Here is a 72,089-nt window from a genome sequence, read left to right on the forward strand (position 1 = left end):
GGATGAAGACCAAGCCATTTAGGATCTTAGGTAGTTGTTGTTATTTCTTTTGAGGCTGCTTTCGCTCTTTGTAAAGAACTTCCTTCGGGCTGAGTTGCCTTTGTAAAAGATTTGTATATAAAACTTTTCCCTTTTATGGCTTCCGAATCTTTTGCTTTTTTGTTAATTTATACAAAGGTCAAAAGTGCTTTAGCATTGAATAATTATTCGAAGGTCCAAGATTGAGATAGTAAGGGCCGATAGTAAGTACTGCACTCAACCGTTTCTTATAGGCAGTCCTCGAGTGAATGTCCGAATTCGAACCGAGCTAGCCTTTTTAAGCTTGATTCAGGGCAATAAATCGAATTCGAATCAATACGGCCCTTGAGCTTAATGGTTGAGTGAAAATGATTTCTTGAACTCGAAGCGAAGAACAACCCTTTATGCTTTATGGTCGAGTGAGTGTTCGCTTCGAACTCGAAGTAAGAGTAGCCCTTAGGCTTAATGGTCGAGTGAGTGTTTTCTTGAACTCGAGTTAACGTAGCCCTTAGTGGTCGAGTGAGTATTTTCTCGAACTCGAACTAATGTAGCCCTTAGGCTTAATGATCGAGTGAGTGTTTGCTCGAACTCGAAATGAGAGTAGCCCTTAGGCTTAATGATCGAGTGAGGTTTTGCTCGGACTCGAAAAAAGGGTAGCCCATAGGCTTAATGGTCGAGTGAGTGTTTGCTCGAACTCAAAATGAGAGCAACCCTTAGGCTTAATGATCGAGTGAGTGTTTGCTCGAACTCGAACTAATGTATTCCTTAGGCTTAATGGTCGAGTGAGTGTTTGCTCGAACTTGAATTAATGTAGTCCTTAGGCTTAATGGTCGAGTGAGTGTTTGCTCGAACTCGAACTAATGTAGCCCTTAGGCTTAATAGTCGAGTGAGTGTTTGCTCGAACTCGAAGAAAGGGTAGCCCTTAGGCTTAATGGTCGAGTGAGTGTTTGCTCGAACTCGAATTAATGTAGACCTTAGGCTTAATGGTCGAGTGAGTGTTTGCTCGAACTCGAACTAATGTAGCCCTTAGGCTTAATGGTCGAGTGAGTGTTTGCTCGAACTTGAAGAAAGGGTAGCCCTTCGGCTATATAGAGCTTGATCTCGTTGTTTTTTCGGTTGGCAGTACCTGATTTATGGGGTAATTATTCAAACTTCGATCATGGTCGGCCCTTAAGCCTGTTTACATAATAGATCATGAACATGAAGTAGAGGAATCTTTCTGAGGTATGAGATATCGGTAAAGAAGAAATTTCTCTTTATAGTCATTATACATGTGTTCATGTTTTGTGCCAGGGCTCGAGCAAACTACGCGGGCATGGTTCATTTTGACCATTTGTCCCTTACAAATTTTTCCTATCGAGACCCTGTTGTCATGAAGTAACTTTCTTGCATCGAACTTGATATATTCGAGGGTAATGCCCCCCAGTATTCGAGGTTGATTGTAAAGAGGCCTCAGATACTGTTGAATTGTTCTAAGTTAGCACGATCAATGGTTGCCTCATTAAAAACCTTGTCGAAAAACCCATTTGGGACAAAACCGGTCTAAGAAAAAAAGAGTGCAACACGTACTTTCAAACCTAAAGGCTTCGAGTTGAATAATCCATCCTTGTTTCTAGTCGAATATCTGCAAGGGTTAACTTTCGAAATACAAATGCACATGGGAGGGTCGTACCTTAGCAGTAGTATCATTTTAGGTGCGACACGTTCCAATTTCTCGGTAGTTGTTTGTCTTTTATCATTCCGAGTTTGTGGGATCCTTTTTCGACGATTTTGAGAACCTGATATGGCCCTTCCCATTTCGGAGCCAGTTTCCCTTCATTTGGATTTCGGGTGTTGAGGGTGACTTTCCTTAGTACCAAGTCCCCAATTTTGAAATGTCAAAGATTGGTTCTTCGATTGTAGTATCTTTCGATCCGCTATTTTTGGGCGGCCAATCGGACGAGAGCGGCCTCTCGTCTTTCGTCCAGTAATTCTAGGCTCGTATTCATGGTCTCGTTATTCGACTCCTTTGTAGCATATCGAAACATGATGCTAGGTTCTTCGACCTCAACCGAGATCAGAGCTTTAGCGCCATAGACCAACGAGAATCGCGTTGCTCCGGTACTGGATTTCGATGTTATGCGATATGCCTATAGGACCTCGGGTAGTATTTTTCTCCATTTTCCTTTGGCGTCGATCAATCTCTTAAGATTTTGGATGATGGTTTTGTTGGTCGATTCGGCTTGTCCGTTCCCGTTGGGAAGATAGGTGTTGATAGGATCCTTTTGATCTTGTGATCCTCGAGAAATTTAGTTACTTTGCTGCCGATAAATTGTTTTCCATTATCACATACAATCTCAGCTGGCACCCCGAATCGACATATGATGTGGTCCCAAACGAAGTCTATCACTTCTTTTTCTCTGACTTTCTCGAAATCTTGTGCTTCAACCCATTTAGAGAAATAATTAGTCATAAACAAAATAAACTGAGCTTTACCTGGGGCTAATGAGAGGGGGCCGACGATGTCCATTCACCATTTCATGAAAGGCCATGGAGATAGGACCGAGTGGAGCAGCTCCCCGGGTTGATGAATCATGGACACATATCTTTGGTATTTGTCGCATTTTCGAACGAACTCCCTCGCATCTTTGCCCATATCGGTTCAATAATACCCTGCTCTGATTGCTTTGTGGACCAGCGAATCGACACCGGAATGGTTTCCAAAAGTGCCTTCGTGAATTTCACGTAGGATGTAATCGGTATCTCCTGGTCCCAAACATATTGCCAATGGTCCATCGAACGTCCTTCTATACAGCGTTCCGTCTTCGGACAGGGTGAACCGTGCTGCCTTTATGCGCAGAGCTCTCGATTCCTTTGGATCTGATGGAAGCTTCCAATTCTTGAAGTACTCTATATATTTGTTTCTCCAATCCCAGGTTAGACTTGTGGAGTTTATCTCGGCGCGACCTTCTTCGACCACCGATCTTATGAGTTGTATGACAGTCCCCGAGTTGAATTCGTCATCTTCGACCGATGAACCTAAGTTCGCAAGACGTCGGCCTCGCTGTTCTGTTCTCGGGGTATATGTTGCAAAGTCCATTCTTTAAATTGATGTAGAGTCACCTGTAATTTATCCAAGTACCTTTGCATTCGATTTTCTCGGACTTCAAAAGTCCCGTTAACTTGGTTTACCACGAGGAGGGAATCACACTTAGTCTCTACGATCTACGCTCCCAAGATTCTAGCTAGTTCGGGACCTGCAATCATGGACTCATACTCGGCCTCATTGTTAGTCAATTTTGTAGTTCTGATAGACTGTCTAACTATATTACCTGTGGGTGCTTTTAGTAGATTGCCTAATTCGGACCCCTTTGCGTTCGAGGCACCATCCGTGAAAAGGGTCCAGACTCCCGAAAAGGTACCCGATTTTATCAGTAGCTCCTTTTCAATCTCGGCTACGAGGGCCGGTGAAAAGTCAGCCACGAAATTTGCCAAGATTTGAGATTTGATAGCGGTTCAGGGTCGATAATCGATATCGTATCCACCAATTTCTATGGCACATTTGTCCAATCGACCTAAAAGCTCGGGTTTGTGCAAAATATTTCGAAGAGGATAAGTTGTTACAACATGTATCGGATGACATTGGAAATATGATTTTAGTTTCCTAGAGGCGCTTATTAAAGCGAGCGCTAATTTTTCTAAGTGGGGATATCTAGTTTCAGCCTCGCCTAAGGTTTGACTGCCATAATAAATAGGGAATTGCGTACCTCATTCTTCTCGAACCAGGACTCCACTTACCGCTATCTCCGAGACAGCTAAGTACAAGTAAAGTTGTTCGTCCACTTTTGGGGTATGAAGCAGAGGCGGGCTCGATAAATACCGCTTTAGTTTTTCTAAAGCTTGTTGGCATTCCGGAGTCCATGCAAAGTTGCTTTTCTTCTTAAGCAGTGAGAAAAATTGGTGGCTCATATCTGAGGATCTCAAAATGAATCGTCCCAGTGCGGCTATCCTCCCTGTTAACCTTTGCATGGCCTTCACATTATCTACTACCGTGAGGTCCTCGATAGCTTTGATTTTATTGGGGTGGATCTCGATTCCTCGGTTGGACACAATGAAACCAAGAAACTTGCCTGAGCCAACCCCGAATGCACATTTTTCGGGGTTGAGCTTCATATTGTACTCCTTTAGTCCGTTGAAAGTTTCTTGCAAATGCTTTAAATGGTCCTCTGCTCACAGGGACTTAACTAACATGTTATTAATATAAACTTTCATTGATTTTCCTATTTGTTTTTCGAACATTCAATTTACTAGGCGTTGATAAGTTGCACCGATAGTTTTTAGACCAAATGGCATTACGTTATAATAATAGGTAGCGTACTTAGTGATAAACGAGGTCTTTTTCTGATCCTCCGGGTTCATCTGTATCTGGTTGTACCCAAAGTAGGCATCGATAAAACTGTGAGTCTCGTGGCCGGTCATGGCATCGATCATACGATCGATACTAGGCAAGGGAAAGGAATCCTTAGGGCATGCCTTGTTCAAGTCTTATAATCTATACACATTCTAAGTTTGTTTCATTTCTTAGGGACTACCACCACATTTGCTAGCCGTTCGGGGTATTTTACTTCTCGAATGGATCCTATTTTAAGAAGTTTGGTTACCTCTTCCTTGATGAAGGCATGTTTGACCTCGGACTGGGGCCTTCTTTTTTGCTTTACCGGATGGAATTTTGGATCCAAGCTCAGTATATGAGTGGTTATTTCCGGTGGGATCCTTGTTATGTCAAGATGGGACCAACCGAAACAGTTCATGTTAGCTATAAGAAATTGAATAAGCTTTTTCCTGAGCTCAGGATCTAACCTCATGCCCAGGTATACCTTTCGCTCGGGTAGATGTTCGATTAGCATGATTTGCTCCAGTTCTTAGACCGTTGACTGGGTAGCATCGAAATTATCGGGGACCACAAAGGATCAAGTGACCCCATAGTCATCATCTTCATCAGTCTTCTGATTCTCTAGTTGGGTTGAGGCTAACGTTTGTGATTGCTATTTGATGTCTTGTTCCTCCTTCGAATCGGATCAATTTGTCGATGATAGTGAGGATATCAGAATCACTTCATCGACGGCAAACATTTCTTTTGTGGCTGGTTACTCCCCATAGACCATTTTGATTCCCTCCGATGTTGGGAATTTCAGAATCTGGTGAAGGGTTGAGGGCACTGCTCTCATGTTGTGGATCCATGGCCTCCCAAACAGGGCGTTATATCTCATATCGCCCTTGATTACATGGAACTTTGTTTCCTAGATGGTCCCGTCCATGTTTACTGGCAAGATTATCTCGCCCTTAGTAGTTTCACATGCCATATTAAATCCGTTCAGTACCAGGGTAGCGGGTACGACCTGGTCCTGTAGACTGAGTTGCTCTATGACCCTTGATCGAATGATGTTGGCCGAACTACCTGGATTATACACATTTAACTTGAGTTTTATTCATAAGTACAAATATTACCAGTGCATCGTTATGGGGTTGCATGATTCCTTCCGCGTCTTCGTCACTAAAGGACAAGGTCCCTTTAGGTGTGTAATCCTGAGTCCGAGATCGCTTTTCTCTTACAATAGACATCTTAGTGCGTTTAAGCACCGGTCCCTGGGGAACGTCGATCCCTCCGATGATCATGTGGATGATGTGTTGTGGATCTTCTTATTCGTTTTGTCTATTGAAATCTCTATTTTTGAAATGGTTTTTGGCACGGTGACTTAAAGATTCTCGAAGATGCCATTCATTGAATAAACGGGCTACCTCCTCTCTCAACTGCCTGCAGTCTTCGGTTCTATGGCCATGGGTGCCATGATATTTGCATATTTTATTGGGATTCCTCTGGGATGGATCAGACTGTAGAGGTCAAGGCCACTTAGTATCTTTGATGCGTCTGATAGCCGACACGATGGCGGATGTATTGATGTTGAAGTTATATTATGATAACCGCGGTGCTTCCTTAGGTCCGATATGCTTGTCGAACCCATTTTTGTTCATCAGCCCCCGAGACCCTTGGCCTCGATCACTTCTCCTTTTGTCTCGTACTAAGTTGCGTGTAGGTTTGCTACCCCTACGATCTTCGTTATACGGCTGATATCGGTCCCTGTTCGACCTTGGTTCTCGGTCGACATCCCTTTTAATAGCGGACCCAGAACCCAACTGGTCGTCTTCGGCTCTGATCTTCGATTGATATCGATTATGCACATCGGCCCAGGTAACAGTCGGGTACTCGACCAAATTCTGCTTTAACTGCCGTGAAGCCATCGAGCTTCATTCGTTCAGTCCTTGAGTGAAAGCTTGTACAGACCAATCGTCCGTGACCGGTAGTAGATCCATTCGTTCCGTTTGAAAATGAGATACGAACTCTCTTAGCATCTCGTTATCTTTTTGCTTTACCTTGAAAATGTCCGACTTCCTAGTCTCAACCTTTATGGCTCCGACGTGTGCTTTTACAAAAGAATCGATAGAGTTAGGCGGTAAATTATGATACCATATCATTTCCCCCTTTGACAGGGTTTACCCGAACTTCTTCAATAGTACGAATTTGATCTCGTCGTCTTCTAGATCATTCCCTTTAATAGCACATGTGTAAGAAGTGACATGTTCGTTGGGGTCGGTCGTTCCATTATATTTAGGAATTTTGGGCATGCGAAACTTCTTGGGGATCGGTTTAGGAGCCGTGCTCGGGGGGAAAGGCTTTTGTATGAATTTTTTGGAATCCAAGCCCTTCAATACCGGTGGTGCCCCCGAGATCTGATCAACCCTGAAGTTATAAGTTTCTACTTTTTTGTCGTTTGCTTCAATCCTCTTTTCTCCTGACTCAATTCGTTTTGTCAGTTCCTCTAACATCTTAATAATTTTGGGATTAGTCCTCGATTCTTGTTCATTTGATCTTACTACAGCTGGGCCCGTTTTGTGGGTGATTTCTCGGGATGGACCGGGCTTGGCCCTGCTCGGTGTCTGGGTTTGGCTCTGCAACTGAGCTATTGCTACCTGTTGAGCTTGTAACATTTCAAAAATCATACGCAGGTTGATCCCGTCTTCTTCAATATTTTGGGTATTTCGAATTGCAGGTCGAGTTCCACCATGGATGTTGTTTTCGGGGTCGGAACGTTGGTTTGCCTCGATGGCCACATATGAATTAACGTCGATTGGATCTGCGGCCTGAGTTCCAACGGGATCGACGAGTGGCCTTTCATCTCCGGTCGTCAGGTTGTTGTTCTCATCTTGAAGGCCAGCTTCGTTGTCAATAGGTAGGGCCATTGATTGAGAGTTCATCGTTTTAAACCTGAAATTAAAGACACTTCCAAGAGCAAGTATAAAATGATGTGTTTTGCAAAGATTCATACCAAATAACCACTATTATCCTTAGCCCACGGTGGGCGCCAAACTGTTTATCTGAAAAACGGATATAGTTAAATTTATATGTAGTTTTAAGGATACGTGATATAACTTGGTACAAATCGGAAAAATAAGTAGAAATATATCGAATATTGACTGTAAAAAAGGAATGTAATACAAACCGAATTGAGTAGAGAATGATTTACAAACAAACAAGATTAATCAATGTCCAAAGCCCAAAAGAGGATAATCTCTACTATATATCTGTGTAAATATCAATAATCTTTGAAATGTGAGAGTGTATTGATGTCTCAATGTTGAATATAGGATGCCTTACAGAAATGATAGCACCTTTCATATAGTGGAGGAATCCTACTTTGGATATAATTAAAAATATATAGTGGGGATCCCATGATAGATTAGTTAATTAGATTTTTCTTAATTTCCGCCGAGATTCTCTCCCCGGGTGCGGCTACAACGGCTCTTTGTCTCTTAGCTCGATCTTGGTTGGTTTTGGTATTGGTCGATCTCTGGATCTCGAGCTCGATATTGACTCGAGCTCGATATTTGGCTCGAGCTCGGTATTGGCTCGAGCTCGGTATTGATCGGTCCCTGAATCTTGAGCTCGATAACCTGGCTTCGGATATCATCTCGATATTATGATGACGACCCTCGGTCCATCATGTTCCAATCTCGACTAAATACATGAAGGGCAAAACCGGTTTTGATCGTATATTGATCGTATACAAACTCCACACCAGCAGAACCCATATTGGTACCGTCATAGGAATTTGGATTTGCACTGTCGTACTGATACGCGTACGGATCCAACATCGACTGGGTTTCCGTTCGACTAAGCAATTGCTCTATTATGTGACAGCTTCGACGAGTTCTCTCCAAGTTATCTGCAAGCATTGCATCGAGTTGCAATTGCCGAACTTCAAATTGATCAATTCTACGATTAAGCTCTGTACTATATGTCTGAAGCAAAAGCTCCATCGGCTGAAGGTCATCTTCGGTACTCTCGACAACTTTCGTGCTCTCGACAATGGGTTCATCAGACACGGTAGCGGGAGACTGGAGTAGGAATAGTGGCTCTGATACCCATTGTAGCTTGACACTTGAAAAGAGAAATTCCGAGAAAGAAAAAGAAATTAAAAGTAAAAATTCAAATTTTCATTCAATATATCTCTACAATGCTCTGTTACAGGATATATAAAACTAACCTAACAGGGTAATATTGAAAATAGATTATAAAGTCTATAGTAATAGAACTAAAGAGGGCCAAATCCGTTACCATGTATATATATATATAGAGAGAAGAGCGAAAAATAATGTTTGACATGTCACGTCTTATTTCCTAAGATTCACCTTTATCTTTTTTCTCAGATTTTTGCTTTTTGTTTCCTTCATTTTGAGACTTTTTCTCCTCCTTCTAAGTGATTAATTATTTTTCCATTTCTATATCTCAACGTCCATTAAACACCCATTGCTTTATCAAATGTAACGCCAATTATATTTCCTGTTTATTTACCCACGTTCACTCCCCATTAATACTCATTACTTCACAGTCGGGTCTTTAGAAAAAAAAAAACTGAAAAATCACATCTTTAGACGTTAATTAATTACCTTAATTGATTTTCCTCTCTTCCTATTATTTATAGTCTTTCTTTGCCGACTCTTGCGTCGAGCCTCCGTGTATTCATAGAAATGGCATCCAATTCAAGGTATGTTGCTTTTCCATTCTTCTTTGTGTTCTTTGTAATGCTTTTTAGTTTATTTTTAATTTTGTAAAAGTATAAGGATTTATATAGCATCTTCTAGAAATTGCTAGTATGCTACTGATTTATGATTTTTTTTTTTCCCAATGTTTGTACGGAATAGCTATGTGAATTAATCTTTTTTGGATTGAATGGCAGTAGATACTTTGTTGTTTCGCGTTTGGAATCTAATGTATAAGTGCTAATAACGAGTGAATAAAGGTGTGTTTGGTGCGAAGGAAAATATTTTTCGTAAAATATTTTTCAATTTTTTCATGTTTGGTTGGCTTAAATGTTTTGGAAAATATTTTTCTTCTGAACTCATTTTTCTCCAATTGTAGGAAAATATTTTTCTGATTAAAAGAAGGAAAATATTTTTCAAAACCCCTTCTCAACCTTCCCACCTAACCCACCCATCCCTCACCCTCACACCCACCCACCTAACCTCACCCCCTCTCACCAAAAAGGTTTTTTTTTCAAATTTTAGTTTTTTTTCCGTCACCATCCACCCTACACCGCCCCCCGCCCCCCGCAAAAAAATAATTACTTTGTTTTTGTAATTTTAAGTCTCTGTTTTTTCGTTTTTCTGCACCACCCACCCCACTGCCCCCCACCCCACACAAAAAAAAATTTACTTTGTTTTTGTAATTTTTAAATTTCTGTTTTTTTTTCTGCACCACGCACCCCCATCCCCCACCCCACTGCCCCCACCCCGCACAAAAAAAAGTTTTTTTTTTATTTTTTTTGTAATTTCAAATTTCTGTTTTTTCGTTTTTCTGCATCCCCTCTCCCCCCAGGAATTTTTTTTTAATTTTATATATTTTCAGGTTTAGTTTTTTCATCTTTCGGTTTACAGGTTCGAAATTTTACAAGTTCCAAAGTTATGAGTTCGGAGGTTTATGTGTTTGGAAGTTTACGGGTTTAGAAATTATAAAGTTTACGGGTTTGAAATTTTGCGGTTTCGAAAGTTTAGCGGTTCGGAAGTTTATGAAATTTGTGGGTTCGAAAGGTTGTTGGTTCGAAAGTTTATGACTTCATATTTATTGTATCTAAATTATTTATGAATACTTTTGAGAAGTTATTTTTCTTAATTTGCGTACTAAACACCAGAAAATGAATAAAATTACTACTTATTTTCCAAGAAAATATTTTCCACGGAAAACATTTTTCGTTATACCAAACACACCCTAAGTCTCGGTCTCTACCTAGGGCTTCACATAGCTCAGGAAAGGAAGTTATATCCTTTGGAAATAGAAACGGATGCAACGCAGGTATTTACCTATATCAACGATGGATGTGTCACTTACTACTCTATAATTAAATCATGCAGGTTGTTAATATCCGGAATGGGCATGGTTGTGATCCAACATAACTTCAGATAAAGCAATGAAGTAGTTCATCTATTAGCAAAGCATGCAGAGACCCTTACTGCTTCCAATAAAATATGTCTTTTGTCTTCTCCCCCACCCTATGTCATGGCCAGGATGCTGGCGGACAAGAGAGGAAATATTTATGTAAAAACTATCTCTATGTCTGCCTGTAGACTTCTAGCTTACGTTGGTAATGAGCATGCAATGGATGGATTATCAACCTCTTGTAACGATCCCCAGGATCATAACTATTGTACGCCCTAACTGTTGTTTCATAAAATTGTCCAGTTTATCAAAAAAAAAAAAGGGCCTGTGTCTCATGTTGTGAGATGTATGGAGATTATTTGAGATCATATGTTTGTTGCGATAAAAGCTGCTCTTTGAGTTCGTGGATGTATTGTAACTGTCTTTATGGTACGTCATGCTGAGAGTTAGAGTCAGGATTTTAAGTTTATGGGTTCGGGATTTTAATTGCTTTAAATTAATGGGTTTCAAATTAATAATTTGTACATGTTAATGAATTTTTAAGACAAATACAGAGGTCTAACTAAAGTTACTAAGTTCGGCCGAACCCACTCTCAGCACTCTAGCCCTCATGCTACTAATGTATTTCCTCCTTGTATGTTGCTATTGTGAGTTAGTCGATGAGTTGACTATGTGTTTATTTAAATAGTAAGTTGAGAGTACTCAAATATAGTTAAACGACATAAAAGTCTTTTTACGTTGTGAACTTCATTGAAGCTATAAAGTTGTATATATAGATTATTTTTAAAGAAAATATTTTTAGTTTTTGAAAAAAACTACTTTTTGGTTATGTGGACTCCCTTCTTCTATTCTCATAATAATCTCTTCTATTGCAGATAAAGAAGAGATCAGAAGAAGTATAATGTTGGAGAAAAAAAGTCCAATAGATATTGGCAAATGAAGAATGGCAGTGCCATCGGTATCTTCTTAATGAATTTTATTGTACCATTCTCTTTTTAATTATTTTTTATTTTCTACTTATTTTAGAGTTTTCAATATTGAATTAAATGACTTGCTTCATATATTGTCTGGAATGTTGGTTTCATATAGATTCTTGATGTAAAAGAATTTTATATGTAGTATGTTAAAACAATTAATAAAATTTTCTCATTACTGAAGATTGATTCTCTTACTATAAAATTATGACATTAATATTCAATCATATTTTAAATTTTTTCACAATTGCGCGAAGCGCGGGTAAGTACACAAGTTACTAGTATAATTTAAGTTATATGACACGTAGAAAGTTACTAGATATGATATATCAATCTCTCCTCTCTATGGTTGGTTTTTGCATAGAATTAATAATGTTGTAAACAGTCTCTCTATCCTTATAAGGTAAGGGTAAGGTCTGCGTACACACTACCCTCCTCAGACCTCACGGTGTGTGATAATACTTGGTATGTTGTTGTTATTGTATTGTTTACAACAACAATCCGGTAAAATCCCACAACTGAGGTATGGAGAGGATAATATGTACGCAAAACCTTACCCCTACATGAGGAGATAGAGAAGTTATTTTCGAAAGACTCTCGACTCGGGATGAAGAATAAACAAGTAAATATCAACAACAGGCCAGAAAACTTTACTTGTCCGAGAATTTAAAACTTTATTCCATTCAAGATTTTACTTTGTCCAATTATTACTGGTACGCGTTATGTTACTATTTCATATTGAATTTTTCTATAGAACTAATACGGGAATTACCACATAAGTAACGTGACTATCATTACGGATTTTTACCTAGCTATACTATATTAGAAACCTATTTACCTATATTCTTTATGTTTTTGCAGTTTTTAATAAGTATCTAATTTTTTCTTACAACTTGTATACATTGCTTCTTAAAAGACTCTCACTCCATTATTAGTGCCTTCAATTAAGGGATTCAATTACATCCTTTCCTTTTTTTTCCTACTCTCCTTCTCTCTCCTTTTTTAAAAAAAAAAAAAAAAAAATCAAAATCCCTTAATCTACGTCTAGAATCTCCATCTTCTCTCTTTGCCATTGACGACAACTTTATATTATTAAAAAATATTCAAAATTGTATGATAGTTGTATCATAATTGTAGTTGAATTGTATCAGATACATCAATGCCTAAAACATAATTGTATCTAACTTGTATCTGGTACATTAATACACAAAATAATACCTGATACAATACTAATAAATTAATATATAATTATCATATTTGTGATATAAATTGTGAAATTCGTCACGAATTTACAATTGCTCGTAACAATATACAATGAATATACGATTATCATACATTTGGAATACAATTCCTGCAATAATTATGATACATATACAATTATAATACAATCGCGATACATTTTCTGAAAAATTGTGATACAATTATGATCTTCATCTTCATCAAGTTTCAATCACAACTCTACACTAAAAATTTAATATAATAGTATTATAATTGTATTAGTATTGTATCCACAACTTACCCACAGCTTGATTGTAGAGCAAATTTTTTAATTTCTCCTGTATTGTAAAAATTAGAAAGAGATTTTGGATGATTGAAAGAGAGAAATCGAATATCAAAAGCTTTGGAAGAGGAAATAATCTACAATTTTGGGGGGATAACAGTGGATGATTGAAAGAGTGAAATCGGATATCAAAAGCTTTGGAAGAGGAGTGAGTAAGCTAGATTTTTGGGTTAGAAAGATTTTGGGTATTAGTGGGTAAGGGCGAGTTTTTACGGTGGGTAAGTACAAATTTGGGTAATTGTTAAAGAAAGAGTGAAGATTTTTTTGTAATCCTTTGGAAAAGGAAGAGAATTTTAAATGTAGGAGATTATGTGTAACTGATACGCTATATTTAAGGTATGTTGCATTTCCTCTTTTTTATGATGTTGTATAAAACTAGTAAATATAGGTATATAAAGTAATTAATAAGGAATCTAAATAAAGATAGTAAATAGATTTCTAATATAGTATATCTAGCTAAAAATCCCCTATCATTAATATAAAAACTAAACATGGTAACCAGACATCTTACTGTTAATGTGAGATGTAATATTGGGATTACTTCTAACAATATATATATAGTAACCAAACGACTTTGGCTTATCCTCCATCATCATTTTCCTTTCTGTTTTTTCTTTTTGAAGTTCTCATGTTGTAATAGGATCAATTAGCACTATAGAGACGACGCTTTCAAGTTATTTTTGGGAAGTGTACAAGCATCTTCATCTTTATAAAAGAATTCCGCAACCCTTGTAAAGTTGAGCACTGGCATTAGGGGTCAGCGATCGGGTTGTTTGAATTGGATATGAAAATTTCGGTATGAATTTTCGATTTTCGGATTGAGAAAATGACAATCTAAATCCAATCCAAATAAGCTCGGATTGGATCGGATTTTTTAAGTTCGGTTTCGGATTAATCGGTTTGGATATTTTGGATTTCGGTTTAAGCTTATAAGTTGAGATGTTTCTTCTTTTTACAAAAATAAATATCCAAATAAAATACTCATGTTAAATTGCCTGAAAAGTTCCTCATTCTCACCGCAATAATCCAAATAAAGTATTCAAGTAATGAAATTATTATCAAGAAAATGCAACATAGACATTTATACAACCGATAAGAAGTAACAATAGTAAAACCATGTCCAAATAAAAAGTATTCTAGCGGTAGATTAGTAATTAATATTGAATATATGAGATAATATCTAATGAGTAGGGCATTTGTCACGTCCCAAACTACTCCCTAGACGTGACTGGCACCCAACTAACACCACCCACCAAGCAGACCAATTCTTGTACTCTTAACCTTTTATATAAGCACCGAGAGAAACACGTACAAGTCCAAACGCATTAAATATTACTAAATACGAAATAATTATCCAACTAAAACCATAATTTATTTATAAATTCTAATGAGCACTCAAACAATGGATCTCTAACCCAAATTCCATACTGAGACCGTGGAGCAGCTAATAGAGTAATGGAAGTTTAACTGATAGGCACGCAGACCCGAAAGAAATAATAATCATAAGATAGGTAGAGCTGAAATAGCGGCCTCCACAAATAATGCGGTGGCTCACCTCAGCAACAGAATCCACTCAACGAACTCGTTAGCCACTAGCCTCGTCCTCAGCAACACTATCTGCATGGACATGCAGGTAAGGAGTGAGTTATACGTAAATATAACCCAGTAAGATCCTTGACCCGCCACTTTGAATACCCCTGGAACAAGTGTTAGAAAATACAAACACACAACGAGCACAGAAATAATATGCACAAAAATTCTTTCGCCATATAATTACTTTATAAGTTCCAAATAATTATTCAACAACAATACTATATATATCTCAACATAATCTATACTAAGGACTTGTCATTAACGGCAGTCCAGAAAATTGACCAAACACTCTAACGAGTCCGCGACAGCATACACAATGTCTCAAATCTATCACGGCGGCATACACAATGCCCAAAATATATTACGGCAGCGAAGAAATAATTTCTAACGCCCCAACGCCATAGCACGAGGCTATGCCACACCACACCACAAATCACTTATTAAGTAATTTCAGCTTTTAACAAAATAATATATATTTGAGGCTGGTCAAAGACCACCGATTTTGCCAAGCGCACGCTCGTCCCAACACACGGACCAGGCAGACAAAATATAATTTTCATGTTTTGAAAAGCAAGCATCAAAGCTTAAATCTCACTTACCTCGCTAATGGGAAGTTCCCCGACCTTGCAACGTCTAGAACAATAACCAAACGGCCTCCAATGACCTCAATCTATCCAAAATTAGGTTTTTCATCTTTCGGTTTACAAGTTCAAAATTTTACAAGTTCCAAAGTTATGAGTTCGGAGGTTTATGTATTTGGAAGTTTACGGGTTTAGAAATTATAAAGTTTACCAGTTCGAAATTTCGCGGTTTCGAAAGTTTAGCGGTTCAGAAGTTTATGAAATTTGTGAGTTCGGAAGGTTGTTGGTTCGAAAGTTTATGGCTTCATGTTTATTGTATCTAAATTATTTATGAATACTCTTGAGAAATTATTTTCCTTAATTTGCGTACCAAACACCGAAAATGAATAAAATTACTACTTGTTTTCCAATATATTTTCCACGGAAAATATTTTCGGTTATACCAAACACACCCTTAAAGTAAAATTTTGAGGGTGTATATAATTTCACCGAAAAGATTCGTGCAACTTTAAAAAAGGTGGATGATTTTGCTAGAAAACGCATGAATCAAATTGTCTCGATATAATAGTCCTTCCCGCCCAACGTCCCAGTTCCATTTCAACTAGCTCTCTCACCACTCTGTGATAACAAACGATCAACAATTCCCCAACTAGCTCTCTGCAAAGCTCTGATTTCTCTCTGCTTTCCCGAGGAATATAATGGATCCTTCAATTCCAGGTTCATTTTCTTCATTCTTCTTGTTCTTTTCTTTTAAGTTTTCTTCCAAAGCAACCCATTTCTTGAATTCTTGAAAAATTATGTGAAATTGGATGATGTTCAACATACTGAAATGTCCAAAATAATTGAAAGAATGACATGTAAATTGAAATACCTTGAGAATTCTGAAATGCCCCAAAATGGAAAGTATGTTCAACATGCTACGCCTTTATACAATGCCAGCAATAGGCATGCAAGCCCTAGTGAGCACGCAATGCATCTTTTAATGGACTCTTATCCTTTTATCTTATTTTAATGTTATTGGTGTCAAGTTCCTTATGACTTTTAATTATGCAATTTTTTTAAATTAGGAATTGTCAATGTATCTGAAAATCCATTCTTTTCGCTGCCAGAAGATCAAAGGAATGGAAATGGCCATCGTTATGTGAAGTATGCGATGAATCGGTTGTTGGTAAGGTTACAAGTTAGGAAAAAGGAACGTGAGAGGAAAAAAAAGAAAAGACCAGCTTTGATGTGGGAGACATGGGAAGAAGAAAACAGTATGTGCCTTCTTGAAAATTATTCAGATGATTTAGACTTGGATAATCAGAATGTGTTGGTGTCTGAAACTGCCGAGCCACCATCCAATTTGACCTTGCCACTGCTGAGGTACCAGAGGGAGTGGTTGGCTTGGTCATTAAAGCAAGAAGAATCTGCAACAAGAGGAGGTATTCTTGCTGATGAGATGGGAATGGGGAAGACTGTTCAAGCCATAGCACTTGTGCTTGCTAAACGCCAATTACAGAAAACAACTAGTGATTCCAGTATATTGTCATCTTCACCCGGTACTTCCCAGAAATTCCCAGCAGTCAAAGGAACTCTTGTTGTGTGTCCTGTGGTTGGTGTGATGCAATGGTTTAGTGAGATTGATCATTGCACCACTAAAGGAAGCAACAAAATTCTTGTTTATCATGGCACTGACAGAGAGAAACATATGCACAAATTGGCGGAATATGATTTTGTCATTACTACCTACTCCACCATTGAGGATGACTATAGCAAGTATACGATGCCGTCAAAACAGCAGAGTAAGAACTTAAAACCTCTGGTAGAAATGTTGGACCAGAAAACAGTTCTTAAAGGAGGCAAAGGAAAGACTGACAGTGACCCAGAGACTGATATACGGAAAAGAGGTCGCAGAAAGGGCATGAGGCATAGTACCATGACAGGAAAATGGAGCAACAATGGTTCTATTGATAATTCAGCCAGTTCTGATGAAGACGTGTCCAGGAGGAAGTCCGTGTTACATTCAGTGAAGTGGGATCGCATTATTCTGGATGAGGCAAGTCATACATTCACATACTCCTGCATTCATATATATGTTGCTTTATTCAATTGGCATTCTCTCATAGCTCTTATTTGTCTGTAGTAGCTGAGGTTTGAGAATAATGTAGTTGGTTTTCCTGTATATGGTGTTCATTTGGTCGTCTGCAACCTCTTCATGTAAGAACCAGACGTGCTTAGAATGCGAAATGTGAAGAGTCTTACTGTGGTTATGATGAAACGTGTGCAGTTAACTATTGAATAATGTAGGTGAGTGTACCTATATACCTCTATGATATTTTAGGTATTAAACTCTAGCCGAATATAAGAACATGAAATTTATCTTTGTCCCAAAGTTAATTAATTGCTTTGCTTAACTGTTCATCAAGTGAAATTTTATCTGCAATTGTAGTTTGGGTTCCTATGTTGAACGACACTGCATGTGATTTGTAGTTTCTGCCTGCTCTAGTCATTAGAACTAGTCGCTGAGAGTAGAATTCCTAAATTTTTTGTGATACAAAATCATTTTGTCTGCAACATTTTTACCTGATTGCACTTCTGTGGCATAGGCTCATTATGTAAAAGATGCACGCTGCAACACGGCAAGAGCTGTTTTTGCGTTGGAATCTTCTTACAAGTGGGCCTTAACTGGTATATCCCTGCAGAACCATATGGGAGAACTGTACTCATTTGTAAGTTAACATCTGCAGGTTTAACTTTTTCCAGAACTTTCTATTGTTGTGAGGTTGATTAAATTCTTTACTTTTGCACAGGTCCGTTTCTTACAAGTTATTCCTTATGCTTATTACTTTTGCAAAGATTGTGATTGCAGAGGACTTGATTATAGGTAGACAATAAGTTTCTGTTTTTTCTTTACAATCTTTATTCCTATCCTTGAGGGTGAAAAATGCAAGGGCTAAACTCTATTTTACTTTATATATGTTATTCTTTGCTTCTCAACCAATGTTATTGAAAATGGTCCAACAACTGTCTGAAATCACTTTTTATAATCTGTTCTTTGATAAATGTTATATGTACTACAGCTTCTCAACTGAGTGCCCACAGTGCCACCACAACCGTGCACGCCATTTTCTCTGGTGGAAGAAAGTAAGTTAATAATTAATATACATACTTTTGACGCTTCGTGTTAATGCTGACATGGTAAAGTTGAAACATCTTCTCTTTCTAGTGTATCGCAAGACCTTTAAGAAAGATTAAATACAATGGGGCTGGTAGAGATGCGATGGTTTTGTTGAAGCACAAAATTCTGAAAAACCTATTGCTAAAACGTACCAAAAAGGAGAGAGCTGCTGAGCTTGCACTTCCCCCGAAGATTGTAAGTTCTGTCTTACACTAATGCCGTGTGGTTCAATTTGATATAATCTTCTCATGGGTGGAGCTTGTTACTTATTTTTGGGTTCAGATTACTCTGCGAAAAGATTCTTTGGATGACAATGAAAAAGACTACTACATATCACTGTGCGAAGAAGCCATGTCAAAGATGGATAGGTATGCTATTTCTCTGATATTTTTATACTCAAACTCGAGCTCTTTTTGCTTGCAAGTTCACTTAGCTTGTTTCTTGCTCCACAAATTTGCTGCTTACACTGAAGTAGTGTTTCCATAGAATTTATTTCATGGGGCTGGCTCATTTTTTCCTTTTTTTGGTTGCATATTCCGTTTTCTTGTCTTATGCATAGATTACTTGCATGGAATGTTCTTCCTACAATTATTTGTTCTTAAGTAGTTCTGGAACATATTGGATTAGTATCCTGGTATACTAAATACTTAAGATCTTACATATCTTTTTCTTCCCGTAAAATTCTCAATCATTTGTGTCATTACCTTGCCTACAAAAAGTACAACGAGGATATTGTTATTTCTAACTGTATTTTTTCTCGTGTTGTCTTTTGTGCAGATATGATCGGGCTGGAACTCAAAGAAATAACTTGCTTGCTATGTTCACACGCCTACAGCAGGTACCAAGACTGTGTTGTATAAATGCTTGACATGCGTGGAACCTTAAACGTTCTTGATAATTGTAATGGGTTCTTGCATTCATCTACTTGTTTATTTCTGATTTCACTCTCTTTCTTGATTCATTTTTTTGCGAGGTGTTTTCAGTACTAAAACTTTCTAAATCAACTTTATCCATTTTTTATTGGATTCATGGTGTTTAGTGCAAATAGTAGAAGCATGTTTTATCCTTCGTCATGCAAGGTCATTTGATAAGTGGAATAAGCTTTCAAACTGGACCTGATAGAATTATTATACAAATGATCAGCATCAGAGATCAAGGCCAGATTAGGATAAGTCATCCAGAATCACTGGATAGAAATACTCATAGAGGGGGAGATTATACAATCCCTCCAGATTAGAGTGAATGGTATTTTGCTCCTTGGATATGAATTGATAAGAGAAAACCGTTCATTTTCTCATTCTTTTTCTTTCAACTTCTTTTCATCTTTCTTCTTTCCATCAACTTCCTCCCATCACAGATTGCCGTCCTCCGACTTTCTTTTTCTTGACTTGTCCCTACTCCTATGTATTACCCTCCCATCCCTCATGATTTGGTCAACATGATCCTCCCCAGACCTTTGTGTCTACAATATCTTTCCAATTTTCTCTTCTTGCCTTTGATAGTTAATTAGTTTGTCTCAAGTCTTGTTGCTTGTTATGGACTAATTGCTTCGTGTATTTGATTTGACCTTTCTTTCTTCTTAATTGGGTTTGACTGTTAGATAGTATCTCTCGTATGCTTAAAGGATGAGGATAGAGAACAAAGCAGTAACACGGCTTGATCCTCATCTTTAATTTCAGCATCTATATTACTCAAATCCATAAGAATGGAATCAAAGGTGTCAAGATGAGAGAGAATAAATGTACCTTTACCCATACGAATTGTATAAAGCCTCTGCTTCAAGTAAAAATCTATTTTCCACCGTCCTCTTCATATATAAGGTTTTTAATTTTTCCCACATACCTTTGGCTGTGGTTTCTATAGAAACTTCACGTAAAACCTCATTCGAGAGATTTAAGATGATACATGATTTTGCCTTTTTTATCTATGATGACAAACTCCTCGTCCGTCATTTTATCTGGCTTCTTCTCCTTTCCTTGCAACGCCAAGTCTAAGCCATCCTCAATTAGGATAGCTTCCATCTTTAATTACCACATTCCGAAGTTTGCACTTCGGTCAAATTTCTCAACATAGGTCTTTGTTAGAGTCATTTTGGCTACTGAAACAAACCCAGTTAGATCTGGTTCTGATACCAATTTGTTAGGATCAGAAACCCGGGTAGTGCAAAATTTAGCCAAACAACGGTATAATGACAATAACAAATACAATGGAAGTTGATAACAACGGCAATTAAAGCACATAAAGAAGACACAAATTTAACGTGGTTCGGTCAAAGTGGCCTACGTCCACAAGCGGAGAGGAGCAATTTCACTATACCAATAAGAGTACAAAAGAGAGTATAAAATTAGAGTAAATACTCTAATTAATCCCAAATATCCTAAGAAAATAACCTCACAAGATCACTCCAAAGAAAGGGTCCACACAAGTGCTTCCCAACACTAACTCTCATACAAAACACTCTTAATAAAGGAGAAAAGGAAGAAACAAGAAATGAAGACTCAAGTCTTGTTGGTGTGTCTAAAATGAACTAATGGCCTTCCCTTTTATAGGCAAAAATGTCTTGGCCTCTTAAGTGTAAAAGAAGAGATGCAACTTGTGCAAATGGTGTCCACCACACAATGCAATATTTTGAGGTCCCAAAGAATATTGCCAACAAAGTGTACACTTTGCAAATATGCTTATGCTTATGTGAGATGTACTCCATTAGCCAAAATATTGGTCGTATTACAAACAAGAATACACATGAACATGTTGAAAGCAATAAAAAGTTAAGCAAGGATATTATAGATCAGACTAGGATATAAAACAAAATCAAACAATTGACTTGTCTGATTTTGATGGCATTAAATTTTGACATATGCCCATTTGGGCTTTTGCGGAGAAGGTGGAGCAAACTTACTATATCATCCAAAAATAGGCCAAGGAGGAGATTTGTAATATGATCAATATTTTAGCTAATGGGGTCCATCTCACATAAGTATAAGCATATTTGCAAAGTATAGACTTTGTTGACAATATTCTTTGGGACCCCAAAATATTGCATTGTGTGGTGAACATCATTTGCACAAGTTGTATCTCTTCTTTTACACCTAAGAGACTAAGACATTTTTGCATATAAAAGGGAAGGCCATTAGTTCATTTTAGACACACCAACAAGACTTGAGTCTTCATTTCTTGTTTCTTCCTTTCCTTCTTTATTAAGAGTGTTTTGTACGAGAGTTAGCGTTGGGAAGCACTTGTGTGAACCCTTTCTTTGGAGTGATCTTGTGAGGTTATTCTCTTAGGGTATTTGGGATTAATTAGAGTATTTACTCTAATTTTGTACTCTTATTGGTATAGTAAAATTGCTCCTCTCCGCTTGTGGACGTAGGTCACTTTGACCGAATCACGTTAAATTTGTGTCTTCTTTATATGCTTTAATTGCTGTTGTTATCAACTTCCATTGTATTTGTTATTGTCATTATACCGTTGTTTGGCTAAATTTCGCACTACCCGGGTTTCGATCCTAACATTGTTATTCAAGGAAGTTTGCCTTCAAGTTGCTTGAATCCATTACCTTTGAGTGAACTTCATTGATTTCTTATGTGTGCGTGTATATGATTGTTCTGCAGCTTCTTTTATAATTTCATCTTCTGTTTCTTATTCCATTTTCTGCTGTAATTATTATATAAACATTTTCTCGTTATAATTTCATCACTACATATTACATTGTTTTAGTTTAATGAAGTCTTGGATTGGTAAATTTTATGAGTGGATGCATATTTGGACGATAATAATGGACAGTTAATACAATTTGGTCAAGGGATTTATGTAACCTCAGGAATTAATCTGGCACTGGACTGTGTAAAGATTGGACTATGGAAGACTTATTTGATGTACATTGTACCATCCAGCTTATCACACGACTGGTGAAGGTTATTAAACATATTTACTTGCTTAAATTATCTTATGTCAAAGCTAAATCTTTTGTGATAGTCCTTTATTCTTTTCTTTTGTGAACTTAAATTTGAAGCGGCTGCTTTTAGTTTCTTTCCCTTCTATTATGCTTGGCCCAGGTATTATGTACTATTACCTCCCTTATACATGAGCTCATTTTTTCTTTTGCTTCTTCTGTACTTGCCTCTCGAATGATATGCTCATGAGAAAGTAACAGTTTAAACAGCTAAAACACGCAATTTGACTTTTCACAACATATGTGTATTTGTCTTATTACGGGTCTTCAGGCAAATTTGGTTGTGGCAAATGTCTGGCTAACGTCTTTCTTTAATTGGCAGGCAGTTGATCATCCTTACCTTGTGGAATACTCTGACACATATTATGCTAGTTGGAATACAGATGCTGGCAGTGTTGAGCAATCATGTTGCTTATGTCACGATGAAGTAGAAAGTCCAGTAGTGAGTTTGTGCACCTCTACCCCTCCTCCTCTTGCCTCCACCATCCCCAAACCAAAAAATAAGAAAAAGAGGGAATAAAAAACAAAGAAATAAAGAACAAGCACATCCAGAAAACATCAAATTTTGCTGAAGTTTAATTTGGTGGAGCCTTAGTTGCATTGCGAGTTACTTTTATGGTGGATAGCTTTCTCCTTTTGGCATTACTATATTATCTTTTGTTGGCCATTCAAGCACCTTTCAATTGCTCATTGTCAGCCCGATTCCTGAATATTGTATGTACACTCTTTAAATGCCATTTACTTGTGTTGAACTAATTATATAAAATACTTTTTCTTTAAACCAACGTTCAGATCAAATGTTTTCTAGTTCTTTTTGAGAAAAATGGTGATGATATGCAATCCCTTTTATGAAAGCTCCCCAGTTTGGCCTTTTTTTTCGGGAGTCCTCATGAAGATGAGCATTTGAGGAACTCTCTTTCCAGCATTGTACCATAGACACTGATATTATATCAGAAGTACTTTTTGTTGCGGAAGCCGAATATATAGAGAGTGATTAAATCATAACTACTATATTTAAAGGTAGCTAAAAAATAGTAAATGAGACAATAATAAAATGAACACCAGAAATTAATGAGGTTCGGCAAAATTTGATTTTTGCCTAGTCCTCGGACACGATCAACTCAAATTTATTTCACTCCAAAAATACAAGTGAAATACTACAAGAGAGAAAGAAGATTCAAATGCCTTAGAGATAAGAAGGCAAGTGAGAGATGATTTCAAATGAACAAAACCCTTGCTATTTATAAAAGGGAAATTGCCTTAATAATGTCATGCATGACATCATATTAAGTGTGAACATGCAATGTAAATGCATGAAAATTGCATCTACCAATTTCTTCCTTAAAGGAGGCTTCAAATGTTCACACTAGTTCACATTAATCTTGTCAAATTCAACAAATCTCCACCTTGGCAAGAGTCTACTTTTGCAATTTTCTCTTACTGATAAATTTTGATTGTGTCTTCAACTTCAATCTTCAAAGTTCAACAATGTTGATCAAGTTCAAACAATATTGAAACTTGATCGCAGTCACTACTTTTGTTAGCATATCGGCAAGGTTGTCCGTAGTCCGAATTTTCTGCACCATGACTCCACCTTCTTCTATAATATCTCGTACAAAGTGATATCGAACATCAATATGCTTCGTCCTTGCATGATAAACTTCGTTCTTTGCTAATTGGATAGCACTCTGACTATCACAAAATAGTGTGATGCTTTCTTGGCCAATATCAAGATCTCTAAGCAACCCTTGAAGCCAAATTGCCTCCATTACAGCCTCCGTAATTGCCATGTACTCTGCCTCAGTAGTAGACAAAGCAACCGTTGACTACAAAGTAGACTTCCAACTAACTGGTGCATTTGCAAAAGTGAAAACATAACCAATAGTTGATCTACTCTTGTCCAAATCACCCGCATAATCCTAGTCACAATATCCAACCAGATACTGACTATCTTCCTGCTCAAAAATCAATCCAACATCTACAGTATTACAAATATACCGTAGAATCCATTTCACAGCTTGCCAATGCTCCTTTCCTGAATCATGCATATACCTGCTTACAACTCCGATGACATTTGAAATATCAGGTCTTATGCAAACCATTGCATACATCAAGCTACCAACGGCATTCGCATATGGCACTCTTGACATATACTCTCGTTCAGCTTCATTCTTCGGCGATATAGAAGCACTAAGCTTAAAGTGAGGAGCAAGAGCAGTGCTAACCGACTTTGTGTTCTCATTCATGCCAAATCGATCTATTACTCTCTTCAAGTATTCTTTCTGATATAGATAGAGTTTTTCTGAATGTCTATCTTTTTTTATCTCCATTGTCAAGAATTTTCTTCGCCTTACCCAAATCCTTCATCTCAAACTCCTTTCTTAGTTGAATCTTCAACTTCTCAATTTCTTCTTGACTTTTGGAAGCTATCAACATATCATCAACGTATAGGAGAAGATATATGAAATATCCGTCTTCAAGCTTACGCAAATACACACAATGATCGTATTTGCTTCTTCTGTACTTCTGCCGTAACATGAACTTGTCAAATCGTTTGTACCATTGTCTAGAAGATTGTTTCAATCCGTACAACGATTTTTCAAGTTTGCACACCATATTTTCCTTTTCAGCAACTTTGAATCCTTCTGGCTGAGTCATATAGATTTCTTCTTCCAAGTCTCCATGTAAAAATGCAGTTTTTACATCTAACTGAACTAGTTCCAAATTCAATTGTGCTACCAAAGCCAACAAAACTCTAATGGAGGAGTGTTTCACAACTGGAGAAAATACCTCATTGTAATCAATTTCCTCCTTTTGAGTGTACCCTTTGGCCACCAATCTTGCTTTGTAGCGAACATCTTCTTGGTTAGGAAATCCTTCTTTCTTTGCAAATACCCATTTGCACCCAATTGCTTTCTTGCCCTTCGGGAGATTGGCCAATTTTCATGTGCGATTCTGATGAAGGGACTGTATTTCTTCATTCATGGAAATCCTCCACTTATCTTCTTCTGAACTTTGGATTGCATCTTTATAAGTGGTAGAAACACCATCAGCTATAATTGAGGCTGCACAAGCCACCGTCTCTATGAGACGAACATGTTTCTTTATTGTTCTTTTTGGCTTGCTGGTTGCTATTGATTCAAGTTGCTGTTGGGGTTCCTGAGTTGGAATCTCTCCTTCCACTGACTCTTCTTCTAGGGGAAAATCTTCTATTGTTTCCTCGTTTTCTCCCTGTATTGGAAAAATTAATTTTCCCTCAAACTCCACCTGCTTTGAAGTACCATCAGTTTGTTTGACATCTTCAACTGTCACTTTATCTGTTATGGTAGATTTATCAAAGGTAACATCTCTTCTGAATATAATTTTTCTTGTCTCTAGACACCATAATCGGTATCCTTTGACTCCAGAAGTAATCCTCATAAATATAGCTTTCTTTGCTCTCAGATCCAATTTTGACTTTTTCACATGATAATATGCAATTGAGCCAAACACATGTAAAAAATTATAATCTTCAGCAGGTTTTCCATACCATTTTTCAAATGGTGTCTTGCCACCAATAGCGGCAGATGGTAGGCGATTAATGAGGTGGCATGCATATGTTATTGCCTCAGCCCAAAATTCTTTGCCCAAGCCAGCATTGGACAATATATACCGAACCTTCTCCAGCAAAGTCCGGTTCATGCGTTCTGCCACTCCATTCTGTTGTGGTGTATTTCTGACGGTGAAATGTCTCAAAATGCCATCATCTTCACAAATCTTATTGTAAAGATCATTTTTTGTATTCTCTACCGTTATCTATTCGGAGACACTTTATCTTTCTGCCTGTTTGAGTCTCTATCATCGCCTTCCATTTGAAAAAAATTTCCAGCACCTCATCTTTGGTTTTTATAGTATACACCCACACTCTCCGGGAAAAGTCATCAATAAAGGTTACAAAATAGTGTTTCCCACCTAATGAAGGTGTTTTGGAAGCACCCCAAATATCAGAGTGAACATAATCCAAAATACCTTTAGTATTATGGATTCCTGTTCCAAATTTAACCCTTGTCTTTTTTCCCTTGACACAATGCTCACAAAACTCCAAATTGCAAGTCTTTATTCCTTTTAACAATCCTTGATCTAATAAAATCTTCAAGGATTTTCCTCTAGCATGTCCCAAGCGCATGTGCCATAGCTTGGTTGCTTCTGCCTCCTTGTCATCACTAGATGTCACTGTTGTTTTCCCAATAACTGTACTACCGTGATAGTGGTACATGTTATTATTTCGCCGAATTCCCTTCATTACCACTAGTGCATCGGAGCATATTCAAATTATCTCATTTTCTGCAACGACTTTGAGCCCCTTTGACTCTAGGGCTCCTACAGAAATGAGATTTTTCTTCAATTCCAATACGTATCGAACATCTGTTAATGTTCTGATCAATCCATCATGGTTCCTTAATCGGATTGAACCAATACCATATGCGGTAAGAGGATTGTTATTCGCGGTGTGAATAACTTCACATTCCCCTTCTTGAAAATCAATGACCCAGTCCCTGTTGGGACACATATGATAACTACAAGCTGAATCCATTAGCCATATGTCAGATAGTTTGAATGGATCAGTTGTAACTAGTGAGAAATCAGAATCGTCACAATCAGCTATATTTGAATCCATGACAACCTTCCCATTGTTAGGTTTGGCCTTGTTTTTCAACTTTAGACAGTCTTTCTTCCAGTGCCCTTTTTCTCGGCAAAAGGCGCATTCATCTTTGCTAGGTATGGATCTTGACTTGGATCTTCCTTTCTTCGTTCTCATATGATTTTGAGAACGACCTCTCACAACCAGTGCTTCTCCTTCTCCACTTTTTTGCTTTTCTCTCTTTCTTTGTTCATAGCTGTATAATGCAGAACAAACTTATTTGAGAGATACATCATCATTCCCATGAAGTAGAGTTGTTTCGAGGTGCTCGTACTCATCGGGAAGTGAACTTAATAACATTAAGGCCATATCTCCATCACTAAAAGTCACGTCCATATTCTGCTGGTGATATGATCATTCATTGTAGTACCAGGAACATATGTGAAGCGTAACAATCTTTTTTTCATGTAAAGTTTATTTTGACTGTTTTTCTTCAAGAATTTATCCTCCAGCGCATTTCACAATTTACTTGCAGAAGTTTCTTTTGTGTATGGATACTTCTGTTCTCTTGGGAGGTAAGATCGAATGGTACCACAAGCAACGCGGTTGATAATCTTCCAATCTCCTTCTCCGATATTGTCTGGTTTCTTTTCTTCTATGGCAATATCTAGCCCTTGTTGAAAAAGGACATCGAGAACCTCAGCTTGCCACATCCCGAAATGTCTTGACCCATCAAAAATTTCAACTGCAAATTTCACCTCTGACATAATTCTTGTCATAAGCGAAGATGCCAACGACGTATTACTGACACCCGATGTTGACTCTTTATTTTTATTATCTCCCATTTTGCTACAGATACTATTTATTTGCTGACATTACTGAACACCAAAGTAATTCTTTTCTGATGTGGAGGTTCAAACTATGTTGCAACCACAGAACATACTAAGATAGAACCTTGGCTCTGATACTAATTATTGCGGAAGCCGAATATATAGAGAGTGATTAAATCACAACTACTATATTTAAAGGTAGCTAATAAATAGTAAGTGAGACAATAATAAAATGAACACCAGATATTAACGAGGTTCGGCAAAATTTAATTTTTGCCTAGTCCTCAGACACAATCAACTCAAATTTATTTCACTCCAAAAATACAAGTGAAATACTACAAGAGAAAAAGAAGATTCAAATGTCTTAGAGATAAGAAGGCAAGTGACAGATGATTTCAAATGAACAAAACCCTTGCTATTTATAGAAGGAAAATTGCCTTAATAATGTCATGCATGACATCATATTAAGTGTGAACATGCAATGTAAATGCATGAAAAATGCATCTACCAATTTCTTTCTAAAAGGAGGCTTCAAATGTTCACACTAGTTCACATTAATCTTGTCAAATTCAACACTTTTAGTATCCTTTGAACATCTAAAAATGCTTCTATAAATTCTTGTGGTGGCGTGCTACATTGTCCTTATTCATTAGACAGTCTTCTTTGAACTGTGCACCTCTTTTGATTGTTGCAGGTTACTTCTTGTGGGCATGTGTTTTGCAAGACGTGTTTTTTAGACAAAACTGGAAGTATGGGAGAAGTGTCATGCCCTTCGTGTTCTAAACCCCTAACTGATGACTCCAGTACATATAATGGTAAGGGAGATTCGAATTCTAAACCAACTGTCAAAGGGTTTAGATCCTCAAGTATAGTGAACAAAATACAGCTTGATGATTTCCGGACAAGCACTAAAATAGAAGCTTTGGTATGCAATTACCTTCTACAGTACCTCTATTTTGATAGTATGGGACTCCATTATGAGTTTAAAGTGATGGGGTCTGCTAATTACATGCTTGATGCTCATTTCTACTTTTTGTTGAATGTAGAGGGAAGAAATTAGGTTCATGGTTGAAAGAGATGGTTCTGCAAAAGGAATAGTTTTCAGCCAGTTCGCATCGTTTTTGGATCTAATACAGTATTCTCTTCAGAAAGTAAGATATAAAGATACTTTTCTCTAGCTCCTTTTTTTTCAATCTGTAACAAAATAAGCTTGTCTTGTGTATATACGGCATGCAGTCAGGCATCAAATGTGTTCAGTTAGTTGGATCCATGTCTATTGCTGCAAGAGATGCTGCAATTACCAGATTTATTGAGGATCCAGATTGCAGGATATTTCTTATGAGCTTTAAAGCTGGAGGTGTTGCCCTCAATCTTACAGTTGCATCACATGTAAGGGATCTACTTTCTTTCTCTGTGAATGCAGACTCTGATAACCATTTCAGATGCCAAAGGCTTGTGCATATCTAGTGTTGCATTCCTGTTGCTCTTCAGATCTCCTGTTATTTTGTTCATTTGATATATTTCAACTTCACTTCTCTCTGCACTTAAAGAACCAGCTCAGGATAGAATTATGACTTGTAATTATCTATTGAATAAGTGCATGATACATGTCAAGATATGTGGCTCGTCTATTGACCTATGCTAGGTTTTCTTGATGGATTCCTGCTTGAATCCTGCTATAGAGCAGCAAGCCCAAGATAGAGCTCATCGAATAGGGCAACATAAACCGGTCAGGTGTGTTTTGCATTTCTTGTATTTTTTGCCCTTGAATGTGTCTTATTTTTGTCTTCTCATTACTAGGATTGTGAGATTTGTTATCGAGGATACAATTGACGAGAGGATCTTACAGTCACAAGAGAAGAAGAAACATTTTCAAAGGCAAGTGCCTTTTTCTTATAGTCGTTTAGATTGTTGCCTATGTTTTCTGACAATAAAAATGGTGATGAGTTGATGTTATGGTAATCAAGTAATTTTCTTTTAGATGTTACAACTGATAGTTGGGTAAAGTTACTTATGGTAAGAGCTCATAAAACTTTTAATGTTTCATAATTCAAATAACTCTCAGAGATAAGCCATCGAAGATTTTCCTTTGAAAGTTGTAAATCATCCACCTTTTTGTTACATTTTGATTTCTTGTTCCCTTCTTTGCTCCCACCCTCCCTTCCTCCGCCCTTTCCTTTCTGTAGAAAACCATTTTCCCCTTCCATTTTGTTTTTCCCTCTGACATACTGAACTTTCAAATTTGATTGCAGGATGGTCGGTGGTTCTTTCGAGGCCTGGGAAAAACTATCATTAGAAGATTGGGTGTTCCTGTTTGAGTGCGAGTTTGTTTAGCAAACAAATCGACAAGTATATACTTTTTTTAGCTTCTTACAAAAATTTTGTAGCTAGTGTTATGACATTTGCCCTTGGTGGTTCTATGGCTTTTGATCTGTCCAAAGTGAGTTTCTGTTGCTCTGAATCAATGTGATTAACTCCTTCAATTGTAAATTGTTCTAATTGATTCCACTAGTAAACTTCCATTTAAACGTAACCAACATGATAAAAGAAGCATCTGAATTCAACACTCAAGGCAAGGCCATGGAAATGTGCATCCCTATTTGTCTTTGGTTTGTTTTATTTACGTGATAGTTTCCAACTTCAGGCCCCTTCCAATTCTTTCGCGGATTTGGTGCAGATAAGCTTATCCTGTTGTATCAGGTAAGGCATACATTCACATACTCGTGCATAAAGTGTAGGTGAAAGTGCCTACCTACCTTTATGACGTTTTAGCATAATGGAAGAACACAAAATGTTTATAGTTTTTTTACTTCTAAAGGATCACCGTTTAGCTCAATTGCATGCTCATCATGTGAGATTTATTTGGAGTAGTCATTCTGAATCGAGTCCTTTGTTTTTCCTCTCAATTTGAGGCTGAAGTAGTTGATGCCAAAGTCGAGTAAAGCCTATTTTAAGACACCTGGTGCAACTCACAATTTATGATATTTGAGTAATAAAATAGCTACTTGTCAACAAAACAGTTTAGACAGTTTTCTGCAACTTTTCAAGTAACTGTTAAAATAGATTAGAGAGTGGAAATGCTATATTCAATTCGTTAAGATAATTACAATAAGAGTGAGTTTCATGTGTTTTTCAATTTTCAGCTGATACTATACTCGATTAAGTTGCAGGCATTATTGGAAGCCTTTCCTCTTGTGCACGCAGAGAGTGCAGGTCACTGCCATTAGCAAGGCTATTGAACTCCACAGATTTCGATGGCATTGTTGGGTAACGTCGTTGGCAGAATGTCACCAGTCTTTTAACCGACTGCAGATACTTCCTAGTTGTCTCATTGTTCATGATATGAGCAACACTAACATTACTCGTGTGAATCTTCTCACGAGCTGAACGTTCATGAATACCAACCATAGTAACACCAATAGGCCAAGGTGCATTACCAATTGCTATATCAATATATTGATCCATTGCTGCTGAATATTCCCTCTTCCTACAGCATTCAACCATCACAATTAGTGCTTGCCTTATGTCCTCAGCAAGTAACTTTTTCCTGCACAGCTTGAATAACGGATTCAAGTCCCTAGCACATTCCATAAATGTAGCTACCCTCCGGTTTTGATCAGCCTGATTAGGACTCCTGGTATTCTCATCAATCTCCTCATTCCACTCATTCAATAACTTTTTGAAGAACACCAAAATCTTATCCTCATCACACAATTCCTCAAAATTCGTTTTCATCCTCTTCAAATCTTCTTCATCATCTTTATCCTGATCTGTTGTGGCCTTGCGCTTCTTAATTGCACTCAACGTCATCCCTGATTGTCGCTTCTTCAATTCAAGAATAGATCTCAAAAACTCATTGGTTTGCCCCTCAGTCATATCACTATCATCAACTTCAAACAATCCAGCTTTCAGCACAGAATTCAACCTATCAAGCCGCGCCTCTTCAATTTCTCCGAATAAAGTCACCGGTTGTTTTAGAAACCTTAGGCGGCGAATTACTTCTTCTCGCGGAAGGGAGGCTGATGAAGAAGATGATGAATATTCCGGTTTGATCATCGGGCATTGTATGTCGGATTTAGTAACTGTAGAATTCCTCTTCTGTTCTAATAATTGCTTTTTACGTAGGGCTTTCGCTTCGGCTTCGCGTTTTTTCTCTTCGCGAACTCTTTTTTGGCGTTTCTGTTCGATCTCCAACTTATTGAAATATTTCCGGCAACGGAGGTCTAGGGCTAGGATTTCTCGTAGCTTTTCTGCTTCCTGTTTCAGTGTATCCATGTCGTGAATTGGAGGTTTAACTACAAACGGAGAGAATCTCATAATCAACGTCCAAACTTACTTTGCATTTATTTATACAAACTTTGCATAGCAAAACTTAAACCCAAGCCGCGTAGGATTCGAATTCCCTTTTACAAAAGACTTTGCATAGCAACACTAAGGCCTAAGCAGTGTAGGATTCGAGTTCCCCTTTTAAGTTATATAATATAGAGAAATACATATCTTTTGTTGCTCTAAAAAATAGCCAATATTTTTTTTTGTATATTTGTGTATTATATACATATGATATACATATTCTATATACTTTTTGGTTAGTAGATGCAATTAGTTTCGATCAACCAGTCAACTTGTATTTTGCACTATAACATATAATAAAATAATGTTATATGACACGTAGAAAGTTACATGGTTGCCTGGGGTGCTTATTTGTTATATTCAAATTTTTTCCTTAAATCCTCTTAAAACCAAGACATCTTCATTAAAAAAAAATGTTGGTTTGTCATATATAGAGCAAGTGCATACTCAAAATGCTAGTCACATGGCAATGTGATTCAAATGTGACTCAAGAATAGGGGGCGGCAAACGGGCGGGTCGGGTTGGATATGGGACGAGTCAAAAACGTGTATAAAAAACGGATAAATTATCCGACCCGACTCATATTTAATACGGATAAAAAATGGGTTAACCGGCGGATAATATAAGTAACCATATTATCCATGGCTTCATGAATATGATCACTTTTGGGAGAATTCTTAGCTAGCATTTGGCCATAGATTCCCAAATTTGTTTTGAAAAATTTGATTTGGGTGAAATTTGGTTTGGAGATGAAAATATGTTTGGACATCAGTTTTCAAAACATATTTCACTTTAGTTTTTTGAAAAAAAAAACATGAAACATGACTTATACCCACAAGTTCTAAAAACTATCACAAATACCCAATATTACCTTCATCAATAACATTCATTATTATTATCACAAACCATAGTCCTGAAACATAAATAAATTTGGTACAAAATTATCATTTTTATAATGAACTACATAATACACTATCAGATGACCAAGAAGACGAAACAACATTGTTACAAAATAATAAATGGTGGGCTCTTTTATAATATACGAAAGTTTGGGGCAATTTTTAAAAAATATAATAGTAATATTTTGGGTCAATCTTGAGTTGGTTTTGGGATTTGGGTTTTGGGTTTTGTGAATTTGCCAAAATATGGATAAAATTTATGAACAAATATGTATTTGCCAAAAAAAGTTTTGGCAAAATCTATGGCCAAATGGGTCCTTAGTCTCCCAAACTTGAGGAACCCTCAATTTGAGGTTTTAGAAATATAAAAGTTAAAACTCATTAGTTATCTATTGGTCATCCGTTGGTCATCCATTTTCTAAAATAGATAATATGGTTTTTATCCATATTTGACCCATTTTTAAAAAATTTATTATCTAACTCATTTTCTATTAGATAATATGAGTGGTTAACCACTATTTTGCCATCCATGCTCAAGAAGGCAAGATGGTGGCAAAAGATTAGACTACATTGAGTTTCACAATGCAACATTATTTACGTAACCATACTATCTTGTCTTTGACCAATTTGGCTTTGTTAATTCCAACACGTACTCATCAAAATTTAAAACCAAGTCGCTGCTATCTCTATACCAAAAATACTGGATCGATGTTTGTTCGCCCCTACCTCTTCATCTTCACCTTCCACTGCACCAATTTTTGCAACTCCTCTGCAATTTAACGTCTTAATAATTGTTGTAAATATTAAGACAACTTCCTTTTTCTAATTTTATCACTAATTATGCCTTGTCAATATATCAAGCTATTAAATTCATATACCTTTAATGAAATTAATCATGATTCTAGAACAAGTTATTAATAATATTTCTTAGGGGTGTACAAACCGAACCTGAAAATCGCATCAAACCGAAAAGTCAAACCAAGCCGATTAAAAAATCAGAATATGTTTGGTATTGAGTTAAAAAATCTGAACCAAAACGACATATAAATATATAATTTTTATATATACCTTTAAGAGTTTTTACAGAATTTTCTTTAAAAAATGTCTAAAAATATTTGCGATTCTCTTATGGGATGTAATATTTAGTTAAATATGAAGTGCTCTATATTTATTAACTTTAAATAATGGGTTGTATGATCACTTTCTTATCAAGTGTTAGTGAAATACGTCAATCTCTTTGTTCTTTCATATTCATACATCAAGATCTATTAAATTATTATATCTTTTTTCGAATTTGAAATGATATTTCAATAATTTAACAATTAAATAGAACATATCATTATATAGGTTCATATTTATTTTTATTTTTAATTATTAAATTCGGTTAAGCTTGAAAGTGTATATCAACGTAAAATTATTATCAGACGACTAAAAAATAAATATCATGTGTTACTAAGAAAATTCTTCCACAAGAATATTTTAATAGATCATATATTTGTCAATTTTTTCAATTTTTACTAAACATATATTTACTTATAAAAAATTTAACAAGGTAAGATTAAAATAATATTCATATAACAAAAAAAAACTCCGAAAAACCCGACAAAACCGAACCAATCCAAACCAATATAGTTGGTTTGGTTTGATTTTGATAAAAACCGAACCAATCCGGTCCATGTACGTTCATTATTTCTAACAACAAAAGACAAATGCCTTATTTTTCAGATTTTGATATTTTGTTCCCAAGTAAAAATTAAGTTTATGTAATGATTTTCCCTTTCCAAACTTCTGAAAGAGGATTTAGATTATTATTCTTGTCACAATTGTATAAGTCTGCGACCAGCACTTAGTGAGCCACGAACCATTACTCACCAGTTTGTTTGGACGGTTGTTCCGTGTTGTTTCATAATGTATCGTATCGTATTGTAGTATACTGTATCGTTTTGATGTATACAATGTTTGGATATATTGTATTTTTTTGTCGTCGTTTCATGATATCATGAACCAATAATATGAATAATAAACTTACAATATTATAAAGAAAAAATAAGGTACAACGTAGAATTATTATATAAAAGTTAGGGTAAAGGATAAAATATGATTTTTTAATAATAAGGAAGAGCATGATGAGAAAAAAAAAAGAAGGTAACGACGCGACCACACCAAAGCGGTCATTCCATAAAGTGACACTTTTCATCGTTACGTAACGACGGATTTAACGATACAATACAATAAAATTTAAATAACAATCAAAACAAACAAACATTGTATTTAAGTAACAACACAATACAATACAATACAATAAAATACAATACAAACGGCAGTAACTTACTCAAATCGTGTATATAGTCGGAGCATCTAATTAACTACACAGAGACAACTCTAGTTTGGACGCAACCCAAGAAACATCAAGCTATAAAGTAAAATTCTCATGTTGCGATAGGATCAATTAGCACCATAGAGACGACGTCTTTCAAGTTATTTTTGGAAAATGTATAAGCATCTTCATCTTTATAAAAGAAATCTGCAACCCTTGTAAGGTTGAGCACTGGCATTAGCAAAACTCTTGGTACAGCTGTAGGTTTTAGGCATTCTCGATTCAAATCCTTCCATCTATTCTCTATTATTTTCCTAATTTCCATGTATGCTTCTTCTTTTTTGACACCATATTCATTCATGTAACATTCGATACCTGAAGCTACATCCCCTCTTTCAAGCTCTATCTGCATCCATAATATAATTGAAAAAAAAAATTAAAATAAGAAGGAAACATTACTTCGGATTAAATCATACATCCTAATCCTTGAGCTATTATTTGCATGTACACTAATTTTCTTCAACTTTTTACTTGTGTATATGGAAAGAATATTTATACTATCACGTCACTTGAGAAGATAACTGTAGGGTACAAGTTAAATTACACTAATAGTATAAAAAGCATTTATACTGTCTGTATATAAAAGTAAGATCTTATTTATATATATTCAAGGATTGCACCAATAAATAACAATACCTCATGTGTTACAAGATCGTTGAGCAATCTTGCAATTATACATGAAGCGACGAGAATTGTAGGTTCAGATGATATCCAATCAAATGCCGCCTTAGTTGCTACCTCTCCCATGCCTAACCAAGAAGTAGTGGCAAGCAATAGGTAAGTGCTCGATGGAATTCCATTCTTTATATACTCCTCCATTGTTGGGACATTCATCCCATGATACCATTTGGCCTCTTGGAAGTAAGCCTTCAACAGCTTTTTCATCTGAAAGTTCATGGAATTTGGTTCACTGAGTTCAACTAAATCCAGTACTTTGACGCGATACGCAAATATACATGTGAATGGTTTACTAAAAATTGAATAAATATTAAATTTTAAACTCATATTTTCAAAGTAACCGAATTAAATGCCAGGTACTTAAGAGTTGAACCCATCAAGTTTTAATTTTTGCATCCATCTCCGAAGTTGTTCACTATTTTGTTACCTCAGTTATGGAATATTCGACTCCAAATGACTTATTATCATGACTTTCCAACTCTCTCTCCACTTCACGGTAAACATCAAGAAGAGCACGGTAAGAGAGCTTCATATACGGCGGTAACTCTTCTGAAGCATCAATGTTCCACCTACATTTATGTCAAATATCACATTCAGTCAAATTATATTCTACTGTGCAAAAGAGCATTGCTAAGTTCTTATTTTCTCTACCTAATATTTTTTCCAGGGGTGTCAAATGAGCGGGTTAGGCTAATTTTGGGCTGATCAAAACGGATTGAGTCAATAATTGGGAAGGTCAAGTGACCCGCCCAAAAATTAATTGGATTAAGTTGAGCTAAAATTTGGGTCATAACCCAACCCGCCAAACTTTTAACAAGCTTTACTTAATATATGTTGTTTTCTTATGAATTATATAATTACTAAATAAGAATTTTTTTTTCTTTTGTTATGGTCATATATAACATATCAAACAAAAAATATTATTTTAAAGATATTTCGGCAAAGTTACTCATGGATCAATTTGGGCTAAAAATCAGCCCAACTTTAAATGAGTTAAGTTGAGTTAAATTGGGTCAAGATAGACTGAGCTCAATAAATGAGCGGGTCAACAATCATCCCAAACTTGGACGGGTTGGGCGGGTTATTTGGGCTTGAGCCAAATTTGACGGCCCTAGTTTTTCCAAATGTAGAAATATAAAGAAGTAAGCTATTGATGTGAGAAAATTAAAAAATTACCTTTCAATTGCCTTTGTGAGGAGAGTAAGTTCATCTAATGTGCCATATGTATCGTAAGTGTCATCCATAATTGAACAGAAGCATAACACTTTGGTTAGTATTTTTCTGGCAACGCTATACTGAGGCTCAAAGTATACACCTAAACTCCAGAAGTATAACTCAACTACTCTGTCTCTTGCAAAAGGTAGTGTCTCTGCTATTTCCGAATCTTTCCACCACCTAAAATGTAAAGTAATTGGAAGAGAAAATTTGATAAAGTAATTTAATCATATAAAAGTTGTTTACACTGTCAGTGAGTATAAAGTTAAATTTTGTAAAGTTAGGTTAGTGAATGTGTAGCTTGCCAGTTACCTTGTGATATCACATAGCTCCCTTTTATGCAACCTTTGCAAGATGTTGAAATCCAATTTAGCAAAATTTAGTAACACTTCATTGTGATTCATCTTCTTGGTAAAATGAAATGTATTTCCTCGTTCCTACCCTTACTATAGTATTATTGATTGGATACTTTAGTGCATCGCTCACTTGCATCACGAGAGAATTGCTCAATTTAGGCAACATTTGCTTCAAATGAGCGTTGGTGAAATTAACTGCTTCGTCCAGAATTCCTTCACCCTGTACTCTAAATTGGGCTGCTTCATACAAGCTCAACAATCCTTGCACGTCACTAACCAATGCTTTCTTATAATTTACTTGATCGTCAGTGAACTTCCTAAAAACATCTGCTCCGAAATAATTTTTATATTATCAGTACACAAAAGTTAACTCTTATTCAAAAAAGGACAAGGCTCCGGATGAGCAAACAAGCTTGAGTAACAATTGCATAAGTATAAAACTTATTTGCGCTATCATTGTAGCTAAACCTATTATAGTAGATTGGTTATCATTAATTTTAAATTAGCAATAAATATTCATTCTACAAATTTACCAGTTATAGCTATCTTATAAGTGATCTGATTGTGTTAATATCTTTTTTGCACTGACAACTTAAACTCATTGCATAATGTCAAGTAGGAGGAAGATTACTACCAGATGAAACATAATAACCATGTTGCCTAAGTAATCGAAAGCTTAGAGCAACAGCATGAAGGTCACTTTCATCAACTTGGCCAATCCATTTTTCATAACTAGTATAAATGTAAGCCAATGATTCCTCAATCTCATGTTCAAAATGGTACGCCAATCCAAGCAATTGGATTTTGTTGATTATGTCAAGCTTTTGCAAAGATTTGGAAGGAGCCATCTTTAGCATTTTTCTCACTTCTTCTTTTAGGTCCTCGTGCTCCTTCTCTTCCCATTCATTTGCTACCTACACGAGTAAATTTTGAAATTTGTTACTATGGAGTATATGTTAGTATTTTGGAAAGATGGATTAAGGCATATATAGTGTGTTCAAAACCCCGAAAAAGATGGTAAAAAAAGAGAGAGTAACTAAATCCAATTATACCAAGAGATCAGCATAGGTAAGAAAATGGTCTCCCCAGATAGTAGGATGATGATTGGCACTGCGCCGTGTGACCTCAGCCTCACCAGCAAACCCATCCATTTCTTCTTCTTTTGAAGGAGGAAAGGAAAAGAACCAAGATTGATCAATATAGGTGTTAGTGTGATATTAATGAACACAAAAGGCGAACTTATGGTCACCATGCGGTCAAAATTTATTCGCACCCAATGTTTATACCATAATTATGATTTAGTCATAATTATGTTTGTGAAAATATATATTATGTATTTATTGGTTTGATATAAACACCTGATACGAGTAATTAAGTTTCTGTTCTTAGGATGCATCCCCAAATAGATCCATTAACTTACTACTACAAGGGGATTATTCACATTTTTTGAAAGTGTGTGGATGTTAGAACATATTCCATACTTGCTAGTAACTTTTTAATGTATGAACAAAATATAGCAATATAGGAGTAATGCTATACTTCTATGCAGAACAGCACCATTATATGAATTGCCCTTGATAAAGGAAAAGAGGAACATACCTTTTAATTACCAGTTCTTGGCTCTTTGCCAAATGCAAAGTAGTGTGGCTTAGGCTCTGTAACTAGGCTTAAAAACTAAGAATGTAAATTAGGAAAGTTGTCTTTAGGTTACCCAGACACACACAACATGATTCCGTTAGTATTTATAAAGCTTCGTAATACCAATAAATATCATATACAAAGTATATCACTTTTAGTGGTCTATTTTTGAATTTGTACTCCCTTTAAGAAAAAATAAATAAAGTATATAGTTTACAATTTTATCCATAATAATGATAGCATTTCCAAAAGTTTTGAGAAATGATATGGGAAATGAGTAGTTAATGATAAAGATAAAACAAGAAAAAAGATTATTTTTCTCTTGATTTAGTATAGTAGATAAGTAGAAGTGAAAATGCATTTTTAGTATAATAGGTAAATAAAAATGAACGGAAAGAGAATTAATAATTAACCGGAGGTCAATTAATGGAACCAATTTGATAATGGAGACTTCAAAAAAAAAAAAGAAGAGAGATTTGACCGATCCATATTATTTAATAGACTTATTTTTCCATGCTAGAGAGGTTATCATTTAACTATATTTAAATATATAAATTATGAATTATATATAAATTAATGATAATTTAGGATACCATAATATTAGATATTTATCGAAAATAGTCTCTTTACTTTCAAAAGCTAGGCATAAGGATACGTACGCACTACTCAAACTTCACTTGTACCCCACTTGTACTTGTAAGTTTGTTATTGTTATCGTTACTATATTAATGCATTTAATAGGAAACAAATACAGACGCATCAGTTATTCCCTATCATCTAACCCCCTCTCCCACGGAGTCCAAAATCCATTTGTGTTTCGTTTAAACAAATGTGACGGAAATGTGTGTTTAAAAAAACGAGTGACCTTTCTATATATAGTGCTCTTTTAAAGAGTGTTATACTTTAACGGAGTTTTGGCTGTTAAAGTATATAACGCCACTGTAAACCACACTATACAGGTGCATAGCGCGGTATATAAACGCGTTATGCCCATTTTGTGGGCCCATAAATAAGTCTCCTGCATTTAACTGACATAACAATAATTCAAATGGGTATAGCGTTGTCGGGCGGGATGGGATGCGTCTCAGGCCAGCGGCTGTATTGAAGCACACAGGCTGTGGGACACATTGATTTTTTTTTTTTGTATTTTATGTAAATAATAACAACAATTTTTTATATTTACATAATATGCGCATTATGTTTTTATTTCCTCGTTCCTTCTTTATTTTAATACTACAACACAAACATAAAACATAGCAACTTAACATAATTTAAATTCAGTACAACTAATGAAAATACATGACACGGAAAACATAAAGATAAAGTAGTACACTCAACACATACATGTCATTGTTTAGTCACTGCCGCCCATTATTCTCTGCTCCAACCACTTAAATTTCTCTTCCATCTTATTTTTTTCTAATTCTGCCTCTTTCAGTTTCTCCTTCAACTCCGTAATTTCTTGTTTATATTCTTTTTCATATTCACACTGTTTTAAGGTCAAATCATGAAGATACTGCAAATATCGTTTGTAGCATTCCTGCTTACATGGCTCATCAATCCATACCTCAAAATTGCAAAAAAGTTCGTCGGGAATCCTATAAAACTTGTTCACACACATCCAGTAGCGGCATCCAACTTCACCTCATCCCAAAAGTCATTCATCATACATTTTTTGCCGCACTGGCACCTTGGTACATAAAGGCGTTCAGACATTTGTTAAAGCGTAAAAAAGAACCTTGCTTTTATGGAAAGTTTTACTATTGGTTATTGTTAAGCGCAGAAAATAACTAGAATGCGCCCGTTATTTATAGGCAAGGCAACACACATAACGTAGTATTTAACCGCGCTATATATATTCACATAACGTAGTATTTAACCGCGCTATGCTTTGCGTGTTAAAGATTCTTTCGGATACAAAATAACTTTTTCTCAGACGCGCAGCTTTTCAGTTCGACAAGACAATACACATAACGTAGTATTTAACCGCGCTATATATATTCACATAATGTAGTATTTAACCGCTCTATATATATTCACATAACGTAGTATTTAACCGCGCTATATATATTCATATAACGTAGTATTTAACCGCGCTATATGTATTCACATATTTATCAAAAATCTACCTTTAACTTAACTATTTTTGAACTATATTTATCAACAATATTTATCAAATATATTCACATATTTTTTCATTTTTTAATCCAATACTATTTTTGATTACATGAACGGGAGGGAGAAATGCATTAATTTACTCAACTGAAAAATGTTAAATATCAATATGATTTAACAACAACGGAAACATAATTTTATTTAATACATCTTGCAACATAAACAAACCAACTACTTATTACAACATAAACTCATTGATAGTTGGGCACATTAGAAGAACACCCACCACGAGCTTGATTACCACCGCTACCCAAACCAGCCGAAGGACATTTTCAACGGTCATGTCCTGTTTGCGAGCATATATCACATTTGCGCGCATAAACGGTATCGCTAACATCCATTTGATTCCGTATACGCGTTCTCTTCTGCACCTATATTCGACGCAAATAGTCCTTGTTACACACCATTTTAAATGGTTCCGACGGCCAATAATGCTCAGCACCCACTGGCTGCAACTGCCCACTATAGGCGTTTAAATGTCATGACCCAAAATCCCACTAGTCGTGATGGCACCTAACCCAACCCGTTAGGTAAGTCAATTTCCATCTATCCAATGAAATTAATTAAAAAAAAAAATCTAAAACCAATACATCTCCCCAAAAACTGGTAATACAAATCATGAGCTTTTAAGAATAGAGTGTACAAAGTGAAAATAAAATAAATACATAGTCTGTTTGAATAATACATAAACAAAGTTTATATAAATCTAAGGCTACCCTGAACAAGAGGCAGCTACAACAGGAACACAGGTACATCTTTAGATCCCGCAACCATCGAGCACAGCAACAACGTCAGCCAATATCTGCACGCAATATGCAGAAGTGTAGTATCAGTACAACCGACCCCATGTACTGAGTAAGTAACAAACCTAGCCGTAGGTTGAAAGCAGTGACGAGCTTCTACCAAGGTCGGGTCCAAAACCACTAGTCCACAACAGTCCATAACAACATAGAGCAAATAGTACCAGAAGAAACACAGAGATAAAAATGCTCAGTCGAAACATGATTTCAAAAATAATAGTTCTTCCTTTTAAATACATTAGTGAAAACTCAAATCGTTTGCCGAAGTTGCCAAAAATATGAATAATTTGAGAACAGTAATTCTTCCAAAAATCATTTCAATAGTAAATAAAATATCTCATTTTCTTTCCCAGATAACCAGTGTAAAACAAATGCATCACTATGCCCATCTGTCAACATGTGTGAAAAATAATGAATAATGTGATACCGTACAACATGAGGAAAACACATCTCTATGCATATATGTCATTTATGCATGTCAATGCAATGTATCTCAGAGATTGCACTCATGTACTCACAGTCTCGGAGTACTCAATCTCATTGTCTCGGATTCTCTCTTACTGTGCTCATCACACTTAATCACTCATCGCTATACAATACCTGCTGCGCGTGCAGCCCGATCCCTGTTTATAGTCGACTGCACTCACTGGGGGTGTACAGACTCATGAGGGGCTCCTACAGCCCAAGCGCTATAAGCACAGACAACTCACTTGCTGCATAGACAACTCACGTGCTATAATATCATATCTGGATCCGCACGGACAACTCACGTACTGCACGGACAACTCACGTGCTATAATAATATCTGGATCCGCACGGCCAACTCACGTGCTATAATAATATCTGGATTCGCACGGCAAACTCACGTACTAGAATAATAACTGGATCCGCACGACCAACTCACGTGCAATAGTATAATATATAGATCCGCACGGCCAGCTCACGTGCAATAGTATAATATATAGATCCGCACGGCCAACTCACGTGCAATAGTATAATATATATAAAGCCAACATGGCCTGCTGCGGTGTGCAGCCCGATCCCAAAAATATCCTCACAATCAAGCCATCGGCCTCTGCCAACTCACGTGCAATAGTATAATATATATAAAGCCAACATGGCCTGCTGCGGTGTGCAGCCCGATCCCAAAAATATCCTCACAATCAAGCCATCGGCCTCCCTCAGTCATCAATCTCTCCAGTCTCTCTTTCATGGGCTCACAATGTCATGAGAATATCCCAAAATGATGATATGATGTATCAATAAATAACAACAGAGACTGAGATATGATATGCAATGAAATGAATATGACTGAGTATAAATTTTCATTTTAAAATAAATATTTCACAATAATATGACCTCTGTGGGTCCCAATAATACTGGCACATAGCCTCAACATGATTTTTAATATGCTTTTCAGCTCAATTTCTTTAACTCATAAAATCGCATGGAAAATACCAAGATCATTTAACTACAAACTTCCACATAAACAATTATGTCACAATTTCTATAGTGCACGCCCACACGCCCGTCACCTAGCATGTGCGTCACCTCCCAACAATTCACGAAATACATATATTCAGGGTTCATAGCCTCAACTCTAAGATTAGAAGAGTTACTTACCTCGAACAAGCCAAATCCAATGCCGAGCAAGCTAAACAATGCTCCAGAAATCCCATTATGCGCGTATCAACTTCCAAACGGCTCGAATCTAGTCAAAATAATTTGATTCAGCCCACAAAAACTATAGGAATTAATTTCATATCAAAATACTAATATTTTCCAAAAATCCGAAATTACGCCCCAAAAATCACCCGTGGGGCCCACGTCTCGGAATCCGATAAAACTCACAAAATTCGAACCCCCATTCAACCACGAGTCCAACCATACCAAAATTACTCAAATCCGACCACAACTCGGCCTTCAAATCCTCAATTAAAGTCTATGAATTTTTCTACTATTTTCAACCCAAAACACTAATTTGTTGATAAAGACAATAATAGATTCGTGTAATTTAACCAAAACCGAGTTAGAATCACTTACCCCGTTGTTTCCCTTGAAAAACTCTCGAAAATCGCCTCTTCCCGAGCTCAAATCCGTCAAAAATGGAAAATGGGACGAAGTCCCATTTTCAGAACTTAAACTCACTGCCCAGGCTTTTCTTCTTCGAGAACGCGACAAGTCCCTCGCGTTCGCGATGCACAACTCGACTGCCCAAAAATTTAACTCTTCGTGAATGCGACCGTGGCTTTGCGAACGCGAAGCTTTGCATATCTTACCCCTCGCGAACGCGACCACAGCTTCGCGAATGCGAAGCTTTACCAGCTCAGACCTTCGCGAACGCGAACGCGAACGCCACCTCGCGAACGCGTAGAACAAGAACCCGGGGTCCCTAATCGCCTCACTCCTCTTCGCTAACGTGACACCTCTCACGCGTTCGCGATGCACACACAGATCATACCTTCGCGTTTGCGTCCTCCCCTTCGCGAATGCGAAGAACAAAACCTCACACTCAGAAAACACTCTTCGCGAACGCGAAAGAGAAAAATCAGAAAAATGCAGCAACAAATATCAGCAATCTCACCAAGGCCAAAAATGATCTGTTAACCCCCCGGAACTCACCCGAGCCCTTCGGGACCTCAATCAAATATACCGACAAGTCCTAAAATATCATACGGACTTAGTCGAACCCTCAAATCACCTCAAACAACGCTAAAACCATGAATTACACCCCAATTCAAGCCTAATGAACTTTAAAATTTCTAGTTTCTACAAACGACTCCGGAACCTATCAATTCACGTCCGATTAACCTCAAATTTTGCAAACAAGTCATAAATAATATAACGAAGGTATTCAAATTTTCAGAATAGGATTCTGACCCCGATATTAAAAAGTCACCCCCGATCAAACTTTCCAAAAATTTAACTTTTAGCATTTCAAGCCTAATTCCACTACGGACCTCCAAATAATTTTACGGACACTCTCCTAAGTCCAAAATTACCATACGGAGCTATTGGAATCATCGGAATTAAATTTTGAGGTCATTTACACATAAGTCAATGTCCGATTACTATTTTAACTTAAGCTTTAAACCTTGGAACTAAGTGTTCCAATTCATTTCAAAACCTCACCGGACCCAAACCAATTGCCCCGGCAAGTCACACAACAACTGTAAAGCCCAATTTGAGCAGTAAATGGGGAAACGGGATTGTAGTACTCAAAACGACCGGTCGGGTCGTTACATTAAGTAAGCAGCAACACTATATTGTTTATCAACGTAGTTGGTTGGCCCTAAACCTATATGTTGAAAGCACATGATGGCATGTGAGCACGGCATGTGGTAGATGGACCATTTCCCACAAGAGCATAACCTTCTAGATTTATTTATGGTATGTACATTATTCCCCCGATTTTGATGGATGGCGGTGCGAACTTCAAAAATATTTCTGTCGTGATCATACTACAAAAATGAATGCCAATGTGCTTGCCGCCTGCATTTCTCAAATCTCTTCATCGGCAGTGGCATAAATTCAACACCCCTTTCCATCAATGATGTTGCAGCTGCAGCCCTTTCAACAAACCTCTTCGCCATCTGCTTGAACAACATCCGCACCATGGCAGTGACAGGCAATCCTCTTGCCGACTTCAATAACCCGTTGAAAGACTCTGATACGTTTGTAGTCAGAATTACCCATCTTCTTTCACCATCCGCATGCAAAATCCACTTGTGAAGCTCATGTCGCATCAACCAATGATAGGCTCTCTCGTCTTCCTGCCTGATAGATTCCACGTGTCTCCGGAATTTATGCTCTTGGTGGTCTGTTACTGCCATCGATACCAAATCATGCAGATCCTTGTTGGGATCTGCCTTCTGGAAATTGGCCTTAAAGTGCCTCACACGGTAACGGTGGTAGGCATAAGGTTCTTGCCATGCAGGCAAGATCTCTACAGAACTTAAGATATCACTATGTCGATCAGATATTAGACAAATGTCGGAACGCTATTTGATAACGTGCTCTTTCAAATGGTTCAAAAACAGCGTCCACGTCTCTTGGCTTTCATTGGCACAAATAGCAAAAGCTAGAGGAAATATTTTTCCATTAGCATCTACTGCAACGACTATCAACAGCTTAATATCATACTTTCCATAGACATGAGTGCCGTTTATGGATATTACCGGCCGGCAATGCGGAAAACCATCAATTGCTGGTTTAAATGCCCAGAACACATAATTGAATATATATTCTGGTTTTCTCGGACTCCGCTCAAGCTTTCATTCAACAACCGTCCCGGGGTTAAAGTGTTGCATTGCGGCCATGTACTTGGGTGGAGCTGCAAATGACTTATCCCAGTTACCATAAATAATTTCAAACGTATGTTTGCGCCCGAAAAATACCTTTCTTTTGGTAATGGTATGGCCATATTCCTGGTGGACTGATGTAATGCACTCTTTGATTTTATACCTTATGGACGCTTCAAGGTGTGGAATAAGGACAAAAAAAATCAAGTCAATATCCAAGTTGTAGTGATTCCCATTGAATGTGTCCATTTCACATCTGTGGGTGGGAATGTATTTACCCACTTGCCACAAACCTGTTTTCTTCTTGCTCGCACGCAGCATCCAATGACAACCCGTAAACCATTTGCGGCAAACAACCTTGTATACCTTCGGAGTTGACTCCTATACCGTCATCTCACAACACTCTTTTACGTTGTGCATTTTTGCCGCCCTGCTTAGGCGCGCTTTATCAGGAAAAAGTATGCCCTTGTCAGCACCGGTTGTCTAGAATCATCCCACATTGCTGTCCGAATTTCATCAAAATCCCTTGTGAGAGCATCCACATCCGGCATACTTGGCAAGTTATCAAGGTAGGGAATCTTCCTTGAATGAAACGGCACTTGGGACTCGTATACTCTTGGTCTATTTGGGGGGTGGAGCATACTCCCTCCTCATACTCCCTCGTCAAATCAGGTCCTTCATTCTCTTCCTCCTCATCACCATCCTCACGAGGGAAAGGTGTGTCGTCTCCAGAATCATCGACATTGTTGTCATGATCACTGTTCTTTTCCTCACTTTGTGCATCTGCCAGATCTCGATTTAATATGTCGTCTTCGGGCAATTGAGTGAGGACAGGTGGTTCAACTTGCTCGTTTTCACTGCACAAATAATAAAATAATAAGCTACTGAAATTAACAAATACTTTCCATATAGATGTATCACTTCACTTACAAGTCGTAACGTGTTGACATTCCTTGATGGACATTATCCTGTTGGTGATGACTCACGGATGGACCATCATGATCCAACACACCAGAACTACGCATATTCCAACTGGGCGTGGGTTCATAACTTGTAAAAGTCATATCTGGGCGGTACCCCATTGTGGAATATATGAGTGTTAATACAAATTCAATGCAACAAAAATATACATCGTAACACTAAGAAAAATTGAAGTTTACCACTCGTCTTGTGGATTATGTAAAGCAGGAGAGAAATTATTTCCTCGCTCCTCATTCGCCCGTGGTCATAAGTTTAAATCAGGGCAAACTCTTTCATCCGGAACCTGTCCGGCAAAAACTGCTCCAGAATAACCACCCGATAACTGGGGGTTATCCCTACTATGCGCAACCTCATTATTGCGAACGTCTTCGACCTTGACGTACATTTCCAACAATTTTATCACAAGAAATTTTTTGTATTCATCTGGAGTCCCAAAAAATCCCTCAAAGTTTCATCATCGTCGATGTTAAACTCAGCGTAATAAGCAACCCCTTGCGGAGTGACGGAATACGGATATCTTCCGGTTACTTTAAGGTTCACCGAACGTTTTCTCACATTAATTTTATTACATAACAACGATACCAATCTATCGTACTCCATTGTAAGTGGCAACTTAACATGACACTGTGGAGATAAACTATAGCTCACAGAGTTATTCGCCACCACAACCTCACCCTCCCAATATAATGAAACCCTTACTTTTTGCTCTTCAGACATTATGAAAAAATACTTGAGAATTTAACAAGAAGAAAAATTTGAACGAGAGTTAGGAATATTTTTTAATGGATTTTTGTAAAATCCTAATGCCTTTAAATAAGGTAATGCCTAGCTCGGGGGCTGAATTTGTTTTAGGTATAACGCTCTTTTAAAGGGCGCTCTTTTAAACAGCGCTATACCCATTTGAATTATTGTTATGTCAGTTAAACGCAGGAGACTTATTTGTGGGCTCACAAAACGAGTATAGCGCGTTTATATACCGCGCTATGCACCTGTATAATGCGGTTTACAGTAGCGTTATATATATATATAGCGCTCTTTTAAAGAGCGCTATACTTTAACGGCCAAAACTCCGTTAAAGTATAGCGCTCTTTAAAAGAACGCTATATATAGAAATGTCACTCTTTTTTTTAAACGCACATTTCCGTCACACTTGTCCAAAAGAACCACAAATAGGTTCTGGAGTCCTCTCCCACGCCGCCCATCTACCACCCCCCAAATGTCTCACTCAAAGCATGCAAATGTGTTTGGGCTTAGCCAGAAGAATCAAATCGTTTTTCCAGAAAAAAATTATGTACATTATCAAATTATTAATAAGGTAATTATATATAAATATTGTGATAAATATTAGTATGTAACCTAATAAATTATAATATGTGTAACTATAATTATTGTGTAAAAAATTTTATTCTGTCAAAATATATTACTTTAAACATTCTGCAATACTCTCTCTATTCACTTTTAGAGCTCGTTTGGATATAAGAAAAATTTCATTCTTTTTCAAAATTTTTTTACTTTTTTCCGAAATCAGTGTTTGATCATAAATTTTCAAATTTTCACTTGAAAATGAATTTTGAAATTTTTTGAAAATTTAAAAAACTTCAAAAAGTTATTTTTCAAAATTTTCACTCAGATTACTCACAAAACTTCAAAAACAACCCAAAATTATATTCATTTCCAAACACAACTCTACTTTTTAAATACTATTTTCACTTGAGAAAAAAATTCACTTTTTTTTCAAAATTTTACAATTCTTATGTCCAAACGCTCACTTACTTGTCTACTATACGAAAAATATATTTCTACTTTTATTTATCTATTTTAAATAAAATCTATTTTCTTGTTCTACCTTATTATTAACTATTAAAATTATTTTTTAATATATTTGAAATATTATCATATTATAGATAAAATTAAAAATATATATTTTATTAAAAGTAGTGCAAAGTAAAAAGTGAATAACTAAAAATAAACGTAGTGAATAGTTCAATCCGATAATATTTTCTCTTTTGAAGAAAGAAGACTATTATGATGACTTCAAGAGGCCAGCCGCCGCCGCCTTGGATGAAACCTTCGATCAATATCTTAGACTTGGAAATTAGAACCACTTGTTTAGGAAAAGAAATTAAATGAATTATTATCATTAAATCCAGTCCCTTTCATCTTTGTCAGATAGTTATCCTTTCCCAGGAAATACATTACGTGCTTCAATTTTTCTTTTTTACTACTCCCTCTATATTAATTTATGTGAATTTATTTATTTTAGTCCGTATTAAAAAGAATGACCACTTTTCTTATTTGGAAATAATTTACCTATATGCAATGATTTATAGCCACACAAAATATATGTGTCTCATTTTTCACCTCAAATTCAAAAGTCTTCTCTTTTTTCTTAAACTCCGTACCCAATCAAATAAGTTCACATATATTAAAACGAGGGAGTAATATAAATTAATGGCAATTAAGATGGAAGATTGGAGAAAACTTATAGATTTGACAAGAGTATGATCATATCGTTATGGAGTGTACAGAGATGATGTGTCTCAAGTTATTTTTGGAAACAGTGTAAGCATCTTCATCTTTATATACGAACTCACACTTCCTAGCAAGGTTGAGCATTGACATTAGCAAAACCCTTGGTACAACTGCAGGTTTTAGGCATTCTTGATACAAATCCTTCCATCTATTCTCTATTATTTTCCTAATCTCCTCTTTCCAGTTCTCTCTGCATCCATAAGAGCACTAATGAGATTACGTCCATAAAACTCAACTAGATTATGTACCTACTTTTTTTTTTAATTTGTTTAAAAAAGAATGATAGCTTAATTTTATAGCAATTTAATTTTAAAATTAAAATTTGTATGTATTCAAAATTTGCCACATCAAATAAAACGGAGATAATACTCATTTAGTGGTACTATTCAAATATCATGTTAGATTGCGATCGGTATTTGTCATATCAATATGGAGTATTATAAGGTTGCCTTTACTTATTTAGTGGTACTATTCAAATATCACGTTTTAAATGGCAATTGGTACTTGTCTTGTCAATATGCCTTATTTTAGTACTAGGTTGGAATAGCACGGGCCAACAAACAAAGGTTTGAGCTTAACCCACAAAATTTTTAACCCACCCCGCACAACTTACGTCTACAATTATTTTACAATTATTATATTTATATACTTGTATTAGTTAAAGAATTATTTTCTTCGTGTTAATATATATAATTTCTGCGTGTTATATATATATATATATATATATATATATATATATATATATATATATATATACAAACACATATATCAAATGTATCATCTTTAAATATGTTTCAGTATTATATGAAATTTCATTCTTATTATTTACTTACGCTTTAATGAGTTCTAGTTAATTTTATATTTGATGCAGTTTCTCAAAATTTAATTTCAATCAGCTCGTGAGAAAGCAAGAATTAAATGAAAGCAAAGTTCAATTCAATCCTTATAAACTCACAAACTTTGTAAATATTAATTTTATTCACAAAGATATAAACATGTAGTGGGGATAACGAGTCCAGACATTACGGAAAGTAATGAATTTTATGGCTTTGATTTTATTTTTTTGAATGAAAAAGTTTGAGACATCAAAATTAACAAGAAAATCTATATTTTCTTTCCATAAGAACCACAAACGTTCATACTCAATTTCATTAACAGATTGGATCAATTTTTCTTCCAAACATAGTTAGTTTCAAAATGTGAAATGAGAAAACCCACAACTCGCCTCGACCCGCGTTAGATTTATTTAGAAAAGGCCCCGCACCGCCCCATTTCCATCGAGAGATTATTATCTTTTCTTCTTGTCCAACGATAGGACAGATGAGACCTCCTTTATCTTTTTTTCCTCCTTTTATTTTCCCATCCGAAATATATCTAGTACTACAACGTTTGTTTTCTGAAAATGTTGGTATTAAAGTATTCATTTTAGTTAATCAGTTCTTATTGTTGAAATTGGCAAAAGTACCACATCGGTGGATGACAATTTTGAATGGAAATTTCACCCTATAAAAGGAGGCCTAATGTTTAGGATTTAAACACACCTCTCATTTGCCTTTTATCTTCTTAAGGCATTTGTATCTTCTCTCTTTAGTATTATTTCACTTGTAATTTTGGAGTGGAATAAAATATTGATTGTGTCCGAGGAAGTAGGCAAAATTGGCCGAATCTCATAAATTCTGGTATTCTTTTATTATTGTCTTATTAGCTTGTTTATTATTTAGTGGTTGTCATAATTTTTGGTATAGTAGTTGTGACTCATTCACACTATATACATTTGGCTTCCGCAACAATTGGTATCAGAGCCAAGGTACTGTCTAAGTATGCTCTGTGGTTGCAGCATAGTCTGATCTTCCACATCAGAAAAGATCTATCTTGGTAACTGAGTCAAGGTTCTGTCTGAGTATGCTCTGTGGTTGCAGCTTAGTCTGATCTTCCACACCAGAAAGGAAATAATCTTGATTTGTGTCGTCAGCTACTAAATAATATTTGTGTCAAAATGGGAGACAGTAAACAAGAAGAATCTACATCAAGTGTCAATAATACGTCATCGTTGGCATCTTCGCTTATGACAAGAATTGTGTCAAATGCGAAATTTGCGGTAGAAATTTTTGACGGGTCAGGACATTTTGGGATGTGGCAAGGCGAGGTTCTAGATGTTCTTTTTCAACAAGGGCTAGATCTTGCCATTGAAGAAAAGAAGCCAGATGTTATTGGAGAAGAAGATTGGAAAATTATCAATCGTGTTGCTTGCGGTACCATTCGATCCTACCTTGCTAGAGAGTAAAAATATCCATACACAAAGGAAACTTCTGCAAGTAAATTATGGAAAGCACTGGAGGATAAATTTTTGAAGAAAAACAGTCAAAATAAATTGTACATGAAGAAGAGACTATTTCGCTTCACCTATGTTCCTGGTACCACAATGAATGAACATATCACCAGTTTCAATAAGTTGGTCACAGATTTGCAAAATATGGATGCAACTTTTGATGATGGTGACTTGGCCTTGATGTTGTTGGGGTCACTTCCTAATGAGTACGAGCACCTTGAAACTACTCTACTCCATGGAAATGACGAAATTTCTCTCAGAGAAGTTTGTTCGGCTTTGTACAGCTATGAACAAAGAAAGGGAGAAAAACAGAAGGGCGGAGAAGGAGAAGCACTAATTGTGAGGGGTCGTCCTCAAAATCAAACGAGAACTAAGAAGGGAAGATCCAAGTCGAGATCTAGACCCAGCAAAGATGAATGTGCCTTTTGTCGAGAAAAGGGGCACTGGAAGAAAGATTCTCCGAAGTTGAAGAATAAGGCCAGACATAACAATGGAAAGGCCATTATGGATTCAAATGTAGCTGATTGTGATGATTCAGACTTCTCATTAGTTACAACAGAGTTATCAACATCATCAGACATATGGTTGATGGACTCGGCTTGTAGCTATCATATGTGTCCCAATAAGGACTGGTTCGTGAATTTTCAAGAAGGAGAATATGGAGTCATCCACACAGCGGATAACAGCCCTCTTACCTCATATGGCATTGGTTCAATAAGATTAAGGAGCCATGATGGAATGATCAGAACATTAACAGATGTTCGATATGTACCGGGTTTGAAGAAGAATCTCATCTCTGTGGGAGCCCTAGAATCAAAAGGGTTCAAAATCATTGCAGAAAATGGAGTGATGAGAATATGCTCCGGTGCACTAGTGGTAATGAAGGCCAATCGGAAGAACAATAACATGTACTGCTATCGTGGTAGCACAGTTATTGGGACAGCAACAGTGACATCCAGTGATGACAAAGAGGCAGAAGCAACCAGGCTATGGCACATGCGCTTGGGACATGCTGGAGGGAAATCCTTGAAAGCTCTATCTAATCAAGGATTGTTAAAAGGCGTAAAGACTTGCAATTTGGAGTTTTGCGAGCATTGTGTCAAAGGAAAACAGACAAGGGTTAAATTTGGTACAGCGATCCATAATACTAAAGGTATTTTGGATTATGTACACTCTGATGTTTGGGGTGCTTCCAAAACACCTTCATTGGGTGGGAAGCACTATTTTGTAACCTTTGTTGATGATTTTTCCCGAAGAGTGTGGGTGTATACATTGAAGAGGAAAGATGAAGTGTTGGAAATTTTTCTCAAATGGAAAACGATGGTGGAGAATCAAACAGGCAGGAGGATCAAGTGTATTCGCACAGACAATGGAGGTGAATACAAAAATGATCATTTCAATAAGGTCTGTGAAAATGATGGCATCGTCCGACACTTTATTGTCAGACATACACCACAACAGAATGGAGTGGCAGAACGTATGAACCGGACTTTACTGGAGAAGGTACGGTGTATGTTGTCCAATGCTGGCTTGGGCAAAGAATTTTGGGCTGAGGCAATTACATATGCATGCCACCTCATTAATCGTCTACCATCTGCTGCTATTGATGGCAAGACACCATTTGAAAAATGGTATGGAAAACCTGCTGTAGATTATGACTCTTTGCACGTGTTTGGCTCAATTGCATACTATCATGTAAAAGAGTCAAAATTGGATCCGAGAGCAAAAAAGGCTATATTTATGGGGATTACTTCTGGAGTCAAAGGATACCGCTTATGGTGTCCAGAGACAAGGAATATTATATTCAGCAGAGATGTTACCTTTGATGAATCTGCCATAACAGATAAGGTGACAGTTGAAGATGTCAAACAAACTGGTGGTGCATCAAAGCAGGTGGAGTTTGAGGGAAAATTTATTTTTCCTACACAAGAAGCAGAGGAGGAAACTCATGAAGATTACCCTCTGGAAGAAGAGCCAGTAGAAAGGGAGATTCCAACTCAGGAACCTCGACAACAACTTGAATCAATAGCAACCAGCAGGCCAAAAAGGACAATAACGAAACCTGTTCGTCTCATAGAGACGGTTGCTTGTGCAACTCAATTGTAGCTGATGGTGTTCCTACCACTTATAAAGACGCAATCCAAAGTTCAGAAGAGGATAAGTGGAGGATTGCCATGAATGAAGAAATGCAGTCCCTTCATCAGAATCATACATGGAAATTGGCCAATCTCCCGAAGGGAAAGAAAGCAATTGGGTGCAAATGGGTATTTGCAAAGAAAGAAGGATTTTCTAACCAAGAAGATGTTCGCTACAAAGCAAGATTGGTGGCCAAAGGATATGCTCAAAAGGAGGGAATTGATTACAATGAAGTATTTTCTCCAGTTGTAAAACATTCCTCCATTAGAATTATGTTGGCTTTGGTAGCACAGTTGGATTTGGAACTAGTTCAGATGGATGTAAAAACTGCATTTTTACATGGAAACTTGGAGGAGGAAATCTACATGACTCAGCCAGAAGGATTCAAAGTTGCTGAAAAAGAAAATATGGTATGCAAACTTGAAAAATCGTTGTACGAATTGAAACAATCTTCTAGACAATGGTACAAGCGATTTGACAAGTTTATGTTGCGGCAAGGGTACAAGAGAAGCAAATACGATCATTGTGTGTATTTGCGCAAACTTAATGATGGTTCCTTTGTATATCTTCTCCTATATGTTGATGATATGTTGATAACTTCCAAGAATTCGGAAGAAATTGATAAGTTGAAGATTCAACTGAAGGAGGAGTTCGAGATGAAGGATCTGGGTGAGGCAAAGAAAATTCTTGGCATGGAGATAATAAGAGATAGACGTGCAAAGAAACTCTATTTATCTCAGAAAGAATATTTGAAGAGAGTACTAAAGCGTTTTGGCATAGATAAGAAGACTAAGCCAATTAGTACGCCACTTGCTCCCCATTTTAAGCTAAGTACTACTATGTCGCCAAAGGATGAAACTGAACAGGAGTATATGTCAAGGGTACCATACGCAAATGTTGTTGGTAGCTTGATGTATGCAATGGTTTGTACGAGACCTGACATTTCACAAGCCGTTGGAGTTATTAGCAGATATATGCATAATCCAGGAAAGGAGCATTGGCAAGTTGTGAAATGGATTCTACGATATATTCATAGTACTGTAGATGTTGGGTTAGTTTTTGAGCAGGAAGGCAATCGGTCTGTAGTTGGATATTGTGACTCAGATTATGCGGGTGATCTGGACAAACGAAGGTCAACTACTGGTTATGTGTTTACTTTTGCAAAGGCACCAGTTAGTTGGAAGTCTACTTTGCAGTCAACAGTTGCTTTGTCTATAACAGAGGCAGAGTACATGGCTATTACAGAGGCTGTGAAGGAGGCAATTTGGCTTCAGGGGTTGCTAAAGGAGCTTGGTATTGAACAAAAAAATATTACAATTTTTTGTGATAGTCAAAGTGCTATTCAATTAGCGAAGAACCAAGTTTATCATGCAAGGACGAAGCACATTGATGTTCGGTATCATTTCGTACGAGAAATCATAGAAGAAGGTGGAGTCACGGTGAAGAAAATTCATACTACGGAGAACCCTGCTGATATGCTGACAAAAGTGGTGACTGCGGTCAAGTTTCAACATTGTTTGGATTTGATCAACATTGTTGAACACTAAAGATTGAAGATGAAGACACAACCAAAATTTGTTATTGAGAGAAAATTGAAGATGTGAATTTTGCCAAGGTGGAGATTTGTTGAAATTGGCAAAAGTACCACATCGGTGGATGACAATTTTGAATGGGAATTTCACCCTATAAAAGGAGGCCTAATGTTTAGGATTTAAACACACCTCTCATTTGCCTTTTATCTTCTTAAGGCATTTGTATCTTCTCTCTTTAGTATTATTTCACTTGTAATTTTGGAGTGGAATAAAATATTGATTGTGTCCGAGGAAGTAGGCAAAATTGGCCGAATCTCATAAATTCTGGTATTCTTTTATTATTGTCTTATTAGCTTGTTTATTATTTAGTGGTTGTCATAATTTTTGGTATAGTAGTTGTGACTCATTCACACTATATACATTTGGCTTCCGCAACACTTATAACATGGGAAGGGTATTTTGCAGTTATTTTTATTATATAAGATTTATATATATACTAGTAAGGATAGCCCGTGTTGCGCACGGGCCCAATAACAATATGCTCGGGAGTAGAGTTAGACTACGGGTTTGATCGAATCATATAACTTTGATTCAAATCATGTATTTGAATATGTACAAAATATTAGTTTAGACAATAAATTAAAAAGATTAGAATCCATAATTATATATTTCAAATTCTAGTTCTGCCTCCAAGTATGCTAAATACTCGAGTATAATTTCTTTTTGTTATAGAAAAAACTTCTATTAAAGTCCATCTTCACATGATCCTAGAGTTAATCTTATATTACTTGAAATCATTTAAAAGGAAAGAGTATAATAATTTTGTTGGTGCCTACTATCATGTGAAAATCAAATTGTAGAAGTAGCTTGCTTCATGATCGAGTTCATTAATTAGCATAAGTAAACTTTTTGCCTAACTTATATGTTGTTATTTAAAATGGTTGTGCATAGGTTCTCTAGTAATGATGTTTTCCGTTCAAAAAATATCATTTAATATTTCGACACATATAATTAAGAAAATTATTTAATAGCATTAATATAAAATTATTTAACTAAGTGGTCCTTTGTATCTTCATTTTGAGATATATAAAATTATATTTATGAGAAAATCAATGAATATGGACATACCATGGTTGACTTTAACTATTCATCCTCTAACCATAGGAGCCTGAAGGAAATGAGTAACACGACAGGCATCTTAAGTTTTTCCATGTTCAAAACATGCAGTGAACTCCATAATAGCTACTTTGTCCTTTGGATATTTTGACAATACAAATTTTAGCATTGAAAAAATAGTTAAAAGCTGTTAGCTCATTAATTAAACTGGAAAATACAAATGAAGCTTAGTTGCTCACACGGCCAAAGAAAGTAATATAATTTTCAACCGACTACAATGCATCACCTACTAAAGAATTCAAGCAAGACGCCCATGTGTTTCTTATGTTATCCTTGGGATAACCTTATGTTGCGACCTAGTCGAAAGTTGAATTTCGGTATTGCTAATCACATGATATGACAACAAAATAATATATTTATCGTCTCCAAAGTTCTTTTTTGCTACCGAGGACAAGTGGCAGCTATATTCGAAATGTATGTACATCTTCAATGCTAGCTCCTGCCATACAAAGCGACTCCAGCTCCAGAATCTGCACGCAAGGTGCAGAAGTATAGTATGAGTACAGCCGACCTCATATACTCCGTAAGTATATTGTCTAACCTCGTCGAAGTAGTGACAAGACTTTTTAGTTAAAGAATGCTCACTAACATAACCTGTACAGTAAACTAGAAATAGAACAACACTATTATTTAATAGAAAAGAGTACGAGGAAACAATTATTCGAAGGAGAAAATGATTTCTTGAAGGACCACAATTAATATCCCTCAACATCACGACCAATACCTTCCTTAGACTGATAACCAACAAATCACAGTAATACTTTCATAAGTCTCATAGCGTGAGAAAAATAGTCAAGACATCAAAATCAATGGCACGACAACACCCTTCGTACATTTATCTCTTGCGGCCCTAGCAGAATGCGCGAATGTCTGCTCAGCTGACTCGGTAGCACGTGTCCTCACCATTTATGAGAGAATAAAGATACAAAGGCTCAAACTACAAAATTAACAAATTCCGCATGACAGGATTGAAAGAAGTGGAAATTTTCTAACAGTTATGTTGTCTCTCGAAGATAAGTATAGATATCTCTGTACTGATCCGTAAGACTCTACTAGACTCTTTCGTGACTCGTAGAACCTATGAACTAGAGCTCTGATACCAACTTGTCATGACCAAAAATTCCACCACATGCGTCGTGATGGCACTTAGTCTCTAAGACTAGGTAAGCCGATTACAATTTCATTTCGAGCCATTTTTTTTTTGAATCATATAATTTAATACAAGTGTCAAAACCAACATCGGAAATAATTATAACAACCTCCTAAGACTGGTAATACAGAGTCACGAACTCTAATTGGATACATGCAATTATCTCAAGGATCGAATATACCGTACTATTCGAATAAGAGTTGACAGTACAATATAATGAAAAGACTCCAAGGGACTGCGACGATTAAGCAGTCCTACCTTCAATCCTTGCGATCACACTCTAATCTCTGTCCGAATCTGATATCTCCAATACCTGGCTCTGCACAAAAATATACAAAAGTGTAGTATGAGTACACCGCAATCGGTACCCAGTAAGTATCAAGACTAACCTCGGTGGAGTAGTGACGAGGTACAGTCAAGACACTCACTAGTCAAATAACCCGTGCAATATAGCATACAAAAATAATAGAAAATAAATAGCAGTGATGGAAACAATAATCAACTTGTGACATAAACAACAAGGCAACAAGAACACCATAAATATTGCTCAAACGAATAATAAACACAAGTACAACTAATTAATCAAGTCCTTCAAAATATACATCTTTTATCTATAAGTTTTTCAAATAAAAATCTTTAAAATGTAATCCGTACAATTAAATATATCCCGAATATACTTCTTTCAAATAAATATCTTATGAATATAATTCTTTCAAATAAATATCTTTCAAATATAATTCTTTCAAGTAACTATCTTTCGAATATAATTCTTTCAAGTAAATACCTTTCGAATATAATTCTTTCAAGTAAAGGTAACCATGTGACACCTTATTATCCTTACTCGGTGTGAGAAATATATTCAAGATATCACAACAAATGGCACAGTAACACCTTCGTGGATTTATCTCATTAAATTCATAACTTTCCTGGTGTGAGGAATATATTCAACGTATCATATCGAATGGAACGGTAATACCTTCGTGCACTTGTTTCATTCTCACCTGATATATATATATATATATATATATATATATATATATATATATATATATATATATATATATATATATATATATATATATATAACAGTACCAACTAGGTGGAGAAATACCAATAACAATAAAATAAATAAAGTGGGAGGCACAGAGGAAGCAACAACGATTACAAGTGATATAGAAAACATAGGTGCACAATAACAACTCAAGATAAAGGCATGAATGTATACACAACGAAAAGATATCACAATAAAATGTATGTCTCTTGTCCTCACCTGCGCGGAAACACCCTTCGTGCCATGAACATATGATAATATAAAAATAATGGCACGACATCACCCTTCGTGTTTTACTCTCATCCTCACATGATAATGTATATGAAATGGCACGGCATTATCCTTCGTATATATTAATGTATATGAATGGCACGACATCACCCTTCATGCTTTATACCTTTCCTCACATGAAAATATAACAGAAATGGCATGGCATCATCTTTCGTGCTTTACACTCTCCCACACATGATAATGTATATGAAATGGCACGACATCACCCTTCGTGCTTTACACTCTTCCTTACTAAGCACATGTATATCATTAACAAGCAAGGTAGGAAGCATAAATAACATCAAGAAGAGTGTTTAAACGACAACACAATACAATAATTCATATCACAATTTCACACAACCAACTCCAAAAGTACAACAAAATCAATTAATTTCACAGCAAATAGCCCAAGGCTCCACACAACATATATAAAACCTCAAAAACAACAATAGAGATGAAAAAGTAACTCAGCATAGGACAACGCCTTCTTTTATCCAAATTTTTGATAAATATATATTAGTGCCTCATTTTAAACTTATTTAATAATTATTTACAGATAAGGAATCCATAATGAAATTATTTCCAAGAACTGTGAACCCAATTAACCACGGTGTTTCACATAAAAATCAAAGTGATAATCACACCAAATTATCATATAAAAATAACTTCGGCAAACAAGGAATGAGGGATGACAAATAAAGGATTTAATGAGTGACAACAATTTCAAATTTAATACATAAAGGCGTCTACGAATTTTAACTGATATAATTTTCATATATAAACCAAGTACGTACTCGTCACCTCGCGTACATTGTTTTCAATTACACAATTTTCACATAAGACTCAATGCCTAAAGGGTAATTTCTCCCACTCAATATACTTACCTCAAATCAAAAATCGACTCAAATATCAACCACGGCTTTGCCTTTCGAATTTGTCTCCAAACCAATCAAACCTAGCAATTTATTTACCAACAATTCAATTTGAGCTTTAGAAATTATTCACAGTTCGACAGAGACTCAATTTAAGTCATTTTCGGAAACGTCAACATGGGGTTCACTTTTCGAAACCCTATGAAAACTCACGGAATCCAAACACCCATTCCAATACGTGTTTAACCATACAAAAATTATCAAATTCCGACTTCGGATTGCCTTTCAAATCTTCATTTTACATTTTTGGAAGATTTTACAAAAATCTGATTTTCTTCAAATAAATTCACGAATTCATGATGTAAATAAGTATGGAATCATGAAATATAAATGATTTAGGATAAAGAACACTTACCCAATTCAAACTTGTGAAAACCCCTTCTGAAAAATCGCCCAAACCGAGCTCCCCAACTCTATTTTTGTTCAAAATGACGAAACTCCCGGTTTATAGGGGTAAATGTCTGTAGTGCCACAGGTGGCGTGGGGCGCTTCATGTGGCGTCGTTTCCAAAACTCCAAAAATCCCAGTGCCAGGGCTAGCGCCCCACGCTACCTTGGACGCTGGCGACGGGAATTCTTTCCCGACACGGAAATGGGCATAACTCTCTCATACGATGTCCAAATTCGACGATTCTTTTTGCTATGGCTATGAAATTTCAATACGGATCTAATGATTAATAAAACTGAATTTGGAGACCATTTCCTTAATGTTATATCCACTTATTTTTGAAGAAACGACGTCGAAACATTCTAGAAATATCTAAATTAAATTCTGTTAACCATCCGAAATCCACCTGAGGCCCTCGGAACATCAACCAAATATACCAATAAGTCCTAAAACATCACACAAACTTATTCGATGCCTCAAATCACATCAAACAATACAAAAAACATGAATCACACCCCAATTCAAGCTTAAATGAAACTATCGAATTCCAACTTCTACATTTGATGCCGAAACCTATCAAATCAAATCCGATTGACTTCAAATTTTGCACACAAGTCATAAATGACATAATGGACCTATTCAAATTTCTAGAATCGGATTCCAACTCTGATATCAATAAAGTCAACTCCCGGTCAAACTTCCAAACCTTCCATTTCCAACTTTCGCTATTTCAAACCAAAATCAACTACAAACTTCCAAATAAATATCCGGACATATTCCTAAGTCCAAAATCACCATACGGAGCTATTGTAACCATCAAAAGTCCGTTCCAGAGTCGTTTGCACAAAAGTCAAACTTTGGTCAACTCTTTTCGCTTGAGTTTCAAAATAGAGAAGTGTTCTTTCAATTTAATCCCGTATCATCCGAAAACCAAATTCGACCATACACGCAAGTCATAATGAACATTACAAAGCTGCTCGGGACCTTAAGCTGTTGAAGGGACATCAATTTTCAAATGACTAGTCGGGTCGTTACATTCTTCCCCTCTTAAACAAACGTCTGTTCTCGAACGTGCCAAGAATCTTTCCGACGACATTAAATTTTTGAGTGTATTATTACACACACACTTGTGGGTGATTCTACGTCACCGTAAATTTAACATGGATCCGACAACACCATCTCAGTTGAGATTATTTCTTTTATCTATATTTATAAACTTTAAAACCAATTTCTTACACTCCAAATAGTTTTTTAAAAAAGGCCTGATTTTCACATCAACACATGGTATTAGTCTCAATCGGCTGTAACAACTCGTTCCTATGCACACACCATACATATGCCCTTAACCACATCTCTGGTCATAATAAATGTTCATAATTAATTCCAGTATCGTCAATTAACCTCATATTAACCAAAACCTCGTTTTGAATTTTCACAACACTGACAACAAAATGTGAGGCATGAAAACCTCATAACTATTTACCCGACTGAACGAGTCACATGTAACGCCACCTAGGCACTCGCCTCTTAGGCTAAAACTCAATAATTACAGCACAAATATGGCTAAATATGCACAAGAAAAAAAAACACATACAAGAATTATCAAATAAACCTAATATGCACAACTCCCTATCTGTACTATAATGCAAAACTTTTATCAAGGGAGAATATAAAACATATGAATTTAACCACAAAGATATCATCTCGATATAACTTCCATCATGGCATGTAGCTCGGTTTAAACATATCAATTAACATTAAAATACGAAGATCCCATCCTCGGCTCTGAATCACAAGTATTATGCATATTGTGCCAACTGAATTTTTTTTATTTCTTTTTCCTTATTTTAAATAAATCTTGACAAATAATTTCACACCACATAATGAGCCCCCAAACCGGTAGTGCATTAAATTCACAATGTTTAACCAAACTATCTCGAATTTTTATCAAAATCCATTGCAGTGAGTAACATGTCACTTTTGGACTCATAGCCCTCAATAGTGAACAAAACAAAAATGATAGACACAGGCTAACACCATCAAATCTCCCAACAGGAATAAACACATGAGTGGAGTACAAATTCACAAACTCACCGTATAAGGAGCATGATAGGAGATCTCACCTCGATAATTGAGATTGAATCAAAATCAGAATTATGCTCCTCTATTATTAATTAAATCATACCTGTAACGACACCAAATGGTGTATCGGCCTCAGCCATACCATAACAATTATATCAACGGGCTGGGCCTCCCCATCTAGAGCGCCCTCTACCCGCGTGTCCTCCACCCATAACTGGCTGTGCATGTATTGTAGTAACTGGAGTATAGCATGTAGCTTGAGTGTTCTGATGAAATCCACCTCTCCCAAGTCTGGAACAATCTCTCATGATGTGCCTAGTATCACCATACTCATAACAACCCCTCTGCGGGCGCGACTGCTCATACCGGATAACTGAAATAACCACGGTAAGAACCCCGTGTCGGTGGTGCACTAAAAGTATTAACTGGAGCACTACGAGTACTCTGAATTGTGGACTAGGCTGACCAACTTTTCAATTTTAGCTTTAGAAATTATTCACAATTCAACAAGGACTCAATTTAAGTCATTTTGGAAAAGGTCAACCAAAAGTCAATGTGGGTTCTACTTTTCGAAACCCTAAGAAAACTCACGGAATTCAAACACCCATTCCGATACGAGTTTAACCATATAAAAACAATCAAATTCCGACATCGGATTGCCTTTCAAATCTTCGTTTTACATTTTTGAAAGATTTTACAAAAATCTGATTTTCTTTAATTAAATTCATAGATTCATGATGTAAATAAGTTTGGAATCATGAAATATAAATGATTTAGGATAAAGAACACTTACCCAGTTCAAACTTGTGAAAAACCCCTTTGAAAATCGCCCAAACCGAGCTCCCAACTCTGTTTTTGTCAAAAATGGCAAAACTCCCCGTTAATAGGGGTAAATGTCTGTAGCGCCACATGTGGCGTGGGGCGCTGTTTGTGGTGCCATTTCCAGAACTCCAAAAATCCCAGCGCCAGGGCTAGCGCCCCATGCTACCCTGGACGCTGGCGACAAGAATTCTTTCCCGGAACGAGAATTCTTTTTGCTATGGCTCTGAAAGTTTAATGCGGATCTATTCAATAAAAATCAAATTTTTAGCTCATTTTGTTAATGTGATACTACTTATTCTTGAAGAAATGACGTCGAAACATTCTAGAAATATCCAAATTAAATTCCGTCAACCACCCGAAATACAGCTGAAGCCCTCGGGACCTCAACCAAATATACCAACAAGTCCTAAAACATCATACGAACTTAGTCGATGCCTTAAATCACATCAAACAATAATTAAAATACGAATCACACCCCAATTCAGACTTAAATGAAACTATCGAATTCCAACTTCTACATTTGATGCCAAAACCTATTAAATCAAGTCCGATTGACTTCAAATTTTTCACACAAGTCATAAATGATATAACAGACCTATTCAAATTTCCAGAATCAGATTCCAACCCTGATATCCATAAAGTCAACTCCCGGTCAAACTTTCATACCTTCCATTTCCAACTTTCGCCATTTTAAGCCAAAATCAACGACAAACTTCCAAATAAATATCCGGACACACTCCTAAGTCTAAAATCACCAAATAGAGCTATTGGAGCCATCAAAAATCCATTCCGGAGTCGTTTGCACAAAATTCAAACTTCGATAAACTCTTTTCACTTAAGTTTCAAAAATGAGAATTGTTCTTTCAATTTAATCCCATATCATGCGAAAACCAAACTCGACCATTGTCACGACCCGAAATTCTCACCGTCGGGACTGTGATGGCGCCTAACAGTTCACTTGCTAGGCAAGCCAATGTAAAAGAATCATTTAAACCAATTCTTATTCCATTAAGTAAATAACAACAATTAGCTAAGATGAATATATAATAAGTGCACAATAATATAATAACTATATTAATTACTACCACCCGGATCTGGAGTCACAATTCACGAGCATTCTAGAATTTACTACAAGTGATAGTCTGAAAGAAATACAACTGTTGGAATGAAAGAAACAGTAAAACAGAAGGATAGGCAGGGACTTCAAGGTCTATGAACGCTGACATATATAATTTGAGTCTCCAGATAGCGGGTCCAACAACTAAAATCTCGATTAACCCGAGCCGGTACCAAAATCTGCACAGAGAGTGCAAAGTGCAGTATCAGTACAACCGATCCCATGTACTGGTAAGTGTCGAGCCTAACCTCGACGAAGTAGTGACGAGGCTAAGGCAAGGCACCTACAAATCAACATGTACAGTTTAACAATGTATATAAAAATAACATTAATGAAGAATTTGACAGGAGATATCGGGAGGGGGAAACATGCTGGGGGAAATACGAGATAAAGAACTACAACAGAATAATAACTGGAACACAATATATTATGAATCAACAGGAGCACGAATACAATAAAGGAAAAATGCATGGCATCACCCTTCGTGCTTTTACTCTCAATCTCACCATAAATCAATAGAAATGGCACGGCATCACCCTTCGTGCATTAACTCTCATAATATGGCATGGCATCACCCTTCGTTCATTAACACTCACAATATGGCACGGCATCACCCTTCGTGCTTTTGCACTCACAATGTGACACGATATCACCCTTCGTGCTTTTACACTCACAATATGGCACAACATCACCCTTCGTGCATTAACACTCTCCCTTGCCATAATGTAATGCATAAATAACAACAAGGAGATAGAATAACAAGTACAAGCCTTACTTCAACATTTGGTTCCACAATATCAATCTCAACTTTGAAAAAAATACTCAATTTTCACCAGAGAATTCGAAATCATGATAAGAACAATCAATTTAACAACACTAGTCTAAACACGTAACAATTAGGCATAGGAAAGAGACAATTTAAGAAAAATGGAAGAAACGTGAAAAGCAGGTAAATTGGCGGCGCATAAGTACTCGTCACCTCACATATACGCCGCTCACATGAATTTCACATAGCAAATAGTCTAAGGTTCCTAATTCCCTCAAGTCAGGGTTAGACACAATACTTACCTTACTCCGAAGGCCACTTAATTCTCATCACAGCTTTTTCTCTTGAATTCACCTCCAAACCACACGTATCTATTAAAAAATAACTCAATAATATCAAATATTGCTAAAGGAATCAATTATATTGTATAAATTAAATTTCCCAAATTTTCCTCCAAAAAGTTAAAAATCGACCCCGGGCCCGCTTGGTCAAAACTCGAGGTTAGAACCAAAATCCATTTACCCATTCACCCCCGAGCTCGGATATATAATTGGTTTTATAATCCGACCTCAAATTGAGGTCTGAATCCCCAATTATCTGAAATCTGTAGTTTCTACCCTAACCCCTAATTCTACCATGAAAACTCTAGATTTTAGGTTGATAATTCATAAAATGTAATGGGTAATTGAAAGAAAATGGCTTAAAATCACTTACCAACACTTTGGGGAAGAAAACAACTCTTGAAAATCACCTCTAGTCCGTTTGGTTTTTGAAAAAATGAAATAAATGGCAAATTCCCGTTTTTGGATTCTGTTAAGTGCTGGGCGACAATGTTCATCACGTTCTTGAGAACACTGTCGCGTTCGCGAAGGGTATAGGCTGCCAAGCCTTCGCGTTTGCGAGACCTTGTTCGCGTTCACATAGGCTACCCCCTGGCTTTCGCGTTCACGAGACATTTTTCGCGATGAAGGAAAGACTAACTCCCCTCCAGTGCCTAACACTACACGTTCGCGTGGTGCTTGTCGCATTTGCGAAATGTAACACCCCCATCGCTTCGCGTTCACAACCAAGCCTTCACGTTCACGAACAAGAAAATTCCGGCCTCATTAGTTTACTCTTCACGGTCGTGAGAGTACCTTCACGAACGCGAAGAAGGGCATGCCAGAACACCAGAATCTGCAAAAAACCAGATTTTCCAAAGTCCAAACATCCCGTGGCCTATCCGAAACTCACCCGAGCCCTCGGGGCTCCAAACCAAACATGCACACAAGTCTAAAAACATCATATGAACTTTCTCGCGTGATCAAATCGCCAAAATAACACCTAAAACTATGAATATAGCACCAAATCAAATGTAAATTCTCAAGAACACTTTAAAATTCCTATTTTCTCAACTGGACGTCCGAATCACGTCAAATCAACTCCGTTTCTCACCAAATTTCACAGAGAAGTCTTAAATATTATAATGAACCTGTACCGGGCTCCGAAACCAAAATACGGACCCGGTACTAACAATGCCAAACATTAATCAATTCTTAAAAATAAATAATTTTCAGACTTTTAATTCATAACTCGAGCTAGGGACCTCAGAATTTGATTCCGGGCATACGCCCAGGTCCCATAATTCGATACGGACCCACCGGGACCGTCAAAACACAGATCCGGGCCTGTTTACCAAAAACATTGACCGAAGTCAACTAAAATCAACTTTTAAGGCAAAAATTCTTATTTTAATCAATTTTTCAACATAAACTTTTTCCGAAAACACGCCCGGACTGCGCATGCAAATCGAGGAAGGTAAAAATGAGATTTTTAAGGCTTAAGAGCACCAAATCAAGTTCTAAAACATAAGATGACCTTTTGGGTCATCACATTCTCCACCTCTAAACAACCGTTCATCCTCGAACGGACATAGAAAAGTACCTGAGCTGGTAAGGATGTGGGGATATCTACTACGCATATCGGACTCGGACTCCCAAGTGGCTGCCTCAGCAGGCTGACCTCTCCTTTGCACTCGAACTGAAGGGTAACTCTTTGATCTCAACTGGCGAATTTGCCGGGCTAGAATAGCCACCGACTCCTCCTCGTAAGTCAAATCCTTGTCCAACTGGACAAAGCTGAAATCTAACACATGGGACGGATCGCCGTGATACTTTCGAAGCATGGACACATGGAATACCGGATGAACAACTGCTAAACTAGGTGGAAACGCAAGCCTGTAAGCCACCTCTCCCACCCTCTCTAGAATCTCAAAAGGTCCGATATACCTAGGGCTCAACTTGCCCTTCTTTCCGAACCTCATTACACCCTTCATGGGTGATACCTAAAGCAACACACTCTCCCCGACCATGAATGCAACATCACAAACTCTGCGGTCGGCATAACTCTTCTGCCTGGACTGAGCTATGCGAAGTCGATCCTGAATAATCTTGACCTTATCCAAGGAATCCTGTACTAAGTCTGTGCCCAACAACCGAGCCTCTCCCGGCTCGAACCACCCAACTGGCGATCGGCACCGCCTACCATATAATGCCTTATAGGGAGCCATATGAATGCTCGACTGGTAGTTGCTGTTGTAGGCGAACTCTACAAGGGGAAAGAACTGATCCCACGATCCTCCGAAGTCTATAAGACAAGCGCGGAGCATATCCTCCAAGATCTGAATAGAGCGCTCGGACTGTCCGTCCGTCTGAGGATGAAACATTGTCTTCAACTCAACCCGCATACCCAACTCACATTATACTGCGCTCCAGAAGTGCGAGGTGAACTGCGTACCTCGATCAGAAATGATAGACACGGGCACACCGTGAAGACGGACGATCTCACAAATGTAAATCTCTTCCACTCGCTCCGAAGATAGGTAACTGCCACAGGAATGAAGTGCGCCGACTTGGTCAGCCTGTCCATAATGACCCAAACTGCATCGAATTTCCTCTGAGTCTGTGGGAGTCCAACAAAAAAATTCATAGTGATACGCTCCCATTTCCACTCAGGAATCTCTATCTTCTGAAGCAAACCGCCAGGTCTCTGATGCTCATATTTTACTTGCCGGCAATTTAGACACCGAGCTACATATGCAATTATATCTTTCTTCATTTGCCCCCACCAATAATGCTGCCGCAAGTCCTGATACATCTTGGCGGTGCCGGATGGATAGAGTACTGAGAACTGTGGGCCTCCACAAGAATCAACTCACGAAGTCCATCCACATTAGGCACACAAATACGACCCTGCATCCTCAAAACTCCGTCATCTCCAATAGTAACCCTCTTGGCACTACTGTGCCGCACTATATCTCTAAGGACAAGTAAATGAGGATCGTCATCTTGCCAATATCTGATGTGCTCAAACAAAGAAGACCGGCTGGGCTCAGAAACATCCAACCTCACGAACTGGTTGGCCAGATCCTGAACATCCAATGCAAGCAGTCTCTAACCAACTGGAATATAAGCAAGGCTACCCATACTAGCTGACTTTCTACTCAAAGCATTGGCCACCACATTGGCCTTCTCGAGATGATACAATATGGTGATATCATAGTCTTTCAATAGTTCCAACCACCTCCTCTACCTCAAATTGAGTTCCTTCTTCTTGAACAAATACTGCAAGCTCCGATGATCCGTGAATACCTTACATGGCACGCCGTAAAGATAGTGCCTCCAAATCTTCAGCACGTGAATAATGGATGCAAGCTCTAGATCATGAACAGTGTAACTCTTCTCGTGAACCTTCAGCTGCTGCGAAGCAAATGCAATAACCTTGCCACCGTGCATCAATACCGCACCCAGACCAATACAAGATGCATCACAATATACCGCATAAGATCCTGAACCTGTGGGTAATACCAATATCGGTGCCGAAGTTAAAGCTGTCTTGAGCTTCTGGAAGCTCGCCTCACACTTGTCTAACCACCTGAACAGGGCACCCTTCTGGGTCAACCTGGTTAACGGGGCTTCTATGGATGAAAACCCCTCTACAAATCGACGATAGTAGCCCGCCAAACCCAGGAAACAACGGATCTCTGTAGCTGATGTGGGTCTAGGCCAGTTCTGAACTGCCTCAATCTTCCTAGGATCCACCTGAATACCCTCTGATGATACAACGTGACCTAAGAAAGCAACTGAACTCAACCAAAACTCGCATTTTGAGAACTTAACATATAACTAGCTATCTCTCAGAGTCTGAAGAACGATCTAAAGTTGCTGCTCGTGCTCCTCTTGGCTGTGGGAGTAGACCAAGATATCATCAATAAACACAATCACAAAAGAATCCAAGTAGGGCTTGAACACCTGGTTCATCAAATCCATGAATGTTGCTGGGGCATTTGTCAGCCTAAATGACATAACTAGAAACTCATAATGCCCATACCGAGTCCGAAAAGCTATCTTAGGGACATCAAATGCCCTAATCCTCAACTGATGGTAGCCAGATCTAAAATCAATCTTCGAAAACACCTGGGCACCCTGAAGCTGATCAAATAAATCATCAATCCTCAGTAATGGGTACTTGTTCTTGATAGTGACTTTGTTCAACTACCGATAATCTATACACATCCTCATCGATCCATCTTTCTTCTTCACAAACAACACAGGTGCACCCCAAGGCGATACACTACGTCTAATGAAGCCCTTATCAAGCAAATTTTGTAATTGTTCCTTCAATTCTTTCAACTCTGGCGGGGCCATGCGGTATGGCGGAATGGAAATGGGCTGAGTGCATGGAGCCAAATCAATGCAGAAATCAATATCCTTGTTGGGTGACATCCCCGGCAGGTCTGTAGGAAATACCTCTGGAAACTCACAAAAAACCGGCACTGAATCGATGGAAGGAACCTCCGTACTAGAATCACGGACATAAGCCAAATAAGCTAGACACCCCTTCTCGACCATATGCCGAGCCTTCACATAAGAGACAACCCTGCTGGTAGAATGACCAAGAGTCCCTCTCCACTCTAATCGAGGCAACCCCTGCAAGGCTTAGGTCACCGTCTTGGCGTGACAATCTAATATAACATGGTAAGGTGATAGCCAATCCATACCCAGTATGATATCAAAATCAACCATATCGAGAAGTAGAAGATCTACACGAGTCTTAAAACTCCCAATGGTGACCACACACGAACGATAAACACGGTCTACAATAATAGCATCCTTCACTGGCGTGGACACATACACAGGAGAACTCAAAGAATCACGGGGCACAACCAAATATGAAGCAAAATAGGATGACACAGAGGAGTAAGTAGATACCGGATCAAATAGAACTGAAGCATCTCTACTGCAAACTGAAACAGTACCTGTGATAACATGTCAGCTGACTTAGCGTCAGGCCTGGATGGAAAATCATAACACCGGGGCTGGGCCCCACCACCCTGAACTATGTCCCTGAGACGACCTCTTGTTGGCTAGTCTCCACCTCTAACGGCCTGATCTCCACCTCTAACAGTATGGCCTCTACCTCTAGCTGCCTGACCCCTGCCTCTGGCTGGCTGAGCAGGTAGTGCAGCAACTGGTGCCGGAACCATGGCACGAGAACTCTGATACTATGAGCTGCCTGTTGCCCGAGGGCAAAATCTAGCAATATGCCTCGGATCACCACAAGTATAACATAACCTCGGCTGCTGTGACTGTTGACCTTGAAACTGACCCTGTCGACCTGAGTAACTACCCTGATAACTTTGGAGTGGAGGTGCACTAATAGGAGCTGATGATACACTGTAGGCTAGATGGTTGGAATAAGGCATATGAGGGCCATGACCACCTGAGGCACCGTGGGATGCCTGGAGTGCTGAATGAAACGGCCTGGGAGGATGACCTCTACCAAAAGTACCCCTGCCTCTAGACGAGGCACCGCTGAACTCACCGGAGTAACGAGGTCTCTTGTCAGACCCCTGACCTGCCTGAGCTAGAACCATATCGACTCGTCCGGCGACATTAGCAGCCGCCTGAAAAGAAATTTCACTCCAGTCTCCTTAGCCATATGCAATCTGATAGGCTGAGCAAGTCCATCAATAAACCTCCTCACCCTCTCTCTCTTGGTGGAAAGCAGAAGAATAGCATGACGGGCCAAGTCCACAAAATGGGTCTCATACTGAGTAACAGTCATACTGCCCTACTAGAGACGCTCAAACTGACGATGACGCTCCTCTCTCAATGTGATAGGCAGAAACTTCTCTATGAAGAGCGGAGAGAACTGGTCCCAAGTAAGAGCAGGCGACCCAGTTGGTCTAGTCAACAAATAATCTCTCCACCATTTCTTGGCGGAACCTATCATCTG

At 37.3% G+C, this 72,089-nt stretch overlaps 2 protein-coding genes, 1 long non-coding RNA gene and 1 pseudogene across 3 annotated transcripts; 2 read left to right on the top strand and 2 right to left on the bottom strand.

Moving 5' to 3' along the window:
* The first annotated feature begins 6,868 nt into the window (after positions 1 to 6,868).
* LOC142173219 (uncharacterized) lies at positions 6,869 to 10,724 on the top strand. Its single transcript, XR_012702668.1, has 2 exons — positions 6,869 to 9,101; positions 10,465 to 10,724. It is a non-coding gene; the product is annotated as an uncharacterized LOC142173219 (long non-coding RNA).
* A 5,000-nt stretch (positions 10,725 to 15,724) lies between these two features.
* LOC142173220 (ATP-dependent helicase rhp16-like) lies at positions 15,725 to 30,537 on the top strand. The gene is made up of 15 exons (XM_075237715.1): positions 15,725 to 15,915; positions 16,266 to 17,236; positions 17,787 to 17,909; positions 17,991 to 18,064; positions 18,261 to 18,324; positions 18,407 to 18,553; positions 18,641 to 18,726; positions 19,136 to 19,196; positions 22,633 to 22,752; positions 28,456 to 28,686; positions 28,808 to 28,912; positions 28,998 to 29,150; positions 29,407 to 29,495; positions 29,562 to 29,639; positions 30,014 to 30,537. The coding sequence occupies exons 1-15, from the start codon at positions 15,897 to 15,899 to the stop codon at positions 30,093 to 30,095; spliced, it is 2,403 nt and encodes an 800-aa protein (XP_075093816.1). The 5' UTR covers positions 15,725 to 15,896; the 3' UTR covers positions 30,096 to 30,537.
* Positions 30,538 to 30,735: 198 nt separating this feature from the next.
* Positions 30,736 to 32,392, bottom strand: LOC107819290 (uncharacterized). The gene has a single exon (XM_016645386.2). It carries the CDS (start codon positions 32,076 to 32,078, stop codon positions 30,921 to 30,923), a length of 1,158 nt encoding a protein of 385 aa, XP_016500872.2. The 5' UTR covers positions 32,079 to 32,392; the 3' UTR covers positions 30,736 to 30,920.
* Positions 32,393 to 35,247: 2,855 nt separating this feature from the next.
* On the bottom strand, positions 35,248 to 39,380 carry LOC107802796 (sesquiterpene synthase 15b-like; annotated as a pseudogene).
* Between the last annotated feature and the right edge of the window lie 32,709 nt (positions 39,381 to 72,089).

This window comes from Nicotiana tabacum, chromosome 2 (assembly GCF_000715075.1).
Source record: "Nicotiana tabacum cultivar K326 chromosome 2, ASM71507v2, whole genome shotgun sequence".
Lineage (NCBI taxonomy): Eukaryota > Viridiplantae > Streptophyta > Magnoliopsida > Solanales > Solanaceae > Nicotiana > Nicotiana tabacum.

What these genes read in the sequence shown, in the direction of transcription:
- LOC142173220 (XM_075237715.1), top strand. An exon ending in TGGGAGAACTGTACTCATTT is followed by an intron (nt 17,910 to 17,990) that starts GTAAGTTAACAT and finishes ACTTTTGCACAG; the next exon opens with GTCCGTTTCTTACAAGTTAT. An exon ending in TGTTCACACGCCTACAGCAG is followed by an intron (nt 19,197 to 22,632) that starts GTACCAAGACTG and finishes TTTAATTGGCAG; the next exon opens with GCAGTTGATCATCCTTACCT.
- LOC107819290 (XM_016645386.2), bottom strand. Translation starts at nt 32,078, where the DNA reads ATGAGATTCTCTCCGTTTGTAGTTAAACCTCCAATTCACGACATGGAT.